This window comes from Netta rufina, assembly GCF_964035555.1.
Source record: "Netta rufina genome assembly, chromosome: 2".
NCBI lineage: Eukaryota > Metazoa > Chordata > Aves > Anseriformes > Anatidae > Netta > Netta rufina.
The window spans coordinates 5,859,221-5,921,394 of NC_140124.1; the positions used below are offsets into that span (position 1 = coordinate 5,859,221).

The window sequence follows — 62,174 nt, forward strand, 5'->3', positions numbered from 1 at the left end:
TGCCTTTAATGTAGAACTGTTATATTGCTGAAAATACGCAATTATTCCTTTAGCTTACATGTAGCAGTATAACATTTATATTATAACTGAATGTTAATATAATTCTCATTAATTTCAGACTGCTTTTTGTACTCCTGATTTGGTAGACTGGCTGATACACAGTAGCCCTCAAATTGGCTTTCATACTTCCTAATCTGAGCATTAATTATCTTCAAATAGTGCAATTTATTTTCCTGCAGAAATTTGGAATGTTTGTCTCAAGAAAATGCTGGTGAGCCATTTTTTCAAGACATTAAAGTAATTCACCATCTAGCCTGTTGCACCCATTTCTGATTTTGGAAGTGATAGTGTGAACAGATTTTATTATATTTTATTGATAGTGTGAATAGCTTTTTTTGTTTGTTTCAAGAACAAGCAAAGATAACTGTCAACACAAAAAAACCACAAAGTTTGGTAGGGGGGAAGCAGGTTGAGGAGAGTGGAGAACAAAGTGCTAGGTGGAGGAAATAACCATGTATTTTAGAAACAGCAGTAATCTAATAAAATTTGTTCTATTTCCCAGACTGTTTTTAGAAAAGAATAAAATAAATCTGTTAAATGTGTTGATAATTATTGGTAGTTACATAGAAGAAAGAAAACAGTAATCTGAGAGCAGATGTGTTTGTTTTTTTTTTCTGTATTGGATCTGAGTAGGTGATAGCAGGAGCTTTTTGCAGGGTGTTGTACAGCACAGAAAAGAGAGAAATCTTAGCCTGTTCCCTAGTGTTGCTGTATTTTTTCTTTTTCCTTGCAGTTTCTTGTTTCAAAAACATTTGAGCTGCATATGTAAGTGCTTTGATTCCTTTTAAATTATGTTTTTGTTTGTTTGTTTGTTTGTTTTTTAATATTAGTGGTTATTTATAATAATGAGTATTCATTACGGTATATATGTCCAGTGCATCCACATATCCACATGTAAGGTAAATGGTGAGTTTGAAGGCGTTTATAACATTGAGAGTTTTCAGATCAGTGTTTCCTGTGGGTGGTGAAGTGGTTAAAAACAAAGTTTGAAATCTGAAATAACTAATGCAGATCACTGATCTTGCTGACATCCAGTTTTGTTCCTGTAGATTATATGGAAAGTTGACTCCAAAGTGTTTGAGGTGTCTGTTTAACAGCAGGGAAAGTTTGGGCAGCTATGGACTGTTTCAGCATAAGATCGCATTTAAGGGTCTAAATAGACTGTCTGTCCATGATCTAGGAGTTTAAAATCCCATTACAGACAGTGGAGATATATCGTCACTAGAGTTTTTGGTCATTCTAAAGTAGTTATCTCCCTTTGTTCATTTGAGTATCTCTGCAGCCTGGATTTACTGTGCTTACTACTAGATATCCACCGACTGTAGTGACAGTTAAGATGTCTCTTTCACATGCAGGACCTCAGTGAAGGTGTCTTTATCTACAGACTCCATCCATCCACAGCATCTTGGTGTTTCTGAATATGTGTTAATTTGCAATTCTATGTTGTCAAGGTACTAAAAAGGCTACTGATTTTATTGATACAGCTGGAAGGCTAATTTTGCTATGTGATCCAGAGCTATATATGATGTATGTGGTGCCAGTGTCATTAAGTACTCTTTCATAAACTACTTGGAAGTATTAGGTTCTGGATATTTTGTTATAATGATTGTCTGAACAGATATAAGATTTATTTAAACTTGATTTTGCACATCACGACTTGAAATGAGTTTTGAAAAATACAGAGGTTTTAACAAGCTAAAATGCAGAGCTAAAACAAGCTTTCTGGAAATGCTGTTGGTGAGTACTGATAAGGGAACGGGACTCTGATGAGAGCACAGATTTTAATCGTTGCGGTCTTATGATGGTGGTTCTCATAGTAAATATTGCTATATGTTATATTCTTGTTTTATTTGTTTATTTTAAGGTACTTTTTGACCCATGTTAAACGTACAGTTATCGGATTTTGTGCAAACAAAATCCTACCACAGGGAATCATTTTTATTCTTTGTGTGAATGTATCTGTGTGAAAGAGTCTATTAAATGCATATTAAAAAAATAAAAAATTAAGCAGATAATTGCAGTTTATTCTTTATTTTTTTCAACTCCAGATGCTTACAGAAAATGTTCAATTGGTGGCTATAAATGAGGGAGCAGATAGAAATAACTCAAGGGTCAGGATTAAATATTATATATGCTAGAATTAAGTGAAACCCCCCAAAAAGACATTTTTCTATTTATGTTCCTGTTTGTTTTCCTATCAAATTCCAAGAACACCTTCCCATCAAAAACACCATTTACAGATTTTGATGGTGTTTTACTGAGCAGTTTTGTTAATTTAAATAACCCTCTTATGAACTTTTGAATATCTTATTGGTCAATTTTTTGAATGCTACCACCTATAAACATACATTTAGGAAGTTGAAAGAAATTCTGAAATTCACATAAATAGAAGCAAATTAAGGAGCTGCATTTAAAGCTTGAATTTATATTTTGTTGTTCATTTTAAAAGTCTAAGACCGTTAGTTATTATCTGTAGTAATTAGCCATTATACCAGTGAGCAATTTTTAATTTGTGTCTGCGAAACGTTGTATTAATGGACTCATTTTTTGGCAGTACTTTGCTGTTCTAGATAATGTTGTCCTGAAAGGATAGTTTTTGTCTTAAGAAACTTTACAGATAATTGTACTATAATAGTGCCCACGTGTCCACTTTTTTTTTAATGACATGTTCATCTCTTTGCAGTATACTTTTCATTGGTATATCTAGAATTCCTTGTGGGTTCTTTTTGGGCATAAAAAGATTCTGTGTCATTTTCACAGTACCCTAAGTCAGCCTTAACCCAGTTAGCCCAACCTAAAACCACAACCAGCTTATTTACACTCAATTCCGTTCCTTTTCTCAATATGAGAAAAATAAGGACTTTCCAAAGTCCTTTTTAATTACAAAAATTGTGAATTTGGTGCCATATTTTTATATTCCGGATTCTGTAGAGAGTAGTCCTTTAGCAGTGAAAGCAAATTTATACCTGTTACTGTTGGACCAATCTCTTTAGGACCAGATATATCAGAAGGTGTTGTACGATTTGCAATTGTTAATTTAATTTAAATGGGAATTTCACACATACAAATTAATAGATTTGCATTCTGGCCTTCAGCAGCATGTTCTGGCAAGTGTGTGGTTAGGATTTCCCCATGGTAACTTGTATGTACACACCGCAGTCTGATCTCCGAGGTTCTAGAAGAAATCCCATCTACTGGTGCTGTGTCATTGCCTCTAGGCACAAGTGTTTTCTAGCTTCTACCTCAGATCTGTCTGCTAAGGAGATTTTTCTGCCCAATGCAGACTGAAATCAATTCTGAGGGTAACATTTGATTTATCTCAGTGTCTTGACTTAAAAATTCAGCTAGATCAGCATCATCTCTTGAAGTAGCTGAGTTAATAACTGAATTCAGGAAATTTCCAGTAGTTACTCTCTCTTTTCGAATTTGTAGCCGTCTGAGTCACAAAGATTTTTTTTCAGTCACAGGTGTTCGTAACTTCCTTTTTCCCAACCTAAGCCACAACGTACAAATGCTTGGCAGGTGATGAAGGGGCCGAATGTGTTGTTCCATGTGAGCACAATGACAGCACTTGTCTATCTCTTCTGAAGAAATCCTCTCACATTGTACACGAATATTTTTCCAATTACAACTTCCAGTTACTGCTGCTGAAGGCGATGTACCTTTTTTTTTGCTCTTCATCACCACTTTTGACAGGTTCAGCCTTCATTTTTTTTGCAAATTCAGCTTCTGAATCCTTGGTAGTAAAACCATGTTCGTATTAACTGAAAACATTTCCTTCGCTTCCTTTATTACAGTCAGTGCAGTTATCTAAAAACCCAGTCCCTCTGTTGTCCTTAAAATCTCTTTGAAAATAAAATTAATCTTCTTAGTATTATTAAAAATTGAAGAAGAGAGCATGTTGAGTTTTCACTTTATCTGTTGATCTTTTGATTGGAAATGGCTCTATGTGGTTTTGCAAAATAATGGTTGTTTGATTATACCCTTTCAATTTGTTACCATGGTACATTTTGATTTCTGAATTTTGGTCCCTGGTCAGATCTGAACTTCTTTGTAAAGTCCCAGAGGAGGAGGAAAAATCCAAAACCAAAAAAAAATTATTGCACAATCTGTCAATCACTGGTATATTCTTTTTAAAGAAAATATAAGGTCCCTTCCAATTAGACTATTTTGTGAACCAAGAGAGCAGGAGGGGTGGCAGATATGGAAGTGCTGTTAGCAAAGCCCAGTAACTAAGGTGCAAGGCTGCTAATACCTTAAGTTGCTACAAAGAGAAATTCAGTGATTGTCAGAGTTCTGATAGAGCTGGGATTTTGTCACTTCCCAGGTGAAAAGGGGAAGGAAAAAAGCATCAGTTCTGCAACCTGAATTATACAGGATGTCTTCAGAATCAACTGCTAGTCTTTGCGGGTTTTGTTTTACATCACCTTTCTTCTAAATGAATGTTTCTAGTTGCTTTTGCTCTATTTTCACATAGGGTTTCACAGAACGAAGAACTAATTTATCTAATTAGTATTAATTTCAGTTATGTATTATTTCTATTAATTTCTAATTATCAATAACTTTCTCTTTTAAGCTATTTCTAGCATGGGAAACAAATATATAGAAGGAAAGATGGATCCCTTGTTTTGGCCACCAGAACCCAACTGCTTCCAGCGTTTCACTCCTGAGTCCTTGGCAGCAATTGAGAACAGAATTGCTGAGAAAAAAAAGAAGAAAGCCGAAGCTAAGAAGGAGAGTAGTGACCAAGAAGTTGAAGAAGATAAACCTACTCCTCAGCTTGATCTGAAAACCTACAAAAAACTGCCATCTTTCTATGGGGATGTTCCTGCAGAGCTTGTTGGGGAACCCCTGGAAGATTTGGATCCATACTATAGTGATCACAAGGTTAAAACCTTCAAAAGCATTTCTTGGTTTAATTTGGTCTGCTAATCTCTTACAAGATAGTAAAGGCTGTGTTCAGAAGTTGCCCTTTGTTCTGTAGACAGAACATTACTAGCATTTATTGGGGTAGAAGTGTTGAGTTATGCTCCATATAACCTAATTACAAGGTATTTTAAGGCCCAGTCAGCAATCAGAATTAATTATGAAAATAGAATACATATAGGATAGATAGGATACATACTTTTTGATCAAAAATAGTTTCTGAAATAACCGATATTTTGTTAGAGCAGTTTCTATGAAGTCTGAGGGGCTGGACTTACTGTAGTATAATCAGTAGCTGTTAAATGGTAGGTCACCATGGTCTTACTGCAAATGCTTTTTTTAATTACAAATATACTAATTAGAAGAGACAGATCTGAAATATTTCCAGTAGTCTATGTAACAAAAAGAAAAAAAAAATCAGACTACATTAATTTTCTATTTTGTAACATCCTATCAGCTTTGTTTATTGTACCATATTTATATTGCATATATTCCATGCCATTGCAAAGTATTTTCTCTTTTTTGCCTATAGGAATATGTAAATTACTTCCTGTAGTATTTCCTTCTAAATTAAATGTCTATTGTGTGATTGCTTATTATTGAGAGGGACTTGACCTGAAGAGCAGAACATTGCATTCTTTAATATATACCAATAAGTTTCTGGAATGTAATCATTTAATCAGAGAACGTGCAAAAGGCTTTGTAATTATTAGTGAAAAGATTCTTCCGGAGACTTTTTTTCTCAAAGTAATCAGAGTGACATTCTTGATGAAGAAAAGAGAAACTAAAGCTGATTCAGCTGAAGGCATTTACATAATGTTAGTTTGCTGTGGTTTCGATTTAAGGGATTTCATTTTAACTTCATCTGGCAATAGTACTGAGCCACAATGGGCCTTAGGGTAGTTTACAGGGAATTACAAAGTTATTTGATAACTTAAGGATATTTCAAAATTAAAATTCCTGGCATTGTTTTGTTACACAAAACAATGTGTGCTTTGTGAATGATCTCTTGTAGCCTATAAAACTGTCTAAGGGTAAGGTACTTCTGAGCAAGATTAACAACAATATTGCAGTCCCAGAATGGTATCCTTTAATTACTTTGACCAAATGAATATCAGCAGTCGCTCTTCTAATTAATTTTCATTCTTACTTGTTTATCACAGTAAATACAAACTTTCCTATAGTTGCTCTTTCTTCAACATGTAGTATCATCATGTCACAGCTCCAAGTAAGAAGGCAAGAAATTTTTACTCATAACTACAATTAGATATAGTGCAGATTTAAAAACCAAAACATTATTTTTTGGAGGAAATTTGTGTTTCTTTAAAATATTTCATATACAATTATTATTATTTTTTAATAGACTTTCATGGTGATAAATAAAAAGAGGAATATTTTCCGGTTTACTGCCACGCCTGCCTTGTGTATACTTAGTCCTTTCAATCCAGTCAGAAAAGCAGCAATTCACATTCTGATCCATTCATATCCTTTCATTGATTTCTGTAATTTTAATTTTAGAATGTGCTGTGCCATTTTCTGTGATTCTGTTCCGCTCTATATATTAATCTAATTGTAGGCTCATGTGGTTTTGATACTAAGAGGTATGTTGAACCTTGTATTACAACAGCAAATCTGTTTACATGAGGTTGCTACAAGTAAAATTGTTTAAAAAGCTCGCGTTAAACAGTCAGATCTACAAATATTGTTATGAAACAACATTTAGAGGCTACTGTATGATATTTTAGCCCTTTTCTAGAACTTTTTCTAAGTCTGTGCTGTGGTGACAAGCTTCAAATTTTAATTAAAAAACAAAACAAAATAGAGACTGTCGAGTTATTAAAGCATAAAGAGTGGGAATTACAGCAATGCTTTGCTGAAAGAATCTGGTGTTACCCTAAGAAAGGTATTTCACACTTAAGTTTATAGACAGCTCTGAGCACCCATTTTTCATGTATTTGCAAAAAGATAAGCGTAGTTTGAAGAAAGTAAAAATATGAAGGATTGCAAGTACAAAACTGTAGGCTTTCTGCTTTTTCTGCCAAACATCTGATTTCATTTAGGTTTATTCATTTGTAGAAATAGATCCTTTTACAGTGACCTTTGGCTGATTTTGAATGTATATTAGTGCTATTAGAAGTAGCTAAATTGGCTGTTCGGTTCCAAGTTAATCCTAAATTTTGTTTAAAAACAGAAAACAAAACCAACATTTTTTTAGATGATGACTGAACTTTCATGAAAGGACATCTTTTCTTATGTATGTTTTAATTGTCTGCCACATAGAATGACAAAACTTTCTGAACTTGTGGTAGGCTGTAACTGTCCCATCATAAAAAATGTATACATGGGCCCCCAACTTCAAAGAACACTAGTTATTGATAATTAACATTTTTCATCTTCTTTTATTTTTTTTTTTTCCCTAGGATTTATTAAAAACCATGGTTAGTATGGGGTTGTGACCCCTTTCTCTTTATTTCATGTTCCTGCTGCAAAAGAATGGAGGTTTCTAAAATTTCAGGTAATACTAGACAGCAGAGGATTCTCAGATTTCCTTCTTTAAATGTATTTCATTTATTTATGATCCTCATGTCTTCTGACAGCTCTGTCTGACCTCTTATGTCCGATTGGAATTTCAGTCTAATGTCCTATCTTCCAAAACTGTCCCCACGTGCTGTTATTTTTACATCATGAGGTTTACCCAGCCGAGTAGAAATTTAATCTGACATCAGCTTCTTTGGAAAAAAGCAAGAAAAGTCGTGCATATTCAAAACCAAAGTAGTTATTTGAATAAGTTAATGGGTTTTGTTTGTAAATTGGCAACTTTTTTGAACTTCATTGTTTTATAATACAGCAGTTTTTCCTTGACTTATTATTCACAATATTTGTTGGCTTTATTACATGTACTGTGATACTCAATTGTGCTTCCATGGCTGTAAATAGCCTTCCACCACAGCTCAACTGGACTGAGTAAGTTACCTCAATTGCCTTTTCTTCACTCTAAGGAAACTAACCTGCTGGACTGAAGGAGATTGAACAATGTGGTGATCTAATTCTGGGGTTTGAAAATCCTCTGAGAGACTTCTGAGGAAGATTTGGGATTTTTGTAATAGCAGCCAGTCCTTGTGGAGCCTGTTTTCTCAGAGGAATACACAAGGAATATGCCCTTTACTCTGTGTTGGGTAATTTTGCCATTTGGTATAATATAGAAGGTCGGCCCATTTTACCTTTAAAGGATTAAGCTGTTTAGAGAGGTTGTGTAGCATGATTCTAACATCTAAAATTTGGTAGGGACCTTCAAAGATCATGATTCAAGGTGAGGCCACACCAATGGTAAATATAGCAGGAGAATCACCTCATCCTAGGGTAATAACCTGAGTGTCTGCTATGCCCAGCTCATGCAAAAAGTATAGAGGAATAAATATTAATTCCATTCTCTCTTGCTATTTTCTGGGGACACCCCCAGTTCAGTTTTTCACATTAGGAACCTTTTTGTACCATCTCATTACCTTTTGTAACTGTGCTCTGTATCCAGTTTAACTTAAGTTGAGGTTCTGGAATTAAAATCTGTTAAAATCTGCTTGTGGCATCAGAGGTTCCATAATTTTAATCTCTCTCTCTCATTTTTTTTTTTTTTTTTTTTTTCTAAGCAAAGTGATACTGTTAGCTTAGTTTTACAGTTTTACATAGAGTTTCTTTCAGTTTTAGAGTACTTGCTAGAATAACTGTGTAATATATGCAATCTTATCAAGCTATGCTGAAAAAAAGATTTAATCTTACTGTTCTGTCAAAATGCTGAGACTTTGATATTTTCCAGTCTGCTTTAGACCATAAACATGGGCTTTCATAATTCTTCATAAGGAAGTTTTTTCATCAGAAATAATATGGTATACTTACATATACACTTATGGTTATAGATTTACATTAAAATCTTACTGAAAGTCAGAAATGCATGTTCTTATACCTACAATGTGTTTCTAAGAGTAATCTATCCTGCCCTATCAGATTTCACATTTTCGACCTTCATTTCCATCCTGTGCCTAAACATGGAAAAGTTACAATGTGCCTAAATGTCTCTTAATCTCTTTCGTGTTTTTATTTCTATAGCTTTAATATATTCTTTCCTTCTCAGACATCTTTTTACAGGTATATATACTGGTGAAATATTGATAAAATTAGTAGCAAGAGGATTTGTTTGGAATGAATTTACTTTTCTTCGAGATCCGTGGAACTGTTTGGATTTTGTTGTTATCATTGTGACGTAAGTAAAACTCCGTTGTTCTCTTACACTCGAGGGACAAACATGCAAATACATGTAATATGATACTTGATGGTCTGAAGTTCTTTACAGTAGTTGACATTCTACCCACTGAAGAGTTCCTGTGTTTGAATCACTCTTTGCATACCTGCTGTCTGAAGAGAGAAAAATTGTCTTAGACTTTAAAGAGAGAAAAACTGTCTTAGACTTTAAAGCAAGACCTAAATACAAAGCTCATCTGTTTGAGTTAGCATTCATTTGCTCATTTACTACATGTATTTTCACAATTAATAGACCTGTTTTATTGTTCTCAGTGCAGTACTTTTTTTTTTTTTTTAAACGAAGTGTCCCCACAGACAGCCAAAACCAAGCATGCTTCCTTGCTTCCTTATGTTGTCTTATTTGCTGTGGTCTGGGTGAGATGAAGTTTTTCTGAGAAGGATTCAAAGTGCATCACAAGATGTTGAATGACATAGTGATAAACAGCAGATGAAATATAAAGGATGTAAAGTGATGCTCAAGCAAAAGCAGACCTAACTTTACATATACAGTTAGGAGCTCTGAAATAGATTTCACATGTTGGAAAAAAAAAAAAAGAAAATGGTGAAAACACCACTCCAGTGTGCAATAATGGTCAGAGAATGAAATAGTAAAAGAGGGCATCATGGGTAAGAAATAACAGAGCAGAACACAGAGTTATTTCACTGTAGAAGTCTGGTTTTTTGTTTTGTTTTGTTTTGTTTTTTTTCTTTCCAAGGCTATATGTAGTCTTGCTTCTGACATCTCAAAAGATGACAATTAAAATACATTACAGAGAAGAGTGGCAAAGATGGTTACATCTTGTGCTCAATCTAATGAGAAACTACCTAGAGTAGGGCTCTCATGAAAAACAAACAAACAAACAAAAAAAGCAGGAACATTGAAGAAGTCTCTAGTATAGAGTCAAAAAGAGAATAAATTTGTTATTTTTTTTTTCTCCTAAAATGAAAGCTAAAGACACCAACTAAAGTTCTCAAATAACAGAATGAAAAGGAAGGGTTGAGTTTTTCACACTATGTGTAGGCACATTTTCTTTCAGAGGAGGTTGTGGATGCAGAAAGCTTATTTGCATTCAGTAGGTTTCTGGACAGAATCCAGAATAAGAAGATGCTAAGGGTTATGTTTAAAACAGAGATACTATGTCTACTTCAGGAAGTCCCTGAGCTATACATTTTCTGGAAGAATTAAATCTGTTAAGCATTGATTTATGACTGCCTTGATGCTAAACTCTTCTGTAAGCCTTTGTTATGGGCCATTCTTGAAGGGGTAATTGGCCAGATGGATCATTGGCCAACGTGGTCACATTCAAGTTCATATCAAAACCAGGTAGCTAAGTGGACAAGAAAATAAGAAGAAAGAAAGTCAGAATTTGTATCTCAAATACAGAATGTCAATCTTGAAAACAAAATAGTCTTACAGCAGTGAACAGATTCACTCAAAACCAAGTCTCAAGAGTTTTTAAAGCTTTCTCTGACATTTAGCATTTCTGAGTGTTTTTCAGTTGTCATGTTCTAATTTGTTAAAGAGGAATGTAGGTTGGAATGGAAATTATGTGGTCCAACTCCTTGCTAAAAGCAGAGCTAATTTAAATTGGGTTGTTCAGGATCTTGTCCAATAAAGTACTGAGTTTCTCTAAGGATGGAGATTCAGTAAGTTCCCCAGGCAACCCATTCCAACCACATTGTGATTTATTTTTTTCTCCCAAATACCTATATGGAATCATGTAGCAACTTAAGTCTGCTGCCTCTCATTGTTTCATGGTAAGCTTCCAATGATAGTGCAACTCCATCTTCTCTAACCCCTTGTATTGGGCAGCTAGTAACAACAGTAAGATTGTAAGGCTCGTCACCCCATTAGCCTTTTCTTCTATGGACTCAAACCCAACCCAGGCTAAGAATCTAACCATCTAATTGTTTTACTGGCCATCCCCAGAGACCTGGCTGCATGTGTTCCAGTATGTCAAATGTCTGTCTTGCCCTGGAGAGCCCAAGGCTGGTCACAGGACTCCAGATTCAATCAGATTCAATCTCAGAAGTGATGACTACTCTCAGGGATCTGGGAGGCCTGACAGCAGACTTCACAAATAAAGATCTAAGCAGTGTTGAGCAGCCTCAACTTTTGCATGTCCTTAGTCACTGCCTTCTTGAACATCAGTGTAAGTGATGAACATAAGTGAAGTGCAGTGTTCCTGTGCTTTGAAGAAAATAACCTTGACGATCAACCTGCTGTTCTGGGGGCTACTTTTCCCTTTGAGGTGGTTTCCCGTGGGATTCTGCCAAGCAGATCTCTGAATGCACTGGAATCTGTTGTCCTGAAGTCCAGGGTTTTTATCCTTCTATTCATTTTGCTTATTTTTCCTGGGGTCTTTAAACTGCAGCATCTAATGGGCTCTGTAGCAAAGGCTGCTGTCAACTGCCATATCCCTCACTGGTTTTCCCTCGTGAGTAACAAGTTACATACTCAGATGACATCACACACCTATGTATCTATGTGAGCAAAGTGTTCTTATGGGTAACCTACAAATCAGTAAGGATTTTATATGAACTAAATTTACACATCAGTAACAATCAAATAGTCCGATAGCTGTATGAACAACTACATTTTGCAGTCTTTGCTACACATGTTCCTAATTCATTTGTGTTCAAACAGGTATAAGCACTTCCCAATAAGTTACCTGCTTCTGGTTTTGGGGTCCTATCATACTACAAATAAAAATATTTTGAAATTAACAGTGAAGTGATTAATTTATGTACTTGATTTAATCTTACAGCTTAGGTAAAGCTGTAGTGGTCTGAAGTTGTGCTTTGAGTGGCAAGTTACCTAGATGACCTCCAGAGGTCCTCTCCAGCCAGTGTTTGTCAGATTTTATTACTGAGACTTCTTATTTTAAGGAATTCTGTTACATGTTATGGCCTTATTATAAGAAGAGTCACAATTGTCCAGTGTCACATGAAGGATGTCTTACAAAATGTAGGGTAACTAGTTAGTGTTGTATATACAACTCTTAAAGTCCTTATTTTATGAAATTTTCAAACTGTTGTTAACATATTGTAAATGTAATTTTGTTCAAATCCTTTTCTATAAACTATATATTGTGTAGTTTTAAGAGATAGTTGTGGTATATACTTTCATGTATTTTTCTGAATCAGGTCAGCCTTGATGTGAGATGATGTCATATTATTGAATGACAATCAATAATATCAATCAATTATATTTTTTTTAGTAGACATTTTGATGGATAAACACTTCAAAAGTGCTTCAAAAGCATCCAAATCCACAAGAAGAAAAACTTGCTCTGTTTCTTTCAAGCAGCATTTTTCAAAAGGCTCATTACTTTATAACAATCCCTAGCAGTGGACTTAGATTCCTAACTTCAGACATCTACTTTGGGATATATTGGACCTTTTTCTGTTCTGTATTATATTCATTACTCTATCCTCTATACGCATATTCTGTGAAAAGCTGGATCTTTGTCATTCCATTATATGGTGGTTTAATTTTATAGGTATGTTAGTATCTGTAAAACATCAGGAAATGTTTCAGCTCTTCGAACTTTCAGAGTACTGAGGACTTTGAAAGCTATTTCAGTAATACCAGGTAAGGAACAAAATATATTATTATTTGTCTCTTTGTTTCAGCAGAGAATTACCATTTTACTACTTCCTCTCCTGTTCTTGTGCTGTCTGTCACTTTTTGTGGCAGTTAAAAGCATGCCAAGGTGTTGTGACCATTTTGCAGTGTGTAGTAACTTTCAGCAGCATCTCAACAGAATTTTATTTACCATCTTTCGTCAAAATGATTTTGACCTTCGCAAATTTTTGTATTTTCTGCTCTTTTTTTTTTTTTTTCCTCTCTGTAATTTTCCACCATCACTACTGTTCACCGTTTTTTTACCTCAGTACCTTTGTATTTTTGCTTCTGTCTTTTCTGAGCAGTGCACCCCATCCAATAAGTTTTCTTAACATAATAATTGCTATACCACCATCTTTCTGGTTTCACATTAACTTCACAAGCTTACGGTTTATTTCAGAGAATGCTGGCCTCACAATATTTCAGAACTGCATTTCTTTGTTTACTGGCCACAGCTGCAATTTGGATTAAGGATAATTCTTTTATCAATATTATTTTGTATATGTTATCCACATATATATATATATATATTATTTTTTTTTCTTTTAAGCTGTGCCACTAATTTAGATGTGAATGTATGGATTTCAGAATCTACAACTCATTTGAAAATCCAAAAATGACTGTATAACCCATTGTCATGATATATAATAGCTGTGCCATTTCTATATAATTACAAGCATTTTTGAATCTCACTCTCTGCCTATGTCATATTTCAAATTTCATTATTCTGCCTGAATATGTATCTTCAATTTATATTTTGTCCCTTTTACCTTCCCAGTGTTGTAAATGTTATGTTTTTAAACTGGTGACATTTACAAGATACTGTTTTCTAAAAAGAATACCCTGAGGTCAGCAGAAGTTACCCTTTATTGTAATGTGTATTCAACAAAATGTGTATCATTTATTTAATGTTAACCAATCACAAAAATCTCTCCGTACTCATTAAAACTCAGAAGAGTTTGTTAGATGCCATCTTAATCTAGAATGCTCAATTTAGCAAAATTAGTGTTAGAAGGAAGTAAAAGCCAAATAAATTTTGATTAGGAAACTTAAATAAAAAATGTATTGCTCATTATATGCTTTATTTTACCTCATTTAGTACTGTGAAGATACAAAATGATTTACACTGACTTGTTTTTAACATACTTGCAACTCTTGTGTGTTGTCATAAAAGAACATTACTGCATTCCTCTTCTCATGTTGCGTATTTTTAAATCTTATTTTTCTAGGTCTAAAAGTCATCGTAAATTCACTTATTGAATCTGTTAAGAAACTTACTGATGTGCTGATCTTGACTGTTTTTTGCTTGAGTATATTTGCTCTAATAGGCCTCCAGCTTTTTATGGGCAATTTAAGATACAAATGTATCCTCGATTCTACTAAACCTGAAACATACAATGACAGTTTATGTAAGGATGCCAAGATATATTTACCAAATGAAACTGGTAAATTTTTATCATTACCTCCTTTTACTTAATCTGTATATCTTCCTATGTATGACTCGTTTTTCACATACGTCTTAAAATATGGTTGCATGTGTCTCGCAAGAAGGCATGTTCTTGCATTTGCACAAGTAGCGATATGAAATCTCTGGAACAACTGAATCAGAGGTTGGTGAATCTGGAATTTGGGGAAAGATTCCAGGAAAGCAGTCTGTGTGATATAAGGGACTGAGTTTTCTGCAAGCATTTCCTTCTTTACCAATGCATATTGCATGGGGAGCCTAATTTTAGGGGAACAGCACTCAGAATTTATTTTTTTTTTTTTGGGGGGGGTGTGGGGATGACACACATGAACTGTGTTTTTCAGGGATTTTGCTTACTTCTTTCAGACATTCCTATTTTTACCAGAAAGCAATAAAAATCTTACATTATAAGTTGTGCTGTCAATGAATTTTCAAAAAAGAAAAAAAAAAAAGCCATACTTATGAACAGATCTCTTGAGAAACAACTCCATTATGCCCTTTGTTGTGAAAGACCAGTGTTAAAAAGTGCAGTAACATATGGCTTAATATCTGTGTGCTGTAGAAAATGAGTATGTGAACACTCACTTTAATTTGGAGAAGTTTAAAGCAACAACTTCAGATTGTATGATTCCTTTCTTTATTTATTTATTTTAATAGATATCTGTGCCAGAATGAATAAGTCTTCTGAAATACTGCTCTGTGGTTTCAGTTCAGATACTAAGTAAGTGAACAAAACAGTTTTAGTATTTCCCTATTTTTTCCCCCCAGATAGACTTCGGTTTTATTTTTGGCATGAAGAAATGCTTTTGATTTTTCAGAAGGGTGGAATGTTTTTATTTTTTATAGTTCAATAAAAAACGTATTTCAATTAAGAGAAGAAATGAAATAATGAAAATAAAGAAAAAAATAAAATACTAGGATATAGGCAATTATGTACGTGCTTTATTGCTAATAATCGATAATACAATGGTAATGTAGAATGACCTAAAAGAGGAAGGGAACAGATCAGTAAAGAATATGAGGTATTAATAAACTCTCCTCATCTTGGTGAATTATTTAAAAGTAAGCAAATTCTAATTTTTTACCCCCTCTGCATATTTCTTTGCATCCTGGGTAGATAGTTTCTATCCAGTAAGACTATACCATGAATCTTCGACTAGACAAATGACTTTCCAGGATTGTCTCATATAAATCAGTCCTTCTGGCAGAGTTGTGTTGGGGAATACTTAAACTGGACATTGAGATGAATTGAGAAAATCCATATATAGTGTTGTTCATTAGGTGCTTTCAGAAACAATCAAATACTGCAAACATGAGTATTGTCTAAAGTTTTTTTTGTTGTTGTTGTTGTTTTTTGTTTTTGTTTTTTTTTTCGGTTAGGGGAGAGTGCCCCCAAAACTATACATGCTTGAAGATTGGGAAGAATCCTGACTTTGGCTACACTAGTTTTGATCATTTTGGCTGGGCCTTCCTTTCTTTATTCCGTCTGATGACACAAGATTCCTGGGAGCGTCTCTACAGACAAGTAGGTACTTTTTTTTAGCTGCTAGGTTGACTTTAGGCATGAAGTTTAGAGCTTTATATCCCCTAGAAAATCTTCACCTGTTTTTTGTTTGTTTGTTTGGTTGGTTGGTTGTTTTTTTTTGTTTTTTTGTTTTTTTTCCACATTAGTGATACAAAATTTGTTTTGAAACCGATGGAAACAGTAAGGAAGGAGATTCAATTAGCTAAGTTCTCACAACTTCTGCAAATTGGATGGCAGCAATCTTTCCATGAGCGCTCATAGCTTGGTTGGAGAGCACACTCGAGTCATTGATTAGTAGCTAAATATATTAATTATGTAACTATCAAATGATTGGGGTATAGAATAGGTCCAGCTAGTGAGCTCACTGCTGTTGCAAGAGCAATGAGGACTTACGGGCTCTGTTTCTCGTTTCTCTCTTTTTAAATACTGACTCCTCACCAAACCTTTTGGCTCAGAACAAACGTGCTTAAATTTCAGAGCATATTTTGATAACTACGATTTAAAAAATGAAGCCTTTCATATTTTATTATTTTATTTTGTAACTTTTTGATTATTATTGTGTATATATATACACACATAAATAATACAGAAATTGAAGAGATCTCTCTGGATCTCCTACATCTATGCAGTGTCTGTGCTAAAAGGGAATTATCTTCTGCCTTGTTCTGTAGCTTTCATACGGTTCACTTGAACATTTCTCCAGCAACTGATTTTTTAGCTGATTTATTAACTGATTTTTTAAATGAATGCATCTGCAGATGATGCCAAATTAGGTAGAAGTCTTGGTCTGCTTGAGGGTCAGAAGGCTCCAGAAGGACCTGGATAGGCCAGATTGATGGGCCACATCCAAGCACATGATATTCACCAAGGCTGAATGCTGGGTGCTGCACTTGGGTTATAACAACCTCATGAAGCTTGGGGAAGAGTGGCTGGAAAGTTGGACAGGAGAAAGGAGTTAGGGCTGCTGGTCACCAGCCGGCTAAGCATGAAACAGCGGTATGCCCAGGTGGCCAAGAAAGCCAATGGCATCCTGGCCTACACCAGAAATAGTGTGGCCAGCAGGACTAAGGAAGGGATTGTCCCATTGTATGCAGCACAGGTGAGACTGCACCTTGAATAGTGTGTTCACTTTTGGGCCCTTATAAGAAGGACATTGATTTGTTTAAGCATGTCCAGAGAAGAGCAACAAATCTGGTGAAGGGACTGGGAAATGAGACGTGAGGAGCAGCTGAAGTAACTGGGGTTGTTCAGTCTGGAGAAGAGGAGGCCAAGGGGAGACTCATAATTCTTTACAGCTACATGGAAGGAGGTTGCAGTGAGGAGGGTGTTGGTCTATTTCCTCAGGTGACAAGTAATAGGATGCAAGACAATGGCCTCAGGTTGTGCCAGGGGTGGTTTAGATTGGACATTAGGAAGAATTTCTTCAAGGAAACGGTGCTTAGGCACTGGAACAGGCTGCCTGGGGAGGTGGTGGAGTTGTCATCTCTGGAATTATTTAAGAAACCTGTGGATATGGCACTTAGGGGCCTGGTTTGGGGTTTGGTGGCAGACTTGTAGTGTTAGGTGGGTGGTTGGACTTGATGATCTTGAAGCTCTTTTCTGAAATGATTCTATGATTATGTTTTCTTTCTGCCATTTCAAGGTCATGTTATTTTGTTTTCTGATGCTTCAGAGCTTCATTTTGAGCCATCTCTTCCACTGCTGTTTAAAAAAAAAAGAATATGCAGCCTAATTACTGCTTCTTATTCACTAAATACACATCTTTCATTATTGTTTAGATAATCCTAGCTTTCCTCCTCTTTAATAAGTTTCAGTAATTTATTCTGTAGTTAGCTATATATCTCTTTACAGATGAAGTAGCTTCTCATAAGTTAAACTCTGATTATCATTTGATTGATTTTCTTAGAGGTATTTCATTTAATTTTAAGATTTTTTTTTTCATTCTCAGTTGTACATGGTTTCATTATGAATGCTTAATGGTCTGTTACATGAAGAGAAAAATATTATATGATCACAGATAAGTTTTTAAGAGCGGAAATTTATTTACTTGTAGGCCAGATGAACTCCCAGCTAGATGTATTTCTAGACCTTCTGTATAACCTAGACCAGAGGTAGTGCAGTTGTTTAAAGAAAACAGCTCAGTATCTTGACCTCTTGCATTGTATTGGAAGATAAATTGTTAGCTTGTAATTCTGTTGTAAATGTTAGTTTGTTAAGAATCTGTTATGACCTTTCTTTTTTTCCTCACAGACTATCCGTACATCTGGGAAGAGCTACATTTTATTTTTTATGGCAGTCATCTTTTTATGCTCATTTTATCTCTTCAATCTGATCTTGGCTGTAGTAACTATGGCATATGAAGAGCAAAATAAAGCTACTCTTGCTGAAACAGAGGCAAAGGAAAAATTACTTCAGGATGCTCGTCAAATTCTAGAGAAAGAACAGGTTTGCAAATTATTTTACATAGTGTATAATATGTAGTTCCTTTTGTATTCTTCTGTTTGTGGGTTAGGGGAGAAAGGTTCTTAATTATGCATGATTCACACAATATGTTATAATATTTCATTTATTTCTTTCTGCCTCATTATAAATATGTATAAACAATTCTTCAATATGAGCAAAGAGTATGAGTTCAGGTTACATCATATTAAGTTTTATTTTTTTTGCAGACCTGACACTGCATAATCAAACAATGAGCTTTCAAGGAAGATATGTAGCTTTTGTAGTATTTTATCTTACCTACATCATAGGTACCTGCACCCTGTGGTTTGCTCTGTTCTTGTATAGTACCACTATGGCTGTGTACAAGAAATCCTTTCTTATATCCTTTGGATATAAGAAACTTTTTGCTATTATTGCATAGTTTGACAAAAGATATATGAGTAAAGAGATATGCATCCATTGGAAAAGCTGACATTTCCTTACTTCTCTAAGATTGAATTTAGAATACTGATGATTTTCAGGGTTGTTCAAAAATAGATCTTTCTGAGAGCTGCTGTTCTCAGCTGTTCTCATGCCTCTTTTTGAATGATCACACACAGAAGGTTTACTGATTGACAGGAGCAGGAACAGTCTTTGGACAGGCTAATGCTGTTAGTTCCACATTAATGTAAAAGGACATCCAGGACTGTGTCAGTTTGCTTTTGGTTTCAAGAGTTAATACACACTTCAGATTTCTACAGCGTTCCTTCTTATTCTTGTTACAGTATTGCACGCTGGACCACAGGAAACCAGGGATCGCTTTTTTTTTTATTTTTTCTTTCCTTTTTTTTTTTTAAATAAAAAAACTAATTAATTAATGTATTTATTCACTTATTTATTGTTTTTTTTATTCTTAAGAAGTGAAGTTCAGCTGAGGCAACATATAGTTTGTAAATAAGATATCATTTATCCTCTAACCTTTTATGAAAGATACTTCTAATTTACTGCTAACAACTAAAAAAAGTCACAGTTGTAAGAAGACTTGCATATATTTCCTACCAACTGTCCAATTTCATCAAGATGAAATGTATCACCAGTGTACCAAATTCCTCCTACATAACTGTGGACACACCTGTGATGTTTCTCTGGCTGAAATGCCAGGTTTTATTCAGGCTTTTCCTCCTTCTCTTTCTTTCAAGAGGAATAGTAGTAAAGAAAGATTTAGTATTTTAGGATTTAGTTGGAGCCCTGTGTCCTCTATTGTCATTGTGTTCAAGGTTGAAAGTGAGAAAAGGGGGAATAAACAGTACACCTGAAAATTTTCTGTAGTAGCTGATAAATAACTTTTATCTTTCAGTCTTGTGAGTAGTATTTTGTGTTACTACCACTTTATGATAGTTTAATATTTGAAAGGTAAAAATTGCTAATTCAAAACATTTAGATAGCACAATAATTAAGCTGTATATGGTCCTAGTCCATTCATTGGCATTTGCCCTGTATTAATAGACAGACTTTTTGCTGTTTCTTTTACAGATGTTGGCTGCTGGAGAAAATGATAAGGCCTTGCATGTCAGATCTGAAAAGCCAGTTGCTGACTTAGAAAGTTCAAAAGAAAAAGAGATGAAAGGAGAAAAGCCCATTTTAAGAAAAACCTTAATTTTAGGTGATCATGGTGAAGAGGAATACATATTTTATTCACAGCCTAATCATTGCCAAAAGAAACTTGTAAGTATTTGAAATACAAGATAAATTCATTAGACTTGCACGTGATATGACAATTTGATGAGCAGAAAAGCTTTCTTTACTTGCATTTTTTCCCCTCTCCCTTCTTGCATAAAATGGATTGAACTTGTTTTGTGGACCAATCTGAAAGTTAGATTTGGGGACCAAAGGGAGAAATCAAATGTGGACTTGAAAGGAAAGTTAGAAGTGGCTGTCCGCATAATTAAGACACACCATAGCCTGCTGCACTTACAGCTGTGGTAAGATATGTCAGCATCTCTGTTGTGCTGCATAAAGAAACATAGAAAACCCTGTAATTTTCAGAACTTCCCTAATAACCAAACCTTTCTTTTTTGTACACATGTAATTCTCTGACCAAAATATTTCGCATTGGATTTAGTTCAGTATGACTACTGCTGATGTTAGGGGCATGATTCAGTTGTCTAAATATAAGCATCTAGTGCCATTTTATATGTTCTTGAACAGGCTGTACATCCTATACAACTTTGGTGTCAGTGGCCTATCTTCCAGTACTGTTGTATTGGGTTTACGTGGCAAGGCTTTTGTAGCAGGGGGGACTGCAGGGGTGGACTCAGAGAGTTAGTCAAATATAATCTGCAACATTTAGAGGTAATGACAACTACTAGATTATCACATCTAGGAATTACGGCAACTACAAGATCTGCTAAAGCTGACAACTCTTCAATATGCTCTGTACTTCAATCACAAGAAGAGGCTGAAGATGCCAAGCCAAAGAGGAAAAAGCTGATCAGAGAGAAAGGACACCATCAGTTCCATAAGAACTTAAAGAACTGTCCTTCTAGAGCTTATTTCGATATAAAATCCTAGTTTGTCAGAGGACTTCTCATCACTAGTTATTTCATTCAGTTTGAGAGATGAGCAACAGTAAATAGTTCAGTGTTGATGGATGCTCTTAACTTTTCTAAAAACATGAACGCTGAAAGCTTGTGAACAAATGTGAACTCCAGAAAGAAGACTTTGGGAAGTTCAGGCAAGCAGGCACACAAATTTTTACAAGTTTATCTCTTTAGAGTGACCAAATATCACAGAAAGAAATAAAAGGACAAAATTGCCCTGGTAACTGGAATGTGATTAGGATAATCTAATTGGGTCTTTTAGATTCTGAAAAAATGCAGATAGAAAAAATGAACACTTTATCACTATATTACAAATTCATTTTATATGTCTATTCTATAACTATCAGCTAAGTTTTGCTTAGCTTTGAAGTCATTAAAATATCAAAGAGACAAAAAGAAATTAATTAATAGTAAACCCCTAGGGCCAAGGGTATTAGTTTCATTCCGTGAATAATGATTTTATAAAATATGTTCATAAAAATCTTATTATGATGAAAGTCTGAAGTAATGATATGACATATCAGTAGTTACATACTCTCCCCTCCCAAATAGAAATGAAATTATTTTTTGTGCTGAAATAGAATACTAAAGTACTGTACATTATGATGTGGTCAGTCAGTAACTTCCTGCCAGCTGGTGGCTAAAATTATATTCTCCCTAATACTTGAATCTTCCTCCTTTCTATTTTTCTCTACCTTGAAGAGTCTCACCTACTCTTTGTAGCCTCTTTTAAAACTCAGTGTTTTACAACTATCTATTTATTTAGGCTTTAAAAATATGCATGTATTGGGATATATCGGGGAGAGGGGGGAAGGATGCACAGTTATTGTATCAGAAACTAAATCTTTGGTTGTAATTTAGCGTATCCCATAAGATATATGGCTGTTTCTCAGTGCATATCAGGAACAGTGAGGTTAGTATTCTGTTACTTTAATGAAAACAAAAGTAGTCCCATTTCTAGTTTTAAGCAGTTTGATATTAGTATTCTTGATAGGCTTAAGAGGTCTGGGCAAACCAATTATTTTGACTCACTAATTAGCTATTATTAATATAAATTCTTATTTCTTAATAATAGTTCAATTTTTTTTTAATTATTTATTTTATCGAACACTGGAAAGATGGAACGATTTTTTTCCTTGCTCTCTTGATAATCATTTTTTACCTTCTAGAATGAGAATATACATTCTATAATGGCATAATTATTTTTGTTAAATATTTTCAGAAGGAAACAACTTCTTGAAGAATGTTAGTGTTTTTAATGAAATGTCCTGTCTCCATGTGATTTTTTTTTTGTTGTTTTGTCTCAAATTCTGTCAGCAAGGTAAGGCCTTATTACAATGTATATTTAAAACATTTTAACTGCATATTTATCTTACACTGTACATATTTTTTTTTATATTAACAAACATTTATTCATATTCCCCGGCTATATTATCTTCTGTTGTATTTCTAACCAAAGAGGCAGATCCTGCTGTCCTATGAATTGTCAGTGGACTCCATTAATGATCCTCTTAGAAGACAGAGGTTAATGAGTGCAGCCACTGTTATTACAGATAATTTGGGTAAGTCATTCATTCTTCAGAGTTTTTTTCTACAGTGCTTGAGTAACTTGACCTAAGAGATCAAAATGTCACAAACAATCTACATTGTGTAGAAGTCACTAGGGGAAATCATGCTGTAGTCAAAAGTGCGTGTGTCGATCTGCTCGAGGGTAGGAAGGCTCTGCAGGAGGATCTGGATAGGCTGCACCGATGGGCTGAGGTCAACTGCATGAAGTTCAACAAGGCCAAGTGCCGGGTCCTGCACCTGGGGCGCAATAACCCCAAGCAGAGCTACAGGCTGGGAGATGAGTGGTTGGAAAGCTGCCAGGCGGAGAAGGACCTGGGAGTGATGGTTGATAGTCGGCTGTATATGAGCCAGCAGTGTGCTCAGGCGGCCAAGAAGGCCAACAGCATCCTGGCTTGCATAAGAAGCAGTGTGGCCAGCAGGGCTAGGGAAGTGATCATCCCCCTGTACTTGGCTCTGGTGAGGCTGCACCTCGAGTACTGTGTTCAGTTTTGGGCCCCTCGCTACAAGAAGGACATCGAGGTGCTCGAGCAACTCCAGAGAAGGGTGATGAATCTGGTGAAGGGTCTGGAGAACAAGTCCTACAAGGAGCGGCTGAGGGAGTTGGGATTGTTCAGCCTGGAGAAAAGGAGGCTCAGGGGCGACCTTATTGCTCTCTACAGGTACCTTAAAGGAGGCTGTAGTGAGGTGGGGGTTGGTTTGTTCTCCCACGTGCCTGGTGACAAGACGAGGGGGAATGGGCTTAAGTTGTGCCAGGGGAGTTTTAGATTGGATGTTAGGAAGAACTTCTTTAACGAAAGGGTTGTTAGACATTGGAACAGGCTGCCCAGGGAAGTGGTGGAGTCACCATCCCTGGAGGTCTTTGGTAGACATTTAGATGTAGAGCTTAGGGATATGGTTTAGTGGAGGACTGTTAGTGTTAGGTCAGAGGTTGGACTCGATGATCTTGAGGTCTCTTCCAACCTAGAAATTCTGTGATTCTGTGACATACTTTGAAAGAAAAGAGCTTCAAGCTATTTGTAAGGACAAGCTTTCACCATGAAGACAGTCAGACTTTGACCTCATAGATGAGCAGGGGGTTGGACTAAGATATGGGAGAAAACTTTCTCCATTTTATTCTGGATTTTTTTTCAATGCGTACTGCATCTGTGACTGTGCAGGTACAACTGACAGAAAAGTTAGTCTGGGTAATAAACATATGAAGAGATGGGTAATATCACCTGTTTCTGTAATTACAAGATTTGTTGATGATGATCTTTAAATGGCCTGTGACTAGTTTGTGTAGAATGAATGAAATATTTTTTTTCTATCATGCTCACGAGTTTGATATTTTTTTCTCAATCTTTTCTATGATTGTTTGTCTTTTTCTTCATACAGTGAAATTCCAATTAGTATTACTAATGTCACTTTCCTTTTTTTTTTTTTTATTTTATTTTATTTTTTTTCATTCAGAATTGCAGGAGTCAAAGCTGAAATTCCCTTTAATTTGTAAACGTTTTGCTCAAAAGTATCTAATATGGAATTGTAGCCCATTCTGGAGATTAGTCAAAGAGAAGGTGAAATTTGTAATTTTGGATCCATTCGTTGATCTCATAATCATGATTTGCATTGTAGTGAATACCTGTTTCATGGCTCTTGAGCACCCCGACATGACACCCACTTTCAAAGACATGATTTATACAAGTGACAAGGTAAGTTAATACTACTGTAGAGTGAATATGGAGGTATTGTCCCAGACTGACTGGGTCAGCCTCTTAAGATGTATTTTTTCTGTGACTTTATAGTGAATTTCTTCTTCCTCTTCCCAGGTCTTCACCCTGATTTTTGCAGCAGAAATGGTCTTGAAAATCATCGCTCTAGATCCTTACTACTACTTTCAGCAAAAATGGAATATTTTTGATAGTGTAGTTGTTATGGTTGGCTTAATAAGTTTTAGTGCAAATCTGTCATTTTTCAGGCTGGTAATCATTTCTTTATTCTCTTTTTAAAAATGCCCATGTTGTATAGATTTGTAAAATCATTACAGTGATACCCTCAAATTATTTTACTGGTGAATCTGTTAAATCTCTTTGTAAGTGAATAGTAAGCCAACATGAATGTTAGATTAGAATTAATATTAAATGAACATTAAAAAAAAAACATTTAATATGTTTATTATAGTGTGTACATTGGATATAACAAATTCTCTGGCACAGTGTTCCCCCTTAGAGATTTGACTTTGTGGGAAGTTCATCAGTGTTCTGTTTGGTCTGTACAATGGCACTGATCAAATACATTTCAGATCTTCAATCAGGAAAATGTATTATCCATTTTCATGAGCTTTAAAGATAGCAATGGTTCCTTACCTACATAACTTTTCCTTTTGGGTTGAGAATTGTAAAATAGCTGGCTTTCCTTAAGGCTTTCCACCTTCTTGGGTAAAAGGACTCTCTCTCAGATATCTATACATAATGTCACTTTTTCCTATACCCTTGCAGTGTATTCAGAATTACATATACTAAATTTACTAATTATTTTTAATATTCTTCCTAGCTTTTCAGAGACATCACACCTGAAAAGTCAGTTGAATTCTGTTTCTTCTTTTGTATTGTGACTGAGTTTAACAGCTCAGAATTCTAATTTGACTTAAAAAGTCCCTTTTAATCATGAGGGTACATAGTATATATCCCATCCATTTTTCCAAGTCTGTTGTGTGAAACATAGAAAAACTTCTTTCCACTGTGATTTGATTATACGTGCTTGATGTAGTCCAAAATGCAGTCATTTCATAAACCTCATCCAAGTTAGCTATCTGATTATTACTTCTGGTAGCTGTAGTACTGTGAGTAATACAAATGAACTTACACATGCTGTTATTTAACATAGCATTAACAATTTGAAAGCTTGCCTGAGCAGTTCTCCATCCTCAGCAGTATTAACCGTTTGAACTTAAGCACAGTACTTTTGGATTAGAACAGATAAAAACCTTTATTTGGGGGACAAATTATGATGGTCTTATTGGATATGGTCTTTACTGAAGCAAAGACAGCATGATAAATGCAGGATATCTTGTGTGTGTGTGTGTGTGGTGTGTTATCTGTGTAGTGTTCTGCTACTCATTCTTCTCTTGTGTTTTACTTGCAGCTCAGGATCTTCAAACTGGCAAAGATTTGGCCAGCCTTAAATACTCTTATGAAAATAATTCTAAACTCAGTTGGCGCTCTGGGTAACCTCACTCTGGTTTTGATTATTACCGTATTTATTTTTGCTGTAGTAGGAAAGCAGGTTTTGGGAAAATGTTATGAGACTAACTTCACAAAAATAAGTGTAAGCAGAAATTTACGCTGGCATATGAAGGATTTTTGTCATTCATTCCTGGTCATATTCCGAATATTATGTGGAGAATGGATTGAAACCATGTGGGAATGTATGGAAGTGGCTGGAGAACATCTGTGTCTTCTCATTTTCCTGCTAGTCCTGGTGATAGGAAACTTAGTGGTGAGTTTCAAGCTATTTTTCAGTTTTTACTGAATGAATTCAGTTACATTGACATCTTTTTTTTCCCTGAGACAATCATAATTCAAAGAGTATTCACATTATTCTATTTTCTGGATGTTAGTTAACATTTTATTTTTTTTGTGTATGTGTCTTTCTCACAAAAGAGGTAGCCAATAATTAAAATACACAAAATAATTAATTCTACCAAAGTATGGAATTGCAGCACGTTCAATAATTTGGTGATAATTTGCTTTCTTCATCTGTTGTGTCACTGGGATCAACTAATCAAATTGCTTTTAATGCTTACCAATTTATCCTTACAGTATAAAAAGCCTACAGTACCCAGGTTTTCTACTCTGAGTGATTTATACTCATTCTAACATATGTTGTGAGCTAGTTTATTCTTCATGCCTGCCTATCTTGCACATACTTTTCTCTCAACTTTTCACAATCTTCTGTCTTTAAGAAGAGTTGTTGGATTTTGTTTATAATAGCTGCAAATATATCAAACACATTAAGTACAGGATTTGTTAGACAATGCAATAAAATTTCATAAAAGACTGGGGTAAGTCCTCAGGAAACTGCCTAGTCTGTTTCTATACTCCAGTAAAGGATGAGTGATGCCTTAGTCCTGTTTTTAAAAGTCTCACTGATGAAATCCTTTTGTTTTTCTTACCCCAGAATGTTTTTCTGCAAAGCACAGCCTTGTTCAACAACTTAACATTGTTTGAAAATGTTACATTTACTTTTGCCTGTAGTAATCACATTTTTTCCCCTTATCTTTCTTCCCAAGAATCTCAAACTTTCTGGAAAATCCAGCATTTTAGTATACTCCCCCTCACCCCCAAGTAGATGCTTTGGTAAAATACTCTATTACCATGAGCAGTCAGTTAATAATTGGAGGAACAAATCTTCTTATACTTGATTTATCGGTCTATACCAGATCTCTTTTGATTACATTACTATTAAAATTTATTTTTGCCAACTGTTTTTCAATCAGTCTACTTCCTTGTACATTATGGATATCAGAACATATGAAAATATATTGTATATACTCCACACACACACTTCCTTCCTTTTTCTCCTGTCTTTCCTTCCAGAAGAAGCCATAACATATACAATTAATTTCCTATTATAATAGTAAATAATAGCGGTGGTAGATGAAAGAGAGAGTGAGATTTTTAATCTAAAGAAGGTTTGCTGAAATGCTATTTTTCTCTGTTAGAAGCAGCAGTGTCTTCAACTTACTTTATATACTTTAAGGTGCTCAACCTATTTATTGCCTTGCTGCTGAGTTCGTTCAGTACCGACTCCTCAACGGGACAAGAGGAAGCTGAAAAACAGTCTAAATGTCAGATTGCCATTGCACGGATTCACAAGGGCCTGAAGTCTGTGAAACAGAGAATTTTGGATAAATGTGGCAAAATAAAGAAAGGAAACCTCAGAACAGCCAAAAAGAATTATTTGGTGAAAACTTCTACCAAAGACCTAGAAGAAAATAGCTATGCCATGACAGATGTCACAAAGGATATAGACAACAGTTTTTTTGACATTGGGTATTACAATACTGAAGAGAGTTCTTCAGTAACAAGGAAGTATGAGGAATTTTCAACTTATCGTAGTACCTGTGTTCCCATTGCAGCAGCAGAGACTTATACCGATGAAGGTGGTGATAGTCAGAGTGTGTACACAGAAATGGAATACAGAAAACGGGTAAGAAATGCTAATGTTTGAAATTTTATTGTAACTTTCACCTGCAAATTCAGTCTTGAAGATTAATATGCTGTAACTAGATTACTTTGTTAATAATTGCATTTTATGAATGTCCGTTGTGGTATGGCTGTGAAGCTGACATGCTTTAAATCTATGAGAACAGGTATTTGTGCTCAAAATGCAGTTACCTAACATTATGCCAAGGCCAAAATGTCAAAAAGAGATGCTGGTTTTGGTTGGATTGTTGTATGGTCAGTGTCTAGCTGGAATAGTGGAATGCATTTCCTAGGCTTTTGGTTGCAAGAGGAGGTATTGTCAGTGGATATCTGTGGACAAATTCTCAAAGAAGCAGAAATTGCTGATCACCTTAGAATCATCAGTGGCCATTTGAAATATGTTTTGAGTTGGATTATGTATTATGTTATGAGATATCTATTGCCTGGATTTTGTTTTGGCAAAAGGACTGAGATCTGATAGGAATCACTTAGCAATTCTGCATGGAACCAGAGACTGGCTGAGGCTGAGCTGGTTCATCAGAACTTAGTATGTTGGCTGCAGGAATCCACCAGTGGGATAAATGTATGCCTTGAGAAATGATACATGTCCACAGGATAACCACAGCACCAAAGTGTTTGGAATTGAGGAAGAAAGTCTTATTTTATGTGCCCTTAAAGAATATCGTTTAATTCTCTATAATAAGACAGACATGCTAAGCTTTGTGGATGCTTTAGATTCTGTTAAAAAATTTAACTTTCAGAATAACTCTCATGAAGAAAAAGGTAGAACATCAATTGTTTTGCATTATTTCACTCAGGGAGACAGATTAAAACGTAGAGAGCAGTGCCAGAGTTCAAGCAGCTTCAGCCAGATTTCTGGGACTTCAGAAACACTAAGTCGCTTTTCAGAAACGCACCAAAAGAAAGGACAAAATGAGGTATTCATAACTTTTGTCACCTTGCAGAATGTGCTAGAGATGAAAGTTCTCACAGTGGTTCTCTTATTCAGAGATGACAGGACAAGTAGTTTCCAAACAGTAACAAGTATAATTCATGCAGAAGATGGTGCATCTCTCTAGAGGTAATACTAGTTTAAAACATGGGGGTTTGTGTCTCATGAACAGCTGTGGCTACCGGTGTAACTTACTGTATTATTTTCTACAAAACAGTGGAACAGAAATTAAACAAGGAACACATTTTCTTTAAACTCATCTGATATGTACTGTTCAGTTTTATGGATAATTGTTTGCTGTCATTCTTGGATGCAAAAATTTATTCTCTAGAAATGGTTCTCCAAAAAAAGCATAGCTCTGGTGCAAAAACTTTAGCTTATTCAAATGCAGTGCAGTTCCACATAAAAAAAGGTCATGGCGTGCTTCCAGAAAATTAAATGGAAGTTCAGTAACATTGGATCACTTCTGTATATATACATATATATATATATATTCTTTATTTGGATCAGAAGGGAGTTTCATTTATTTAGAATATGGTGACTTTATTAAGGAAAAACAAATAAATTCTCTTCTGTGCCTTTCTTCTGTGCAGAGATTTGATGTTGGTAGCTATTCTGAAGCCAGCACTGTGGATCCAGTTGCTCTTACGGATATTTTTTCCCAGCCTCACAAATCACACCTGCCTAAGCCCTGTTTTGCAGAAAGTAAGAATATTTTATTTATCACAGTGACACCAAATGAACAAAGGTATCTGTTTGGAAATTTCCAAATTGACAGATACTGTTTGCCTGAGACACCTATTTGTACACATAAAAACTCAAATAAATGTACCTGATGCCAGCACACAACTGAGGCAGGACTGGGATGCCTGAACACAGGCATTTAGTACCATGTGAAACGTCTGAGAGTACCCACAGCAACTGCATGGGGATGGCAGAAATGACACAGGAACTGTAGGATATCCCAAATGGCCTAAAACAAATCTAAATACCTGTATGTTGATGGCAAAATGCCATCTTTGGAGTGTGATCCAGTCTTATATTGAGACACCAGACTGTAGGTATTTGTATGTAAGGGCATTTAAACACCTCCAAAGGGGTAGCTGGAGGTCACCCAGGATATTCATCTTGGGACCTGGTATCTGAAGTGGCACGTCAACTGGGTTTGTCTGAGCTCCCAGTACAGTGGGTGAATATTCCAGTACAGCTACTGTACTGGAAGATTGTACTGAAGATTGTACAGCTCATCCCAGGGTGGACACCTACATCTGATTGCCTGGACTGCTCCAGAGACTGCATTGACTCTGATGTTTCAATCCTGTTGACTTTAGAGATGAATGAAGAAGGGTGTTTTTGGAGCAAAATAGTGAACAATATAGTTGTAACACCTCTGTAATGCAATCAAGTGAAATAATCAGTAAAAATAATAATTTACTAAACCACTAGTGAGATAATATCTTTTTTTCAAATCAAAAAGAATAAATGCAAAGAATAAAATAAGGATTTTTTTTTTTTATGTAGAATTGATAACATTTTAGATGAAACCCTTGCAGAGGGGCTTGTCTGCACAAAAGCTTCTCTACTTTTTCCATGTATGAGATGTTCTATTAAAAGAGATTACTGTTCTCTACAAATTCTGTCTTTTCTTTGGCTTTAGAACTTTTCAGCAACAATAAACATTCATTGTCCTACACTTTCTGTGGCTCCATATTTTCCATGAAACCAATATACTGTTCTTTTTCTTTTCAGGTTGTGTTGAATGTTCTCCATGTTGTGCAGTGGATATCACTAAGTTTCCAGGCAGCACTTGGTGGAAATTTAGAAAAACCTGCTACAAAATTGTCAAACATAGCTGGTTTGAAAATTTTATCATTTTTATGATAATATTGAGCAGTGCGGCACTGGTAAATTTAATTTAATTTCTCAAACTTTGAATGAATGATTGTCAGTAAAGGAAAGAAATCCTATTATTTTATTTCATTTATTTCTTCTTCTATTCTAGATGAGAGTATAATAAATGTATGGTTTTGTAGTTACAAGGTTCTCCTGCACTTGTCTAAGATACTTAAATGTATAGAATCATATTCTTTTTCACAGTTCTTTATGGAACTACTTCTGTGCTTAACCGGGAGGCTAGACCAGGCGCTGAAATTACTTATGAAAGCTTAAAAAATGGTTTACCTCCAAAGTTGTAAAGCAGACTAACTGCTCAATAAAACATTGGGTTCAAAATCACCCAGACATTAAGATGATCAGAATTTAAAAGTGAAGATGGCAGTAAACTGATAAGCTGGCCTAATGTTTAATTGCTAATCTGATTATGTCTGTGCCTAATGAAGAATAAGGTAATTTTTATTTGATTTGAAAACATATTCACTAAGTTTACTGAAAGCCGTCTACTGAAGTGAGAAAGGAAAGTGAGTTATTATTTAATGTACTGCAGGACCTAAGTTGAATACAAAAACATTTGGTATCGAGATGCAAAATAACAAAACAATAATTATTTATTTTAATCAAAGACTTCTTGGGGTGTTGAGAACTTTAATGTTCCTAAATCCTGATGTCTTCTTGCAAAAGGGGACTTGCCCACTTTCTGCTAATTTATAAAGTTGTTTCTTGATAAGAAATTTCCTTAACTAGCTAGAATAAAGAGATATCATACCTTCAGGCATGTCTGGGGTTTGGAAGTAAATTAAGTAAGATGGTGGTCATGGAAAAAATGCATAGAAAAGTACATGGTAAGTGCTGAGAGCAAGGAAAAAGTTAGCAATGAGAAGTTTTAAAGAGCATCACTTTTAATGAACAGGTAGTTTGACTAATGGGTGGAGATGAAGGTAGCTGAGGTGAAAGAGTGAAACTAATGACGTTAATTATCAAACTTGCTCAGAAAAAAAAAGTAGAAAATAGTAAACAGGATAAAGTACATCAACGCTGAGAGTTCTCAATTACCTACAGTCAAGTTACCAGTCCTGTGGACACAGTGACAGTTGCTCTGTAGATTTTTCTCCTAGTCATAGTAAAATTGAATGACCACTGTAGGAAGAAGCCACACTGGATACTCATCAGATGCCATTTTAAAGAAGGGTAAAACATAAATAAGGCAAAGTATGTGATTTTCAACCCACTTGAAAATGAGAGTGTAGTTATTTTACAATTTCGGTTTTTACTTCTAAGTATAAAACTAAGTAGGTTTTGCCAATATTTTAACATAAAATGCTTATAATAAACCAAACTGTATGTTCTTGTGCAATATAAAAATAATTTACCGTGAAACTACTGAACAGTTTTAAACTGAAAATTTCTGAAATTCCAGGCATTTGAAGATATTAACCTCGAAAAGAGAAGAACAATTAAAATGATTCTAGAGTATGCTGATAAAATATTTACTTATATCTTTTTTATGGAGATGCTTCTGAAATGGATAGCTTATGGTTTGTACAGCTATTTCACAAATAGCTGGTGTTTGCTCGACTTCATCATTGTATGTGTAAGTATTGTACTCGTCTTATAATTTGAATTTTGATACTTTGTCTTAAAAACTACATGTGAAATTGGAGTATGATTAAACACATGTAAAATACAGGTTCCAAAACTGAAAAGAACTGCAATCAAAAGTGACTGTAGGACAAATTTAAATGGAAATTGTATGTAATAATTAGAAGTTTCTTAAAACAAAACAGAAAATCCCACATTTATCAAGTTACTGTTGTTGAGGACCATATTGGTACACACCTTTTCAGCGTATAGCAAGAGTGTAATTAGCAATCAGAAATGAAATTAAAGGAAGTTAATTAGATATGATAGAAAAATGTGAAGGTACTGGCAGCTCCAGCATTTAGAAACATACTTATTCTGAATCCCAACAAATTTAAATAATGCATTCTTGCCATATAAGAACAAAGTATTTTTTTTTGTCAACAATACAACTGGAAGATACCGAAATTAAATAGTTTAAAATAAGGAATTCTAAATAACTGACTTCCAAGGACATCAAAGTAGCTGTTTGATAAGCTCTCTGAATATTTAGCATTGAAAGTTGTGAATACTAAGAAATTTCATCAGAAGAATCAATACTATGACTATTTAAAAAAGAATATAAAGCAATTACTCTAGCAATTAAAGATCTGCAATTTTCATTACAATGCTGACCAAAACGGGAAAACGTGAAAATGTCAAATGGCTAGACAATCGGATAAAAAAAACATTAATAGGAAGGAAGAGATAAATTATGAACTGGGGGGGGGGGGAGGGGACGGACACACGACCCTGATTGTTGAAAGAATTTTTCAGTTCATTTTCTGTCTTATGAAGATCTAAAATCAAGACTGGATGTCTTTTTAAAAATATTTTTTTCTAAAATACTATCTTAAGTTATAGTCAAAATGGGGAATTACTGGATACACTTCTGAGAATAATTGTAAAGAAAATTAGAATAATTTATCTAAATAATTCTTTCTAGCCTTCTTAGTGTATGACATAGTTACCAATAGTTACCAATTTCGTTGTTGTATTGGAATTTTGAAGTATTATATGAACTGATTTTGGAAAAAAATAATTAATTGGAATGAAAGAATGACATTATTTGAAAAATGTCAGAAAAGAATGAGGTAAAATTCCATCATAATAGCTTTAAGTGTATATTTTTTGCATTTGAATTATTGGTCAAAGATGCTATGACAGTAAGTCTGCAATTGTCTACTGACACAAATAAAATAACTTTTTAATTTTATGCCAGTCAATAATCTCAATTTCAATTCAATTAACACAGCTTTCATTTGTTTCCTGGGGACTAAAATCTGTTTCCCAAGACAAATTACTTTGTTCCCATGGGAGTGCCCTGAAATCTCTCAGGACGCTGAGAGCACTGAGGCCTCTTCGAGCTTTGTCAAGATTTGAAGGGATAAAGGTAAGGATCTTGGGAGTGGTGTGTATGTTTTGTAATAGCTGCTTTGGAAAAAATAAGAACTTGACTGGTCATGACCCTGAGCAACTTGTTCTAGGTTGGAGCAGTTGATCTGTGTTTCTGTTGTATTATGTATTTCTAGTGAATATTATACAAGGCCATGATAAAAGGCTTGGAACTTTCTCATAATGATAGCAATGAAACACTTCTACAGTGGTTATTGCATGAAGTTCATTTTGATCTGGAGGGCAAGCTGGTATTCTCTTACAAAACTCCTCCAAGATAAACAAAGATTATTTATCATGTTGTAGTATATGCAGATTGTTCTCCTATACTTGCTTTTTAGAGTCCATAGCTACCACACACTTGTCTTTTTATTTATATATTTGATTTACTCAAGGATAATTCTTGCTGACATCTGTTTTAATTCCTCAGAATGACAAGATAGAAACCACAGAATTACATACTAAGACAAGATTGATGTTGGGCTGAAGGCTGGCTTTAATTGTCATCTGCTAGTTTTTATATGGGTGAGAATCTGCAATAGATAGGGGAGAAAAAATAATTGTTTTTGTTGTTGTTGTTGTTTGTTTGTTTGAGAATATGTTCTATTGAATGTGAAAAAGTCATTCTTTTCATCCATTTTATTTATTTAAGGTTGTTGTGAATGCACTCTTGGGAGCTATCCCCTCAATCCTGAACGTTTTACTCGTCTGTGTTGTCTTCTGGCTCCTGTTTAACATTGTAGGAGTAAAACTACTCGGAAAAAAGTTTTGGAAATGCACACTGAAGACAGGAAATATCAGTGAAATTAAAAACAAAACTGATTGTGAAAACAGTAATGGAACATGGGTGAATAATGCTGTAAACTTTGACCATGTTGGAATGGGATACTTGGCTCTTCTCGAAGTGGTAAGTTCTCTAAGAGCATGCTCAGTTTCAATTTCTTCAAGGAAAGAGCAGCCCAACCACAGAATGCTACTGCACTTCTGTTTATCTCACTGAAATTGGGGATTTTTTTTTAGCTTAAATAAATATTTTTCATACACATTTCAACACTGTAGTGTGTGCATCTTTGTGTTAAAATCAAGCACACTGTTTCATGGCTTTTTCATTTCATTTTAATTTTGATAAACACACTAAGCCTGAAACAGTCTGATTGATACTGAGTTTAAATTAGTCTCGTTTTCTTTAGATTAAAAATTAGTCCCATGTTGGGTAAGAGAGAAGGAGCATGGTGGTGCTGTTTATATTGTCTGTTACTATGTAAGTCATGAAGAGTATGGATGCTAATTTACTGATCTTCCCAGTACCACAACAAAGGAGACAGAAGCACTTTTTAAAATGGTTATCCTCATGTCCTGTATAGATTAAGTTCTTTGCCCCACATCCTCCACAGCCTTCTAGAATTCTGCAGAATGCATAAATTAATTATGCAACTGTTTTTAGGCGACTTTTAAAGGTTGGATGGACATTATGTATGCAGCAGTGGATTCACGTGAGGTACGTCACTAAAATGAAATTAACTTATTTTTCCTTCCCTTCTTTACTTTTTTATACATACAATTCACTTTTTTCAGCTTTGTTTGCATTATCAAGTCAGAAATGCATGCAGATGAATGCTTCAAGCTATGTAATGAAAAAATAATCCTGAGAATACCAAATGCCTGAAACTTAGATGAAAGAAAATTGGTCAAAATAATGATACCACACAAAAGCCTGCCTACTTTATCAAGAATGCAAGGGCAAGATGTTGCAAGTTTTATACAAGTCTTTTTCTGGAAATAGAATTGAGAAGGCCTTGGAAGCATTAGTCCTCTGAAGCAAATTTTCTTTCTTTTAAATGTATACAGTAGCATTAAAACAGCATGCATGTTTAGCAGGTATTCCTAGAGGTTTCTTCCCTTTGTTTGATACTCTTACTATTTCTTCCCCATTTCTGTGTGCTGTTTCTCACTCTCACTAGTACAATATGATTTAACTTTTTACGTGTTTAATTTAATTGCCTTTTCCTTATTCATGCAAACACTAACTGTGAAGTAGCTGCTAATTAAAAGTAAGATCATTCCTTGTAGGGCTGTTCATAGTGAGCTGGTATTTTAAAAGTGCTTCTTGTCTGGGATAGCATTCAGGAAGATGACAATTCACTGACTTGTTTTAGCCTGAGTTGTTTTTCTCATCTAGGCATTCAGAGTATTCCTTCTGATTGGAACTAATCATCTATTATTTAAGAATAAGAATTTTTGCTAGAGCAAGGTTTATGCATCTTCATTTGTAATTATCTTTACATACAGCCAAAAGACAGGACAAGACAATTGTTCTACTTGTACATGTAAATAAGGTTTTAAATATGCATAAATAATCTATTGATCCTTACAATAAAAATGTTGGTTGTTATAAATTTTGGAAATGACAAAGCTGTTACTATCCAGTTTTTAGTAATAATGTTTTCCTGTTTGGATTTTTTTTTTAACAGATAGATGAGCAGCCAAGCTTTGAAGCATTCTTACCCATGTACTTTTTTTTTGTGATTTTTATTATTTTTGGATCTTTCTTCATGTTGAACCTTTTCATTGGAGTGGTTATCAGCAATTTTAATAAACAAAGGAAAAAGATAAGTACTGTATGAACTAATTTAGGGTCTCTTCTAATCCTGATTTGATTAACTGTATGTTTGTTTGACATCTAGATATCTAACATTTTCAGATAACTATTTGACTGGAGAAATTTAAAATAAAATTTAGTTTCAGGTTTTCAAAATAGGATTCTTGTTGCTAGCTCATGCTTAAGCATTGTTTGGCGCTTTTCTTTCATTTAGTAATTTACCTGTAAATCCTGTTTACATGATAGGTCCTTCTGTTCTAAGTGGAAGGATGGGGAGAAGGGAGTAGATAGTTTTAGAGAAGTCAAAAAAAGTGTTATATAGACTTTGCTACAGCAGACTGGAATTCTTTTCTTCTTCTTTGAGGATTAATTTTGGAGAACAGAATAACTCTTTTTGCTGAGAGGAAACACCTAACAAATTTGGTAAGGATAGTCAAAACCCATGACTGCTAACAGGAGAAATAGCCAGTGCTTTCCTGGCAAAGAAACTTGAAAAGGTCTTCTTAATCAGAACTTCTTCTAAAGTAGCTACATTTTAAAAATCTGGTCTTCAACAAAGTCCTCTGCAGATTAATTTACTGAGTTTTTAAAAAAATCTGTGGTGAGATCCATGCCATGGCCCTAGAAAGAAGACAGCTAACCCTTTGTTAAAGCCCATGAAACACTGATTGCTTGCTCTCCTCATAGTTCTTAGATTACCTATTATTTTTATTCATTAAGAAATTGAAGTAAAAATCTCGGAATGGAAAACACAGCCAGAGAAAAGAAACAGTCAGCCTTCCCAGGTACACTTCAGCTTCTTGGTGCCAGAAGATAATACAAAGCATCTGGAGCCTTATTTATTATCGATAAATATGTCAACTGAGTCCTCTTCAATTGAAGTTTAATCAGTCCCTGATTCATTCAGGGACTGAATATGCCCAGAATATTAAGGGCCTCTAGTCAATTAATCCACTTGGAAGTCTTAAAACCACTAAGCATTTTGCTCATTAAAAATATACCACAAAATGGTGTACCACAAAATGGTATACTGACGGGAAGTTTACAAGTTCAAGGTGCACGTTTGGAAAACAGAATCTCCATAGGATCAATTTAGTTATTTCCATAGGCTGACTTACACACAAAGTGTGAAAGAAGTACTGCCTTAGGTAGATATATTAAGAAAATAAATAAATAAGGTGCACAAGAAATTTTTCTGCTCTCTGCACCAGAATCACTTAAGGTGATTCTCCACTTCTACTCTGATCTCATGAAACCCCCCTCGAATGCTGTGTTCAGCTCGGGCCAGAGCACAGGAGAGAATCCAGAGGAGGCCACAAGGATGCTCAGAGGCTGGAGCACCTCTGCTGTGGAGCCAGGCTGAGGGAGTTGGGGTTGTTCAGCCTGGAAAGGAGAAGGCTCCAGGGAGACCTCACAGCGGCCTGCCAGGGCTTAAAGGGAGCTGGGGAGGGACTCTTGGGCAGGGGTGTAGGGATAGGACAAGGGGGAATGGCTTCAAAATAAAAGACGGTAGATTTAGATTAGATATTAGGAGGAAATTCTTCCCAGTGAGGGTGGTGAGGCCCTGTCCCAGGCTGCCCAGAGGAGCTGTGGCTGCCCCATCCCTGGCAGTGCCCAAGGCCAGGCTGGATGGGGCTGGGGGCAGCCTGGGCTGGTGGGAGGGGTCCCTGCCCATGGCAGGGGGTGGCACTTGGTGGGCTTTGAGGGCCCTGCCAACCCAGTCCATCCTATGGTTTCATGGTTCTATGAATTTAAATTGAATTTTCAGAGATTTTGCTGGAGTGATCGGAAGTGCACATGGCCTACAAAAAATTGTTACAGGTTTGTTTTATAAAAAGATAATCATTCAATGATTTTATGATGGCTTCTCCTGGATACTTGGTTCAACATGATTGGTAGGTACAGATGGCATAGATGGTACTAGGAAAAGTACCAGAAATTCATAACAAAGAAAATCCCATAGAACTTGGTCCCAGAGTAGTTACTCATAATCCTCCATTGACTTTCTAGCCCAGCCGTATGCTTTTTTCCTACCTTTCCCAAAAATATAAATGAAAAGTATTTTAATTATTGATGAGTCTTAGGTCATTGTTAAAATATGAAATAGATTTATAAAAACAACAGAAAGTCTCTTACAGTTGAGGAATCTGAGTCAGGAATACTGAGTGGACTAGATTTTCACAATCAAACCTCGATCATTTTTTTTCAGTACATCTTTTCAAAGAAGATGGGGAATACTGAAGAAACTTTTTTTTTTTTTTTCTGTGTTGTCTTAAATTCCATTTAGAACAGCTGTAATTCACTTTTTTATGTAGATAAATTTGCTGGTATTTATTTAGTTGACTGTTTAAATGTCTACTGAACAACAGTAATTTTTCCCTTTACTTAGGTGGAAAAGATCTATTTTTAACTGAGGAACAGAAAAAGTACTATAATGCCCTAAAAAAACTTGGATCCAAGAAACCTCAAAAACCCATCCCAAGACCACTGGTGAGGCCACCCTAAATGGAATGTGGTATCAAATATAGATGGTGACCATATTTAATCGAAGCAACCAGGCATCTGGAAATAAATTTATGAGTTAGAGATGATCATTATCCTCATTCCATATAGATATTCCATAATCTTCCTTACAGATAAAACTTTTTAATCTTCCTTACAGATTAAACTTTTATAAAAGTTTAATATTAAAAGTGTTTGGTTACCATAATCTTGGTTACTTACATTGCATGATATCGCTTCTGCAACTAGATGGGATTATTGCAGGAGAATAAGTAAGGAGTAGTACATGCTACTCATTATTTACTTTTAAATCATCTTACTCTTTAGTTCCTCAAGTTTTTTACTTTAATTCCAGTCCTGAGTTCATATGTTAACTATTCATTGTTTTTCTTGCTTATGAGTTTTTAATTTGAATTGCTTACAGTAAAATGTCTGCTTCAGTAAGTATTTCTATAAAAAGAGCAATCACAAAGTACTCTGACTGTTTTCCTGCTAATTATTTTTTTCTAAAGAAATGTAGTTGCATGATACCTGAAAATACTTGGCCAAGTACTGAGTGTTTTCCTTGAAAGTCTAAAGAAAACTCCTAAAAATGCTTCTGGTACCTTATTATTAAACTTATATTCTCTTAAATTCCCTTTCTAAGCAAAAATCATTTGATTGTTGACTGGGTCTTAGAAGTAGCATTAATCAATTCTCTCTCTCCACAGAATGTGTTCCAAGGATATCTCTTTGATATAGTATCACACAAAGCATTTGACATTAGTGTCGTGACTCTCATCTGTCTAAATATGGTTGTCATGATGGCAGAAAATGACAACGAAGCTGTCAGGAATGTTCTTAAAAATATCAACTATTTTTTTGTGGCAGTATTTACTGGGGAATGTGTCATAAAAATACTAGCCTTGCGACATTATTTCTTCACCAGTGGCTGGAACATATTTGATTTAGTTGTTGTGATCCTCTCACTAGCTAGTAAGTATCATCTGCTAATAATTTGTCTTACCAGTACTAAACAAAATTTCAGTATGAAGTTACCACTTACATATATCTGACAAAAAATTCCAGATCCAGTGTACTTTTTCAAACCATGTTCTAAGTTGTTACTTCTAAAATTGTATATGTTGTTTTCCATTATATTTTTCCAGATATATATTAAAAGATAAATTGATAGTTTCCTTTCATCTTTCTTTTCCTTTCCTTTCTCTATCCTTCCTCTCACTCTTCCTTCCTTTAAAAAGTACAAGTTTTATTAAGCAATTTACAGAATAGCAATTTAATGCAGTGATATCTTTTCTAAGTTATTATACGTAAGTAGTGCTCTTCATAATGTTTTTATACTTTTGATTTGCAAGTAACCACATTAACTGTCATTTCACAGTAAAAGTAAATCCAGGTTAAAAATACATTTGGATGCAAAATGGAAACTTCTATCTCCTTTTCCAGGACTTTATTTTAAGAAGCCAGGTTGCAAGGGCTGATAAAGAAAGATCAGGAGAGTTGCTCAGCACCATTATAAGTCTAGGGGACTGTTTGTGACTGTGGAAAATCTCATTAGAATTTGCTTAGTTTTTGTTGATGTTGTTTGTTTTTTTAAATCAGATCATGTGTTTGTCACTTTTTCAGAAGAGTCAAATATTAAGTTTCTTGTGGAGTTTATTTGGTCTGTTTGGTCTGCCAGAATTAGGTTTTATCATAGAATAAAGAAGAGGACAGGAAAGAGTTCTTTGCTTTTCCCTAATCACAATACCCCTTTGCTATCCCATGAAATCCAGAAGAATGCAGATTCTTAGATCTTCTATTTGTAATCATACATTACCTCTGTGTTACTGAAGGTGATAGTAGGGTCACAGAATGAGGTGTGATGGAAGACTAATAGTGAAGACAATTTTCCTTTATTTTCTTTTTGATCTTCTCTGATCTCATTCAAATACAAAGCATTAATGAAAGTCTTAATGTTTAGCATGTGGCCTGGGCCAACAGCTAGGAGATGAGCCCCAGGACAGGAGCTGAATGGATTAAAAAGGATTTTTTAAAAGTACTTCAGCAATGCGTAACTTCATGCACTGAATTACAGAAATCTGGAAGGATGCAGTTTCCATACTATACATAAGCTCAGTACCTTTGTAAAGATATGTAAAGATACTACAATTTGTTTTGCTTTTCCTAAGCTCTTTCATAAGCAATTGCAGTATTAATGATAATGTTTCTATGGAAAGTGATATAATATGATCAGTGATAATGTTGATTGCTTTCAACACCTGAAGCACAGACTATAACAAAATGAACATAAGTATGGAATTTCATTGATGTGTCTTGACAACATTTTGGTTTCTTTTTCTTTTCAAAGCTATTGGACTTGCTGAAGGCTTTTCAAGCTTCTTCTCTCCCACGCTTCTGAGAATTTTTCGTTTGGCACGAATTGGACGAATCCTGAGATTGATTCGAAAAGCTAGAGGAATTCGAACTCTTCTTTTTGCGTTATTGATGTCTCTTCCTGCTCTGTTCAACATTGGTCTTTTGCTTTTCCTGGTTATGTTCATTTATGCTATTGTGGGCATGACAAACTTTGCCTGTCTTGGCTGGGAAGATGGGATTGATAACCTTTTCAACTTTCAAACTTTTGAAAGTAGCATACTCTGTCTCTTCCAAGTTATAACATCAGCTGGCTGGGATGGACTTTTGAGTCCTCTGATAAAAGAACCTGCATCGTGTGCTCCCAACTTAAATATGACAGATAAAGACAGCAATAGTTGCAGAAATAAGGTCGTTGGTATCACATTTTTTGTAAGCTATGTCATTATATCGTTTCTCATTGTTGTAAACATGTACATAGCTGTCATTTTAGAGAACTTCAGTGTCGCCACTGAAGAAAGTGCAGATCCGCTTTGTGAGGATGACTTTGATATGTTTTATGAAACCTGGGCAAAATTCGATCCTCAGGCAACACAGTTTATTGAATATTCTGCTCTTTCAGACTTTGCAGATGCACTGGCAGAACCTTTACGCGTTCCAAAGCCAAATACAATTCAGCTCATATCAATGGACCTCCCTATAGTGAGTGGAGATAAGATCCACTGCTTGGATATCTTGCTTGCTTTCACTAAAAGGGTCTTAGGAGAATCTGGGGATTTGGATAGTCTGGAATTACAGATGGAAGAAAAATTTATGGCTGCCAATCCATCAAAAGTTTCCTACAAGCCAATTACTACAACACTTAAAAGAAAACAAGAGGAGGTGTCAGCTCTTGTTATTCAAAGGGCCTTCAGGAGGCATTTGGTGCAGCGATCTTTGAAACGCAAATCTTTCTTACACCGTCATAAACATCGTAACAGTGGTGTCTTTGAAGAAGAGACACATGAGAAGGAAGGTCTTATTCCATCAAGGCTTAATGGAAATTATGGTAGGAAGATAGACAAATCAGAAACTACATCTTCCGTATCCCTCCCTTTATTTTATGATGGTATTGCTGGAACAGATAGTGATAATGTGGACACATAGTTTAGCCCAGGCTGCAGCATTTTTACTAAACCAATGAGAATTATTTTGAAATGGAGAATATCTTCAAATTCTAGTAATTGGATGAAGAAAATATCCTTAATTTACAGTAGTTATAGTATCCTTTAGGTATTCTGATTGTTCAGTTTTGCAAATGTTCCTTCAAATAAGTAGAATTTGCACAACTATGTCATAAATATTAGAAGAAAATCAAACCGTGGATTTTTTTTTTCCCTCTGCTACTGGAATTGGTGTGTTAATTTTTCTTTCTGTAATTTTTGTATTACTTCATATTTCTGTTACTATGGGAGAAATCTCACAAGATCAGTTGTAATTTTAACATGATTAATAGGCACACAAGGCTGTAGAACAATGTCTCTTCAGAGATAAAGTCTGGTATAAAAAATTGGTTATTGTGGGAAAATGAAATAATTACTACATTTTCTGTGAAGGAGCTCACTTAGGATACTTAAATAAAGGATACTTTAAAAGCCACTAATTTTTAGGTTGCCTGAGACCATCTTTCTCCTAATTCCTTTGGGAGTATTCATTTACGCTTATGAATTTTTGAGTTATCTTTACATGTGCACCTAAACAGATTTAGGAAATCATCCTCAGGTAACTATGCTTGAAAGTTATATGTAACTTGTTCCTTGTATTCCATTGTCATTGATAAAGATGTTGAAGAGCTTGGTCCCAAGACTGACCCCTGAGGGACACCACTTGTGACTGGCGTCCACCCAGATATAGAACCATTGACCAAAACCCTTTGGTTGTGACCAGCCAACCAATTCTTTATCTATTCTAACAGTCCATCCTTCAGATCCATACCTCTCCAATTTAGAGAGAAGAATGTGGTGAGAGACCACATCAAAGACTTTGAAAAGCCTATTCATAAAATCCCGAAGTTACGTAAACTTTACTTAATGAGATCCTTCAAATGGAATGATTATAAGCACTGCATGTCAGACTCTGCTTAGTAGACAGACCTTTTTAAGGAAGCTCTGGGGAAAACCATTTTCTCCTTCATGAAATGATGAAAAGTAGGGATAAAAAATTAGCTCTGATGGCTCTGATGATTCTATTGCTCAGAACACCCAAAGGGCTGCCCTGAGGGAAATCATTTTTTGGAACTTCTCCATTTCATGAAAGGTCAAATATGTATCACGTAAGACTGATGATACCTGCCTTCTTGTACATGTATCTTATATAATAACAGTAAAATGTTAGAAGCCCATTTATGACATCTTCTTGTACTTAAGAGAGAGCTTTAAAGCATGTTAAGCAATTCATGTGTTTTGTAGTGACTCTTCAGCAATAATAAATTCTAATCACTATGGAAATTAAATAATCTCAGTATAACAGGCTGGAGAAATGAGCTAACAGGAACATTGTGCAGTTCAACAAAAGCAAATGATGAGACCTGTACCTGGAGAGGAGGAATCTCGTGCACTAGTAGATGGCTGGAAGTGATGTTTGCAGAAAAGGTATTAGGAATCATGGTAGACATCGTCCCTAGGGGTGTTCAAGGAAAGGTTGGACATGGCACTTAGGGACATGGTTTAGTGGGTGACATTGGCGGTAGGGGGATGGTTGGAGTGGATGATCTTGAAGGTCTTTTCCAACCTTAATTTTTCTATGATTCTATAATTCAGTGTAGGAGAACTGTGATAATAATGGTTGCAAAAATCAAAGGATTTTGTGCAAGATGTATTGTTTCAACCAAATCTTAAGAATTACTGTACACAAAATTTCATCATTATACTTCATCCAAACATCATGGAAAGTATTACTTAGTAATCTGCAAAAAACATCACAGAATTCTTAAAAGACAATCTTTTTTTAAAGTCAGCAAAAACATTTATTTCATTGGCTCTGAAAAAAAAAAAAAACAAAAAAACAAAACACAACACACTTATGTATGAGCATATATTAATAATTACTTTTTTTTTTTCAGTTCAGTTTGATAGGTGAACTGATCTAGTTGTCTCAGAACTAGTAATGAAGTAGAACTACTTTAGGTTATTTAATAAAAAGTTCATATGCATATGCAATTATGTAATTCTGTCTGTTTTGTAAGAGGTATCTTACCCTTCAGTTTTAGTTTATTACAACACACAATCTGTTTTAATGGGTAGAATTACAGTAATATAACTTTCCAAAAATAGCTACATATTAGGACAAGATAACTGCAAATGTTTTACTTGTTATAGGGAATCAGAAGAGATTTAGGAGTCTTAGAACAGCTATAGCAGGAACAATAAGGTAATTACTCAATTTTTGCTGTCATTTCCTGTACTAAACACTATTAAAATATGACAGATAGTCAAATCTAAGCTATTTGTAGGACAGATAAAGGCATGTCAAATCTAAGAGTTAGTGGGTTTAGATACAGGTATGGTTTGAACTACCTTTATGACTTTCAGAAGAGTTTACATTCAGAAAAAAAATTGTCAGAGACGACTCATGAATTTGTACTCAGCATCAAGAGCACTGGGCAGTATGATGCAGAGGGACTTGGTCGGTGTGCTTGGAGCCAGCTCCTGTCCAGCACAGATTGCTTTTGTGAAGGCGGTGCAAGCGGTGCATAGTGATGCTTTTGAGGCAAAACTATTCTGTTTGGTGTGAGCTGCAATGAGCTGTCAGTTTTTGTTCAACGAGTTACCATTAGATGGCAGCATTTACTACACTTTAGAATATGGCCAGTCAAGTGAAACAGATGACAAATTTGTACACTTCATCATGGAAGCATTAAATTAATTGTAAGTAACTTGGATAATTTTTTAATTTAATTTTATTTATTTATTTATTTATTTTCCCCTGGGCTCTGAAGTCAGCCACGATTTTTGGTAGGGGCTTGTTTGCTGACTGTGTTCTGTTTTTTTGCGTGACTGACAGATCTTGATCATTGTCATCTACTGCCTCCTGAACATATCTGTCCTCCTGCACCAGTGGATCCTCCAGGGGTTAGTTTTATTTGTTATGTTACTTTGAACAGAAGGAAAATTCCTTCCTGATTCTCAAGCTGGCAATACAATATCTGAAGTTTTTCTTTAGACGGGCATGTACTCCCTCAGTTTATCTCCAGTTTGACAAATTGAAACACAACTTTTCATTGCTCTGCTATCAAGAACTAGTCATAAATTATTAGAAATCAAATTCCACGTCTAGTACAAATTAATGCAGTACTTTCAGAGGGTTTGTCAACCTAAGAGACATATTGGAGTAAGTCCAGTGGAGGACCACCAAGATGGTGAAGTATGTGGCTTTTGAAGAAAAGCTGAAAGATTGGTTTGTTTAGTCTTAAGAAGAGGTGAAATGATAGGTCTTAGTTCTGACTTCAGCTACCCAATGGGTATTTATAGAGAAGTAAGAGTCTTTCAGGGGTACACAGTCAAGAGGCACAAGTTACAACAAAGAAAGATCTGGTTAGACGTTGGAAAAAAAATCCACATTGTGGGTGGATAACCATTGGAACAGATCACTTTGTGGTAAAACCACCACAAAGTGTTGTAGGATTTTCCTTGGAGAAAATCAGAAATTGACCAGAGAGGTCTCTGAGCAACCTGATCTAACTTCAAAGTTTTATCTATCTTTCCAGATGCATCTTCCTTTGGTTGATTGAATGAATTGCTCTATGACTCCATGACAGTAGACACATGCTTTTCAAACTAATGTTACGGACACAAGACTTATCCTCCTGATTCAACAACCATTTATATCATTTATATCATACAGGGATCTGAGTCAATAAGAATCAGTGTGGTTTGGGGTATGCAGTTCTAAATTCTCTTTATGGTAGGGTGACAAATTAAAGACAGCAAGGAGATTAACAGGAGATTTCTTGTTCTTCCACCTCTGGGATCCAAAATAATAAGAGTTTTCTGAAACTCCTACAACAGATTTCTTTCTGAGAGTTTCTTCAGTAATCCCATCTATTGAGCGGTTTCAGAGGTGAACGTGGTGGCAAAAGTTTAGGCTCTTTGCTCTGCCAATTCCAAAGAAAATATGTGAAGCCATCAACTTAGTAAGTGGTTTTATTGATCTGCAGGGACTTTTGAAAGAACAATAGAGATGTTTTGGCAACCCCTCAGGAAAATATAGCTGTTTGGGCAAATCTGTTGCAGTTGTCTGCTTTGTGGTTCCATGGAGCTAAGGCAAGGTGTGCCAAGCTGATTTTGATAATAGTCATTACTTTAATGCAGAACTACAAGTGTTTTGGGCAAATTGAGGGCAATGCAGTTTCCTCTTCTCTTCAGGATCCAGGGGGATTGGCGTTAAGTAGGAGAATTCAAAGGTTAGAAGATTCATAGAGAATAAGTTAGACTAACCACAACAGGTGCCCTACTCTCCTGTCCAAACATTGTGTAGAATTTGTCCCCAGAGATCTATTAAAGTACTCACAAGAAAAATCAGCTTTTATCCTAGCTTTCTTTTGGTCACATCTTTCTTGAAATTAAGAGAGTAAACCAGAGACAGAATTTTAGTAGTGGCCCTACTATACTACCAGTCTTAGCATTCTCTGAAGAGTTTATGAGTAAAAAATTCATACCACTATGCTATTTATTTTATTTTATTTTATTTTATTTTATTTTATTTTTTAATGTGGCTATGGCTGGAAGAATCAGTTACTGTAATAACACAGACATACTTAGGCAAATATAATAGAAAGTCATCCCTTTATTCTTCATTTGATATCTCTCTTGCTGTTGCTGCTACTGAAGCTTGCAACTGTTGGAACCAAGGATCTGTGTAGGAGGACAGATTCCTCAATGTCTGTACACAAAAACTGCCCCAAGCACTTCCAGCTGCTGCTTTCCCCCACTTCTGGACAACATCTAGAGAAAATTTCTCCCTCTTTTCAATGGAACATCAGTAAATTTCAGTCCAAATAGCAGCATCAGGACCCCACTACAGCATCTTCATAAAATGGCATTCTGTTCCTCCTTATATGTTTGTAGGGCCCATTGCTCATTTCTCAGGCTCAATGACATCCCGTTCAATATAAAACTTGTGCCGATGTCCATTACCTCCATCTTACTGATCACATTCTCAGCTTCCTTTTATAAATTGTTTTGTCTATGTAACTAAAAGACTATGGTTGTGAGAACCAAATATAATGGGTAAAAGTTAAGGTCTCCTACTGTCGCCTAAGTAGCGGCTTCATCCCTTAACAGCCAATCATCCAGGTGGCAAGCACCCAAAAAAAAACGTATAGGAAAAAGAGAACATTATTGTACAAACACAGGTAAAAACAGTGGAATCTGCACTTTCTTATACACCTGGGAACCCACCAACAAGCTACAAAGACATTGGGAAAGCTAGGTTTTGTTAATTCTGCTGCACACGTTGGTACTTATTTGAGAACACTCTTTCTATAAGTATGTTTGCACTCTTTGTTTTGATCAGTTTACAGCCTGGAGTTTCAGCCTGAGACTGGCTTGTGTTTAAATGCTTAAACTGATGTTCTTCTTCAGCTGTAATCATCTCAAATTATTATTATTATTTTTTTTTTTTTTTAATGAAAACTCTGTTATTTTTTTTTCTTTATGTCATATTGTTTCATCATGTTCATGGTGACACAGATGTATATACTTGGCTTCCAAGAAAGAATCTTGTTGATTCTTAAGTTGATATCACCCACTCCATTTTCTACATTTACTCCATATTCAGTTCAGGGCAAAGGTATTTTCTTCCCGTGTGACTAACTAAGAAATCCCTATAATGGAAGAAGGCTCAAAGGAGATGGGTAAAGGCAATGGGCCCACAAAGACTGGGGAATAATGTAGTGTGTCATTGATCACAGCTGTTGCAAAGAAAGCTGACTTTATCTCAACACAAAGGTATATGTGTCTCAGCCCAACATGGTATAAAAATGTAAGAACTAGCAAAAGAATTTGAAGGAAAGTGATGGTCTTGAGCTGATTTCAGCACATTTATTCCTTCCCTGTGCCCAGTATCATCACAGTGATAATATTATAGAGTGGTAATGGGCATCACCTTGGTACTGTGATTGAACTGTGTATTACAATTGCAATATTTTTCTACATGTAACTTACATTTGAAATGTCATTTCATTATATTTTGTATCACTCTGCTAAGTCAAAAATCGTGTATAGCATCAAATATCTTCAAATAAATAAATTTGGTATTAAACACCATGCCCTACACACATGGAATATCTGAAAGGATTCTGGCACCCTGGCATGGCTGTTCTTCTTTCTACAATTATCCAAAGTCAAGAATATAAACAAGCAAACATCTAGAACATGGCTTTTCTGTTTGTTAAAGATAGGTCAATTATGAAAGAAAAAAAAAATATTTTAGAACCTATTTGCTCACCTTAATGGTTACAGAGACAATTACAACAAACATCTTCATTTAAGGTTATAAATTTTGTATGTTTGTCTATGTATACAGAAGCAGGTATTTTAATTGCAGTGCAAATAAATTAACTTCATAATGTTTTATAGCATGTCATGAATAATATATAAGAAGTAAAGTGAGATCTAACTCTGCATTTCCTGGTTTTGTGATGGTGATTAGTAGATTTGAATACTACATCTAGATGTAGTAAAGAACAGAACAATGGGCTTGACTGGCACAAACTGTCATTTCCAGGTGTCTCATCACTGTCTCACTCACGTCTCAAGAAAGAACACTGTCCAGTGCGTCACTTCGTACTGGGAAATGCCACAGGTCAAATCCAGCTTTGTGGTCACTGCTTAAACAGTGCCCACATTTCATAGACTTAAGCAGAGAGGTACTATAAATGTCTGTGGACTCACAAGCCATTTCCTCACAAGACACGTTGGTTTTCTGCAGCTGATTCAGTAAACCTGCTCCTCCACGTGGAAGTGTTCCTTCCTCTTCCCTAGAAGTGCCCAAGGCCAGGCTGTATGGGGCTGAGGGCAGCCTGGCTGGTGGGAGGGGTCCCTGCCCATGGCAGAGGGTTGGGACTGCATGGACTTTGAGATCCCTGCCAACCCAAACTGTTCTGTGATTCTGTGCTTCTACATAATCAAATGTCACTCCATCTTTCTTGTAAGGCATTTCTCTTATTCCAGCTTTCTATGGTGTTGAAGAACAAAGATATGTACTGGCTTTATAATGCTGCTGGCCTTGTGCCATTACTAATACTATAAAATGCAAAGTTGAATTGTTGAATTCCCTAGTCCTTTACTACAGTAAAGAAAAGTCTTTGACTGGACTCAAACTCTCAGAAGAGAAATGGATTCCCAGAAATCTTAGAAGATCTGCCCTTCCCAAACACTTAGCATTTGAATGATCACAGAATCACAGAATCACAGAATCACAGAATTTCTAGGTTGGAAGAGACCTCAAGGTCATCGAGTCCAACCTCCAACCTAACGCTAACAGTCCCCACTAAACCATATCCCTAAGCTCTACCATGATATATGGTAGGGGTACAAATACCATGATATATACCATATATAAATATATCATGGTATTTGTACCCCTACCATATATCATGGTACCAAATACCATGATATATGGTATTTGTACCCCAAATAATAAATACTCACCTACTACTGCCCACTGTTCCAAGCACACTGCTTGAACATTCCTGTAAAGCCGTTAGTTTGAAGATTTGGGGATGAAATCAACCCCAGCTAGTAATGCTATCCTTTTTGTTTTGGTGGATTTTTAAGCCAAAGAGGCATAGGGGCCAGCAGCTCACAAACGAGTGCTTTCCTTGTAAACAAAGCAGTGGTTGCTGTCTTTTTTTGTATGTGTGAACAATGTCAGATTTTTCTTCCTTAAAAAGTAATCCTTACCCAATGGACCAGTTCTAGTATTATGACTTGATGATTCTGTTTGCAAACGAAAAGATCCCCTGTGTCAAAAGTCAACTCCTCGTATCAAAAAAAAAAAAAAAGAAAAGAAAAAAGAAAAAAAAGAGAGAAACAGTCCAGTTTCAGTAACTGAATGAGATGCTGTATAACACTTGTAGATAAATACAAGCCCTTCTGTCCTTTTCACCTTCTTTAGATGTTTTGCAAGCAACTGCGTGATAAAAATTTTATCATTAAAACATGAGAATTAAATCACCATCCAAAAATCTTGTCTGGTACCTATAAAATGTTTGTATTATTGTAAGTAAATAAGCAGAAAAGTGCCTATAAAATAGCAAAAAACTGTGGTTACAAGACATTTCATTTACCTCAGGAAAAAAAATGCATTTACATGTGCAAATATGCTTGTGAATTGTTAACGTTACAGCAAGCACCAATTTTAGTAAACAGATTGCCTGAATTTTCCCTTTAAGAGGATAATGAAGCTCACATGTCACCAGAAATATTAGGATGACTAACAGGTGAGACATTAATGTTATTTCAGATTATTACTACCTCTGGCCTTTATGCGATTTTGACACAAAAGCAGCTGTGGCTGACAAAGAGCAGGTGCTTAGAACATAACACATTTCTATAGCAGGAAGGGTCCTTTTGACCTTCCACTCGAATGTTCCTGTTTCCACAAATTCAAACATCTTGTTTTAGCTTTAAAAGATGAGGGTGAGATGAACATTGAAACAAACCTAGATATTTTCTATTCTGTTTGTTGAATTTGATAGACCTTTAAAGCATGTTTTCTGAAAGGCAATTTCAGTCATTTCTCTTAGCAGAGCCCAATTATGCATTGGCTGCAGCTCACTGTATCTATCAAAGTGTCACAGATGCTTTCATGTAGGCAATATATTGCTTTGTCAGACCCAAGAGAGGGGAAAAAGGAGGCACCCCAGAGTCTTTTCCTTAAGTAGGTGTTGAGCAAATTAGCCCCATTACAATTCAGCATGCATTAGTCCATTAAAGGGCTGGAGGAAGATTCCTTTGTGTAAATGACCAAATGGTCTCACTGTATATTAGTATTAGTCATTTCCTGTTATTCTTTGAAGAAAGTTCTTGATACATGATATTTAAGAGATCTTAATTTCCAATGAGTGTAACTTTAAAAAATAATTTAATGAAATAAAGCATTTACGTATATTTTAAAAGGTAATTAATTATTTTTTAATATCATAAAATGAAATTACTTTTTGGCTCAAAGAACACAAGAATTTCTCAATTTGTAAATGCCCATGTAGTTATCCTATGATTAACGTGGTTCCTCGGGTACAAAGCTGCTTTTCCTTCCCCAGATTGTTTCCACTGCTGTTCCCAGATCTAATGGTGATCAAAGAACAGGTCTATGGGCCCTCAGCCAGAGGTCTCAGACCTCTCACTTGGAATGAGCATGCTCACGTAAAACCAGCAGGCCTGGCCTCCAAAGGAAAGGCTGGGCTTTGAGAATAAAGATTTAGCCCTTGGAGCGGCAGATTCAGCAGTCAGGGAGAGGAAGAGACCTGTTTCATGGATGGCTGACATAACAAGTGAAAAGAGGGTTCAGAGGAGGGCCACAAGGATACTCAGAGGCTGGAGCAGCTCTGCTGTGGAGCCAGGCTGAGGGAGTTGGGGTTGTTCAGCCTGGAGAGGAGAAGGCTCCGGGGAGACCTCCCAGCGGCCTGCCAGGGCCTAAAGGGGGCTGCAGGAGAGCTGGGGAGGGACTCTTGGTCAGCGGGTATAGTGGTAGGACAAGGGGGAATGATAGTTTTAGATTAGATATTAGGAAGAAATCCTTCACTCAGAGGTTGGTGAGACCCTGTCCAAGGCTGCCCAGAGGAGCTGTGGCTGCCCCATCCCTGGCAGTGCCCAAGGCCAGGCTGGATGGGGCTGGGGGCAGCCTGGGCTGGTGGGAGGGGGCCCTGCCCATGGCAGGGGGTGGCACTTGGTGGGCTTTGAGGGCCCTGCCAACGCAAACCACTCTGTGATTCTGCATTTTCATACCTTGGACTGTCCCCTCAGCTGAACTACTGCTTTGGCTGTACAGCCATATAGTACAGGAGGCTGGGAAACAAATCTAAATATGAAAATAACCCAACCACAAAATGAAAAGGACAGCTTTTAGCTCCTGTAAGTGCACAGTTCTGGTCTGGTGTTCAACCATACCCTATGGAGCTAAGAGCAATGGTGTACAGCAGAAGATAAATAGACATGCTGCCAAAATAAATGCTAAAGCTGAAGTTATACACAAAGCTTCATTGTGTGACATAATCTCACATCTTCTTGTAGGTTAATAACTTATTTTTGGTATGATTGATAGAGCTATGCAAATACCTGACTCAAGTGGCAGCAACAGTGAAGAGAGACAGATTTTTTTTTTCTCCCTAGTGTTTAATTGGAAAATAACAAGCCCGCTCAGAAAAATCCCTCCATTAAATTAGATCTCTTCAGCAGTCTATAGACACAAAGTTAGGAAGCTTTGCAGTAGTGAATTGATGCATTGGCTACAAAATTTGCCTCTTCTCATGCTTTCCTGTTCCATTAGAAGTATAAAGTCAAATGAAAATGTACAAAAATTGGGTAAAAAGGAAAAAAAAAAGTATGATCAGTTCTTTTCTACCACTGACTATGAGAGCTCAACAAGGTCATCGTCTGGCAAAAAAAAAAAAAAAAAAAAAAAAAAAAAGCAAAATAGGAGGCAGAGATACTGAAGAAAGACCTCACAGAAACATGGTGATAGATGCAGAATTAAGTTACCAAGATTATAAATGAAAAAGTTTAAATTCCAGCAGAAAACTTTGAAGACAGTAGGCAGCAGAAAGCTCCTCTGTGGATTTGGAAAGAATGAACGTAGCTGAAAGTGCAGAGCTGGCATAAGGAGCTGCTGGGGATTTCTCAGTTTAGATCTTCTGTTACAACTATTTTGCACAGCTGTGAAGGGTCACAGAAGAGGACCTCATTTTCCAAACAGTGTTTGATAGTCATTTTTTTCAGCTATTCCAATCTGATGAATAATACAGTCTCTAAATCACCATACTCTGCCAAACAGACGCTTTAGTCAATCATCTTATTATGTATTAATTAGCTTATCCACTTGTTCTCAGTGTTCAGGGCTTTAAAATTGTCTGCTCCTGAAGGCTGTAGATAATTCTTACCAGACTGGACCTACATTTCACAGCATAATATCTTGACCTCAGTTGCTTCTGATTTACACCCGATATATATATATATATTTTTTTGGTGTGTTTTGCTTTACCATAAAAAATAGAAATATAAGAAGTTTCTTAAAGAGTAAATATCCAGTGTCTGATACATCTAGGAAAATCTAGATATACTTAATGCTGCTAGATGAAATAGTATTAGGAATATTCATTTTCTAACTTGATTTACTTCACTACCGTAATTCTCTTAGTACTATTTTGATAGACCACTGAGGAGAGAGAAAAGAGCAATCCACAGTTTTCCATTTCAGTAGATGATAAACAAATTTTCCTGATTGAAATGTGCATTGGACCATTTAGAAAGCTGAAGATTACTGTATGTAACAGAATGATTTTAATACATACTTACAAAGAAAGCAATTTCCTGTTACTCTGTAATACCAATTATCCATTCAAAAGAGTCTGAATTTTACATCACCATGATTTTTTTTTTTTTAATTTCATTCTCTGATAAAAGGAAATGAGATTCCTTTATACTAGGTCTTTATTTTGACAAAGATGCCAATTAACTACTTTATACCATTTAGACTTCACTATTATGTGGATCAGAAAATGGCTTCAGCTATTCTTTTAAAATAAAGCAGCAATGTAATATATTATAAAAGCTATTCTAATCTTTGTGCAGTAAAAAGCCATCATAAATCACTAAAAGCTCTCTGCAGCATCATTTCCTTGGTTTCAGACTGGGCTACGAATCCCACAGATGTTAATACTCAGCCCATAAAGAACAATTTATGAGGGTTTCCCCTCTTGACCAGAAGCCCTCAGTCTCCATTGGACATGTTATAAAAAAATGCTGAAAAGGTTTTAGTTGTGTGAAGTCACAGGAACATTGCACAGAGGAACATAGCTGGTTCTGATAAGCAATACTGATAAGCATTTATGCAGTTTGGACACTACTTTCCATACCATAATTATATTGAGAGAATGAAGTCAACAACACTTTCCCCCAAATGGGTATTTTATAACACAAATCTCATCATGGTGGTTTCTTTATAGGAGAAGAAAGCAGAAGATAGGTGATTTGGTCCTTAATTTATCTGTAAGACCATAGCAGTTAAACAATTCTAAAATAGCTGAAATGATTGTACTGAAATAGTGAATCCACGGAAGTTGCAAAATTGATTTTTTTTTTCTTACTTGGAATTAGAAATCACAATACTTGCAATCTAAGAACAGTTATTTATTATTTTAGTTATAGGTATGCAGTTCAAAGTAGGTAAGTTTTCTCTTGATTAATGGCTGTATAATTACACATTGAATATCTGAAATCTGTCCAAAACAATTAACATACAATATTGCTAGGAACACTGAAGAAAAGTATAACATGGACATTTTCTTGTCCCAGTTGAAGGATTTGGTCTATTTTGCTTATTAGTAATTGTAGTTATTAACACATTCTACTTGGGTTTCATCTCCTTTCTCCCACATTGTGTTTTTGAAACAGGTCTGATGGATGCATCTTTATCAAATGATAAACTATGATCAGTAACAAAATGAAAACTGATGCCATGTCCTTAAAAGAAGATGATAATGAAATGTGAAAAGAAATTAGTTAACATTTCCAAATCACATCTCACTTCTCAGAAAAAAAAAAACAGAAATTAATCCTCGCTAAACCTGGTGATGTTGTGAAATTCCAGAAACATATGCAAAAATGTTTACAGTTGTGCAAGTCATCTGCTTTCTCCCAATTAAAGCTGCCATTGTATTTATTATTGTGTCCCTGTTACTATAGCAATGAAAGCTGTGTAAAAATTGGATAGATAGTGACTGATTGCTGCACCTGATATATAATTTTTCACAATCTACCTTCCATTCATTATTTCCTAAATTGCTATAAAATAGCATAATTTATCATAACAGATAAGTATGTACACACATGCCAATTACAGGATCATCAGGAAACATACAGAAAGAAGTTGGTTGTTACATCAAGGAAAATTAAGAAATGAAATTATTTTGTACTATTTCTAAGTAACCTTTCCTTACTCCAAAGTTGTTGCATGGGGGGTAAAATGGAAGAGAAATTTCAATCTCACTTTAAATTGACTGTTCAGCTTTATTGTAGATTAAATTATTGTATGTTTAATGATGGTTATACAAAGGAAACGAGCTTCACCCGTCTTCACAACTACCTAAACCAAGACTCAAACATCTCATACTTCATAAAATTAACGTCAGATGATTATAAAGCTATAAAAGATCAATGCCAAACAAATACATTGAAGGGAACAAGAGAGAATATGAACTGAATTTCATGAAGTCTGAGATTCATCTGACTGATCTGAACGTGCTCTCTTACTTTGAAGTGTGACAGTGGTGACAATTGTGTAGCCAGATGGGTTAATAAATTTTTTACCTGTGTCAATCTGCCATGAGAATTCCTATCTTTATTTGTGGAGAGTCTCCCTGATCATTACATAAGTGCTTCTTCCTATGAAATTAAACCTTCTATGCAGTGCACTGCCCAAAGCATCCAAAACAGTTCCTACAACAACACCCTTACTACATTTAGAGCCAAACAAAGACTTTTACCAAAAGATGGCAATGTTCCACCAACATATCAAGGTCAGAGACCTCGTGTTTCTGACCATGACTTTTCCCTCCCATTTCTTCCATTCCCACATAATTGGAAAGAAGGTCTCTCTAAAGATAGAAGATCAGCAAAAAACTTACACTTAATAGAAAATAAAATAGCATTTTTCTCACTATACTGCAAGACTATTCTTGGAGAGTTTTTTTTTCCACCTCAACCAAAGCTGCCAAGGCCAAAACACAGATGGGGCAAAAAAATGTTTTACTGATCCTGCTGTATTTAATACAGGGAAGGATCTGGCACCTGGATCTTCTGAGTCAAGACAATGCTCACATTGTAAAAGCACACTCAGAGGTAGAGGCACCATCTTGTTTTCCACACATGGGCCAGTTTGCTTTCCTTCTTTTGATTTATCCCATTTTAAATACATGAAATATTAGATATCCTGAAAGAGAAAGAAGTATAATCTAAAATTAATATACCAACCTTATCACGTTATTGATGCCTCTTTTTTTTTTTTAAACCAAGATCACACTCTCTGTCCCTAAGCAAAACTGTATGGAGAAATGAGTTCTCTGTAACAGAAACACCAATTCTTCTGCAGGACAGGCAGGACCAACTAAAATTTCCTGGGTTCCTCCTTGGAGAGGAAGATTCCAGATTCCCTCCCTGTTTTTGGAGGATGAGAAAATTTAGTTTGATGGACAGAAATTGCATTGTGCCATTTAGCATAAGGGACAGAGAACAAGCCTTGTCCCACATTTTGGTAGTGCAGAGAGCCAGAAAGATGAAGTCTCCTGTCTTGTACAGCAGTGGCTTGGAGCTACCATGGAGGAGTTGCAGGTTTCAGGAGTAAGCGACCTGTTCTGTGTTCCTCTCCTACTCCTTGGATATATCATTATATATATTACTAATCTAAATCATATATAAGCACTGGCAATTTATTTATATGTATGTGCATACACACACACACATATATGTATATACACACATAGATAAAGAGAATGAACTATCATCAGTTTTTCTGCCTTCTACTCAGCTTCACGCACAACATTCTTGCATAATTTGCATATTCTGCATTATCCATTTTCCTAATCACTGCTGAAGGAGGAACTGAAACTGAACTATTCAAATAAAATACAAAGGCCAACGGTTTTATAAAAAAAAAAAAATGTAGTGCAGAGAGCTCTCACTGTGATGCTGAAAAACACATTAGTCCCCATGTTTCCCATCCACTTTGTTCTGTTCACTCCTGATGACCTGCTTTCCTCTGAAAGACACTCAGAAATCCAGGGATGGAATAATATCTTAAAGAAATGCTCAGCTTGGAGCCTCCCCAGCTTTGCTTACAAAGGTTGCAGCCTTTCCCGTGAGACCTTGTATAATCACATCAGTTGCTTTGATGGCTAAATAGACGCCTCCGACCCATCCTTCTTTCCCTCCCCCAGCACCCCCCACATACAAATAACACCCTGAAGGAAAAGCACTGCCAGAGTGGTGAGGGCTTGCTGAAAGGGGAAGTGGAGATGATAAAGGCAGTGTGGAGGTTTTTCCAACACTTTCTTGGGAGATAACTGGGCTGAGATATGTTTCACAGAGAGAAGTGACTCCTTGAACCTTCACTTAGGATAGAAAAGAATGTAAGTCCTGTGGTTTACTGCATTTTGTTTTAGAAAAAGGTGGTTTGTGCCAGGGTCTTCTATAGAATTCACTGACCTTTTATTTGCCTAAAAAATAACATTAAGAAACTTATGCAGAAACTTTTTTTTTTTTTTTTTTTTTTTTTTGGTATGTAAGTGGTATGTACAAGAAATTGAAAGTGAGAATAAGTGAGTGTTTATTAATTGCAGTACAATATGTGTGCACAGGAGTTTTCCCTATGTTTGTTACATGTTATTTGGTTGAAATGTGTTAACTAGGGTCAAAAATAACATAAAGAAGAGAGAACAGGCATATACACCTCTCTTAATTCTGCACATGAGAATGGCAGATACACTTTTCATATACAAAGTTCAGATTGTTTACTTATAATTTTTGTTTCAAAATAGAGACAGAAAAAAGTCAATAACCTTAAGTTTTAAAACAGTACTTTCGTTTACATATGTTTATAATACTTGGTAATCTTGTTCTGTTACAGACTAACATTTATTTTTGAGACTTAATAAAAATGGATCTAATTTTACATGTTTTTTGATAATTGAAGGCTTAATCAAATTTCTTTTTATTTTTGGGCTGTTTTGGATTGTATTTGGTGAATGCTTTTATCAAGACAAACTGTGGGGCAGATACACTAATAAGTGAATATTGTTGGGGAAGTAAAGAATGAAACAGAGTAGGAGAGTACATACTGGGCTGTTTGCTGGGGAACTGGCAGTAGAAGAGAAGACAACCTTCTGAAACTTGCAGAAATGTAAGAAACTGCTCTCTTTGCTTCTGCGAAGCAGAAGAAATTAAAAGTTTCAAGTCTGCATTTGAAGTAGCTGCAATATATTTTGTCTGCTGGGAGTAACGTACATGCATTCATCTTACCACAGATGCAACAGCAACATAAATGACTTAAAGTGGAATAAAATCTGTATTTTATACAAAGATGTTTTATTAGGATGATAAGCATGATAAACTGGAGATAACTGGTATAGAGACCTAACAGAACCAGTACTGGTACTTCTCCCTCATCATGGTTTTTAAATTTTGATAATTCTTTAGTACTACACTTTGATTTTCTTTGTGATTATTTGACTTAACCTGAGAATATTTTACATATCAATTGAAAAAATTTATTTGAAATTGTGATTTCTTTCTGTGGAATGAAAAGGGCAAAAAAGGGCAAATAGTGAATTTAATAATGAAAAATGTGGAACTGCTTATTAAATGACATACCCTAGTGCAAATAGGATGTTCAGAACTGAATTCTGATTAGATACATTTCAATTTATTTAGAAAAGTGTTTCGAGCTAGGAAACTCTGACAGATAAAAGACTATGTAGTTTGAAAATTTCATAGAACTTCTGGAATCACCAAATTTGTGGCAATCAAAATTATAGTTTAGATTATATACTTGAGAAATCGTCTTGCAAACCTAAGTGTTAAATATTTTCTTACTGTGTTTCATTAACATTTTTTTATTTCATAGAATACATTTGCTATGATCTTGGGAAAAAGTTTCTCCTATTTTGTATCCAAAGTTTTGTCCTCCAAATATATATACAGCTGCTAAGAGATCTTTCTATATCAAAATGTACATGATGAAACCAATCTTCAGAACTACAAAATAGCAAATTCATGATACTTTTAGTGCATTTAGTAATTTTGTTAATGGTACCAATCCAAAATCTTGTCTATGTATTTCATTGATTTTCTATGTCTTTCTTTTGCTGTAATAAAGTCATATTAATACAAGCTAGAAGTTTATAGAATTGTTAATCACATTAACCAAATCTGAAAGATTGCTTACATTAGGCAAACAAACCAAAGTAAACCCTGACACATTGACAGTATGGTCTTTAGGGCCCTAAATCTGGCAATGCACTGTTTGTCATGATTTATGATTTCAAATGCTCTGTATAGTTTGGTGAAATGATAGACAGCTACAGATAATGTGATTATTTCTTAAATTCAAAGAGATAATACCTGTGAAACATGCTCAATGGTCCAGCTGATGGAAGATTTACCAACATGAAAGGTGAAGAAGTGGGCATTGCAAATTCAAGGGTCCTCATATCAGGTATAAACTTTAGACTGGGCTGCATATATAGTTGTAACATAACCAGTTGCTGCAAATATCAGGAAAATATAGAGTCATTAAGGTTGGAAAAGCCCTCCAAGATCATCTGGTCCAACCATTTGCCTACCACCAATGTCGTCCACTAAGCCATGCCCTCAGCACTATGCCCAACCTTTCCTTGAACACCCCCAGGGACAGTGACTCCACCACCCCCTTGGACAACCCATCCCAATGCCTGACTGCTCCTTCTGAGAAGAAATGTCTCCTCATTTCCAACCCGAACCTCCCCTGGCACAACTTGCGGCCATTCCCTGTAGTCCTATTACTATTTACTTGTGAGAAGAGGCCGACCCCCAGCTCTTCACAAATTGCCCGTGTACATTTTCCAGTTACTTAGCAGTATTTTGAGGGTAATTTTGTGCACCATTGTTTTGTGTTCTCTCTTCTGAAACCACACAAAGTGATGTATATACTGGAAAGAGTCCGATGGGGGGTCACCAAGATGATCAAGGGGCTGGAGCACCTCTGCTATGAGGAGAGGCTCAGAGCCTTTCATTTTTGGCCTGGAGAGGAGGAAGCTTGGGGTGGCCTTATCCACATCTGTAAGCACCTGAAGGGAGGGTGTAACGAGGATGGAGCCAGGCTCCTTTCAGTGGTGCCCAGTGCCAGGACAGGAGTCCATGGGCCCAGCCTGGACCCCAGGAGGTTCCCCTGACCCCCAAGCAGCCCAGAGGCTGTGGGGTCTCCTCCTTGGAGAGCTCCAAAAGCCGCCTGGCCATGGGCCTGGGCACCGTGCTCTGGGTGGCCCTGCTGGGGTAGGGGCTGGGCATAATCAGGTCGTTGAAGGCGTTTCAACTCTTTTCTCTCAAGCTTCCTGTGGCTGCCACAGTTTCTTAGCTTCTTCAGTGCTTGCAACTGGCTATTTGACAATTTGTCAATTGACAGCTCAAGCACTTACAAAAAGTGATCTCTGCACAAATTTAAATTATTTATGATAGCAAAGTAGCTGAAAATTAGTCCGACCTTAATATGCAAAAGAAAATGTGGCTTAACGCTTCAGTTGCTAGGAAGGCTGGTCCTGTAAGTAGTCATTAAGGAAACAATGTAATGTAAGGCAATCCTGGAATTTTTATGTGTTCACAGTCTGCTGGTGACTAATGATGTTTGCCCAGTCCTACCAATGACTGTATAATTACTAATCTTTAGAAGTTTAGCAGTTGCCCATGAGTTGAAGCAGCAAGAAGAGCAGGCCTAACAGATGCAAAAGTTGAATTTACCTCATGTTACACAAGACACCTCAGGTAGTCAACCATCACTCTGAGATGTGATTCATTTCATCCTGAAATCAACGTGAAAATTAGGTGTCTCAGCAGGCAATCAGAGAGCTAGTGGAGATGTAGCAGTCTAGCTCTGAGATGTTTGCAGTGAGGTGGGACAAATTTCACCCAAAGGGGCAATCTGGGTGGACACTAACAGCCTTCATCAGGTCTTTATAAATCGTTCTGTGGATCTCCATACTGTCTGCTACTTTCATTCCCCAGTGCTGGGAACTGTCAAGTGCACATTCCTGACTGAAATAGTGGGATTTATCTCCTACTAATTATATAGGTAACAGAAAGAATCAGGAGCATTTTTCAGTGCTGTTCATCTGACTTAAACTATATGTTTCCTTATGATGAGCTGATCTGTGCCTTCAGCTTTCATGGTGACAAAGAGGGTATATGATGGCTAGATCAGCTCCTGCCATCCCCTTTCAGTCAGATGTCATCCATACTTGGAGACCCAGCAGGCTGGAGCTCTCAGCCAGGTTTTCTATGGAGGGGAAAAAATATTGGGCTTGAACCTGGAAGGTTCAATTCGGAGGTTGGTGCCTCAGCTTATTTCAGGTAAGGTGTAATAATGTAAAGGTTGGAAATTAACAAGGAAATATGCTGTCTCCCTTGGCAACCTCAGCGGATATACATGGATGGTGTTCGGACACATGCAAGTTTCTTGTAGGCTGTTATAAATAGGTAGACTAAATGGGTTGAAGTAGATATAGTATTTGTTTTCCACATATAGAGATGTCTTTGGTTGGTTGGTTTTCTTTTACCTTTCAAATCCATACAATATTTTATTTCTTTGATCATTATTTTTATTATTATAGTGGTGCATGGGGGAAGGCAAGAGACAAGGTGTGTAGATTGAAAGAAGAAGTAGTCTAAATGGATTAAGACAGTCAAGAATTGAAACAGGTTGCTCAAAGAGCTTGAGCATTCTTTGTCCTTGGAGATTTGCCTCGATAAAGCCCTGACCTCATGACTAACACATCTTTGAAGAGTACGTTAGACTGGAGACCTCCTGAGGTCCCTTCCAACCTGAATAATTATATGATAAAAAATTACATGTTTTAATAAACAAAAGTTATTTTTATACATGTTTTAAAGATTATTAAACCAATGCCAGTTTGGTTTGATTAAATCATCTGCCTCATAGATATTTTTTGATGTTGTTGAGGAAAATGTGGAACAGTTCTACAGAAGCTTTGACCTGCAGTTAGTTAAATCTTTCCTTATTCAGTCCAAGAAAGATATTCCAATGTGTTTTCACACCTTTCCGTAATAGCTCCTGAATCCAGGAAGTCTAATAATTGGGAAAAAAAAAAAAAAACACACTTCATTATTCATTGACTGAACATTGAATTGCAGTGATTGTAATTGCAAGAAAAGGAAAGAAAATGT

At 35.8% G+C, this 62,174-nt stretch overlaps 1 protein-coding gene across 1 annotated transcript; it reads left to right on the plus strand.

The window, feature by feature from the left end:
- Window positions 1-4,674: 4,674 nt before the first annotated feature.
- On the plus strand, window positions 4,675-42,132 carry LOC311207124 (sodium channel protein type 5 subunit alpha-like; the record flags this gene model as incomplete). Its single annotated transcript, XM_084283025.1, has 25 exons — window positions 4,675-4,947; window positions 6,350-6,468; window positions 7,861-7,950; window positions 9,113-9,241; window positions 12,783-12,874; window positions 14,137-14,352; window positions 15,030-15,093; window positions 15,753-15,897; window positions 18,148-18,342; window positions 19,852-20,043; window positions 22,378-22,480; window positions 23,937-24,175; window positions 24,293-24,445; window positions 25,608-25,961; window positions 27,225-27,674; window positions 29,216-29,327; window positions 30,372-30,526; window positions 31,936-32,118; window positions 33,391-33,528; window positions 34,183-34,437; window positions 34,975-35,028; window positions 36,002-36,143; window positions 38,519-38,619; window positions 39,342-39,606; window positions 40,982-42,132. The coding sequence occupies 25 exons, from the start codon at window positions 4,675-4,677 to the stop codon at window positions 42,130-42,132; spliced, it is 5,370 nt and encodes a 1,789-aa protein (XP_084139151.1).
- Window positions 42,133-62,174: the final 20,042 nt, after the last annotated feature.